General features: G+C 43.2%; 1 protein-coding gene and 4 non-coding genes across 5 annotated transcripts; all 5 read left to right on the forward strand.

Annotated features, from left to right (window-relative positions):
• Positions 1–39,162: 39,162 nt before the first annotated feature.
• irx6a (iroquois homeobox 6a) lies at positions 39,163–43,198 on the forward strand. Its single transcript, XM_076156319.1, has 6 exons — positions 39,163–39,228; positions 40,375–40,665; positions 41,409–41,518; positions 41,737–42,005; positions 42,200–42,871; positions 43,089–43,198. Exons 1-6 carry the CDS (start codon positions 39,163–39,165, stop codon positions 43,196–43,198), a joined length of 1,518 nt encoding a protein of 505 aa, XP_076012434.1.
• A 3,198-nt stretch (positions 43,199–46,396) lies between these two features.
• Positions 46,397–46,510, forward strand: trnar-ucu (transfer RNA arginine (anticodon UCU)). Its single transcript has 2 exons — positions 46,397–46,433; positions 46,475–46,510. It is a non-coding gene; the product is annotated as a tRNA-Arg (tRNA).
• Positions 46,511–46,738: 228 nt separating this feature from the next.
• Positions 46,739–46,852, forward strand: trnar-ucu (transfer RNA arginine (anticodon UCU)). The gene is made up of 2 exons: positions 46,739–46,775; positions 46,817–46,852. It is a non-coding gene; the product is annotated as a tRNA-Arg (tRNA).
• A 217-nt stretch (positions 46,853–47,069) lies between these two features.
• Positions 47,070–47,167, forward strand: trnar-ucu (transfer RNA arginine (anticodon UCU)). Its single transcript has 2 exons — positions 47,070–47,106; positions 47,133–47,167. It is a non-coding gene; the product is annotated as a tRNA-Arg (tRNA).
• A 228-nt stretch (positions 47,168–47,395) lies between these two features.
• On the forward strand, positions 47,396–47,509 carry trnar-ucu (transfer RNA arginine (anticodon UCU)). Its single transcript has 2 exons — positions 47,396–47,432; positions 47,474–47,509. It is a non-coding gene; the product is annotated as a tRNA-Arg (tRNA).
• Positions 47,510–72,089: the final 24,580 nt, after the last annotated feature.

Raw genomic sequence — 72,089 nt, forward strand, 5'->3', positions numbered from 1 at the left:
TCATCCTTTTCATAATAACAAAAGGGCAATTTTCCCAGATTGCTGCTTTGTGCCCGACGCTGTAAAAGCAGGATCACAGCGGCAGAAGCGAAACAAAAAAAAACAATCCCGTCTCTAAACAACTCTTTCCAGAGAGGCAAGCACAATCACCATGTTAATGGTTCTAATTGAGGCATCATCATACCCGTCACACTCCAGCTGAAGCTAGCACAATAAATATGTGTTCAATTAGGATCCATCAAATGCTCCCAGCCACTGCTGCTGGAAAAACAAAGAGGGCCCCCTGGCCCATGGGCCTCATTCAATTCACCTGGCAATCATATTATGATGCGCTCATTTTTGACCTGCTTCAAATTATGTCTGGGAAAACAAAACCCTTCTCCTGTCTACTCGTGCCAAGACTATTGTTTCTCTTCTCCCAAGTCAAAAACTTTGGCAGATTATTGCTTCTTTGTACTTGAACGGTACTAAAGTAGGTGTCAGGTATGATTACAGTCAAGGTCTACACAAACATACTCTCTCTCTGTCTCCCTTTCTCTCTGACACGCACACACACATACAGAGAGGTTACAGGCCCAGCAGGCGTTTGTGCGAGACGGCAAAATAAAGCCAAAGTTGCTTCAGTAATTACCAGCCAAGGAAACGTTAGCAGTGTTCACACAACAGAAGAATGCAAAAACAAAGGAGCCATTCAGCAGCAGTAACACCCAAGGTGTTTTCACAGTGACGGCCGTTTTGTCAGCTGACACAAGCTGCTGTGTGAAATTAAAGATAACCACCGCAGGCAACCAGGTGCTTCTTCCATTTCTCAGGAGTCTGTTGGCAGTACACTGAGTCCATGCATACATGTGCATGGACATGTTTACTTGATAGAACGATAAATTAACAAAGTGAGAAGACCATTTGTTGATGAAGTTCTATGATGATGCTTTGGTGTGCACACTTTACCATATTAGCAATATTAATTATCCCTCATAAGCCCTCAAGCTTCCATCTACTAATGAATGCTAAACAAGTAATATAATTGGTAAACTTCAACACAAAACTATTTTCACTGAGTGCCATTTTGCTTTGTTACCTGCGGAAGCAACAAAAGTAGACTTTTCTGCCCATTTTCATAAAAGCAATCAGGTAAAAGTGAAGTAGAAGCTTTTTTTGGGTGGCTCCGCTTGCATGTTTTACCATGACTATGTGCACAGGCTTGAGCATGTGTGCAGGCTCCAAATGAGTGAAGGAGGGTAGAGGGCCCGTCACAAGCCTGGCTATAGGAGATGATAAATAATCCAGCTGAAGTCAGCCATAAGGAGGGTCTGCCTGTCAGTCCTCTTACCCCAGAACAGCCTGGGGTTATCATGACGTGCCAGCACATTTGGTGTGAGCATTTGACTGCTTCACCTCCTAATCGTGCCTCCTCCGGGCAGCGCTCTCCTGGGAGACCTCCCATCCTCTCCTCTTCCTGCTTTCAGCAGACTCTGCTGCTACACTGAATACGCACACACTGTAACTCGTGAAGGCTTGTGTGAAAGTGTGAGGTTTTTGTCCACGGTGCATGTGTATATTCTTATTATTCCTATGTGTTTGAGCCAAGAAAGGATTACACTTGCTGCATGATTATTTACAGCCTGGGCCATATTTTTTTCAGTTTATGACATCATGACAAATGCTCTATCTAAAATTGTGTCTCTTGCCCAACAGCACATGTTCCAGTTCACGCATCTTCCTTTAAGTAAAATAACACACACACACAGAATTACATCTCTACAATGTTCCCTAAAATGTTCACAGAAGACATATTTGATTTCCCATTTTCCCAAATCCCTGTAGGCAGTAATTACATCTGTGTAATCAGCTGTGTCCAACTAAAAAAACAGCACTATCAGATATGTTCAAAATTTAACAACCATTGATGTTAATATGGGGGTAAAATGCCGACAGGAAACCGTGTTCTTCTGATTCTTCTACTGTGACATAATGACAACACCAGCAACCAGTGAAGACTGGACAATGGACAATTATTACTGCAAAAGCTGTGGTAATGATTCCTCACGGCTATTTAATGACAGTGTCAGTGTTATTGTCGACAGGGCATGCTGGTTGTGTGTTTGTAATTACTTTACCAGCGACAAATAATACAAATCTATTGATTGAAGAAAACTGACAAAATTATCATAAATCCCTATGACAAAAAGACTATAACTATAAAAGTAAACGATATCTCACATTTCAAGATGTCCTTCTGTGTAAGTCACCATAATTCCACAAACACATTTTCATTATATCAACTGTTATGCTTCTTCTTTTGATCAGTTCAGTCATAAATTGAGACAAATATAATCAATTCCCCACCCCTGCACTAAGATAAGATAAGATAAAACTGTGTAATCCCGAGGGAACAATACTGCAAAGGTAGACCAAACCTATTATAAGTCTACATTTTATTCTCCATCAGGTAGGTTAGTGCAGGGGGAGCCTAACCACACCCATCACCATTTCCTGCTCTATTTATTGTGACAGTGTCACAGCTATTTTCTTCCCCCGTGTAAGCAGCTATTTCAGTGGCACAGACAAGCTGTTTGCATGTGGCCTGTGCAGGCCGCATCTTCCTTTGCGGCTGGTTGCCCTGTGCATTTCTGAACCCACCCATTTATTTTGGTTTGTCTTAAACTATATTTATCTCCTGCTTTCTGACAAATAGGACTTGAAAAAGAACACAGTCTAAGGAGAAAGGCCAACATTCCTCCCTCTCTTGCTTTCCGAGTGTTGAAAGCAGTGTGTCTATAATACACTGTGCCTGCCATTTTCAGAGCCGACATTTTGATTATTCATGTAATGCTTTCATATGCATGTAATGGTAATGTACAAAAGGACTGGCTGGTCAACTTGTTGACAAAGAAATACACTAATTACAGAGTCTATAATAAAGTGCAGCTCTCCACAGGCACACACACAACAACAACATAGAGCAACCAAAACAACACAGTTCAAAGGCCCATTGTTTCTCACCAAAACCATTTGTGAAAATATCACTGAAACCATCATCTTGTTTTGATATGAACACCACATGTAAAGAGTGTGGAGACAGATGACATCAGTTTACATCCCATTAACTCTCCTATGCAGTTCTCTTCTCACACACTTTAATCCACGTCAAGAGTTGGCAAATGAAGCAGGCTGTTGTACGCTCGGCTGTGACCAAAGCATTGGTTATCTCCTCATACTCTATCTAGTGTCAGTCACAGTTTAAGTGCGACTCTGAACCTGATGTTAAATCCTTCAAATAAGAATGAATTGTGTTTCAATATGACATAAAACATTAATTCAACTTATTCAGTGTTTGGTTTAGATTTTGGGAAATTCATATTTTGAGTTTTGAAGACTACCACTCCAATTCATGACTATTCTGATCAGGCTTTTCCATCTCTGGATTCCTTAGTGGTTTTACAGGCAGTGTGTGAGAAGAATATAAAAAAGATTTAAAATAAATAAATAAATACAGACAAAAAGATTAATCAAAAATGTTAATCTTACAATTCACAAGTCAGTTGACAGACAATGGAACTGGCCAAACCATGTGAATGGACCATATACACAGATTCATGTTTAACATAAATTCCTTTGTGTATATTTGTAACGACATCCGTGATTCAAATCTGATGTATTTTGACACAATGGAAGGAAATTTATATTTTTTGGTAAACAGTGAGAGGTTAACAATACTGCATTTCCAAATGGCCTTTACTTCACTTAAGTGTAGTGAATAATTACAGACATTCCATATATATTTAGAGAATGAAAATGTGTCCCATTGCGGGAATAATGTCTTCAAATAAAATGTTAAAGGGAAACTGAGGAGGGCAAACTTTGTGTTGGAACTGCTCTCAGACTGGGTTTTGCTTGGACTCTTGTTGCTCTTTAAAGGAGCGTGTTGACTAAAAGAAGACAGACGCTCCTGTCCGCACACACAAACTTCCCTCTTGCGCAAAAAATTTTGACAGCTCTACTCCAAAGAGCATAGGGCAGACCGAGCAAGAGAGCCACAGCTAGAACTTAAATGATGCAAGAGGGTGGGCAGCTACTCAGGAGGATGAATCAGAATTTCTCAGTGCATGGGTATACACTCTAAATATGAATTATTAAGTGGCTATCATACCCCCATAGTATGAAAATAAATCCAGAGGTGGATGGGATGAGAAGGGGCTGAGGTAGTGGACCTGAATACTGATGTGGAGGGAGATCCCAGAGGAGGTACAGGTACTAAAAGGCCGCAGGAAGCTTGCCTGGATCGCCGGCTGCAAGGGCCTGATCGTGGCTTTTAACCTCTGACATGGTGGATCACAACACAGACTTCACCGGTGCACAGATATATGGCCGGACATTTTGTTTTTTTTTTGCCTTCCCTTGTCGATCTAGTAGCCTGACCTGCTTCAAAAATCAACTTGTTGACGTCTTGAATGAGAATGCCCACTGCTTTATAGAGATAACATTTGTTGTGATTTGGCGCTATATAAATTAAGTTGAATTGAATTGAACTTCATATTGACTGTTGATGGAGCTCACTAAATGACAGTTGGACTCAAACTGGTATGTATAAAAGCCCAATACATAATTTACATAATCTTGTAGATCCCTGTATGTGTCAAATGATTAAGCAAATTAAAAACCAACATATATCATTACTGACACTGTATGATGGCTGCAGTTACATCCAATAAGGAGGTAAGGATGACATTATTGCCAGTACAGCGCCTTCATCACTTTAACTGCACTTGATTTAAAAAATATACACATATACAAAAATGATGGACCAACGGACAGACTGAACAAATGATAAACATACCCTGCTGCTGGAGGGCCAAAAATAACTCCCCTCTGGAAGCCTTCTTGCAGAACGCAGGTACAAGCACGTTTGGAGATTTGTTTCAGTCAGTAAGATTACACTGAACATATGGGCCCAACATTGGACATAATACAAAGTGTGCTCCAACTACAAGGTGTGTATCTAGTGCGTGTGAAGGATGGCAGGTCCTACTATAAATCACCCTACAGCAGAGTCTTGGCAACAGGACAAATATCCCTTTTGGAAGTACTTTGAAACCAGACCCTGGTGAGAGTGCCCATACATCGAGCTCATCCATCTGCCTGCTGCAAAAAAAACACCTCTCTTATAAGTATTTTGAGCTTATCGTAACGTAAATTGTAGTTTTCTGGAAAAAGGTAGAAAAATATAGTTGTGAAAATGCCACTGAACAAATATTGACGCAAACAAATACTGACACAAATTGAATGAGATCAGAACCTGAGAACAGATAACACAGTCGGATCCCTCCTGGTGGGCATACACTCGCAATGCCTCAAGCTAGGTGCTCGGAGAAAAACTAAATTAACTGGCATTGTAGTGTGGCCAACTTTGATCTTCAGTCAGCTGGCACAAGCTGCTGCTGTAGAATGTGAGAGATGCAAGGTGAGGAAAAGTGAGAGATAAATGTAGTTGTGTCTTCCACCACAAGATGGGGTCTGTCTAAGAGTCTCCTAAATCTTCCTCACACACCCTCTTGCGTCTCTGACACAGTTGCCTGCGACTCTTACAAACACAGCAACACAATTTGTCTGTCTAATGTTGCCACATCATACTCCTTAAATAAGTACAGGATGAATATGGTTACACATCCACCACATTTTGGGAAGCCGCTCTGCAACTCCACAGGCTTACAACTGTTAAAAACAGCTGTGATGAAGGTTTTCCTTGCAACCTGGTCTCCAATTCAGCCTGCTCTATATTAGTCCCCTGATTATACGGTTGCTTATTACTAATTATTAGTGGAGGTTGTTGTTGTAGTTTCCCTTTTCAACAGGATACACATGATGACATTAAAAATAGTTCCAGAATGTGTGCATAATATAAATATAAGCTGCATGTTTGAATAACCTTTTCTGGGAAGGATATGGTGATCAAGATCCGATGGAGGGTTTTACCTGTACCCGGATGAGCAGGGAAAATGGATGAATAGACGGATCGGTGGATTTTTGGGTTCAACCTGTACCCGGATAAGCAGTGGAAAATGGATGAATGGACTGATGGGTGGATTTTCAGGACAATACTGCTTATTGTTGTACGACATTCCTGTGGCAGAAAGGTAGAATTACTAGGAAGGATATGGTGATCAAGAGCTACCCGGTGATACTATGATAAAACAGCTGCAACGAGAAAACATTAAAATATGTGCCCGCAAGATTTAGAAAACAGCAGTGCGCAGAAGAGAAAGAGGTCACAGCGAATTCTATATACATCAAAATCGGTTTACTATAGCGCAGAGATGAAAAGCTCCCAGCAGAAAGATATTTCATGGTCTCAGGTCACACCAGTTCTAAGCTGTAACATCTTGACACATGACATCTGATCATATCGCTGTAATGCTCCAAACCCCTGCATGGAGCCCCCAGCCCTCCCCTCCCCACACGGACAACGTTATACCGGAATGAACTTTTTGGGAATTAAGCCAACCGAAACATGTGTGTAACAGCGTCCAGCCAGCCGCTGCTCAATAAAAGCTCACGTGTTTAGCTGATGCACAAGTACAATCAATACTGCAATTGCTAAAAGGTCAAATAAAATAAACTGCTCAGCCGGCAACTTATTTTTGTCTTTTAAACATTTGACATGTGGTTAACTGTGTGCAGTGAGTCGTGCTGTACCCACCTGCGCATCCCCAGTGGGAGAACAGAGGAGGACAATAAGCTTAGTTTCTTAGTGACCTTAAGATTGCATCTTTGCTTTTTGAAGACAACAGTATTGTTCGGCTTCATCAAGCTTTGATCTCTTGGTTTGGTGTCGAGACTCAACCTTGAGGTGAAGGTGACAAACTCATTCATCAGGAGATTGCTCGAAGTTTCTCAAACAGCTGCTTGTTGTGACCAGCATCCAAAAGGAGGTTGTGTACCTGTACCCGGATAAGCAGTGGAAAATGGATGAATGGACGGTGGATTTTCAGGACAATACTGCCTATTGTTGTATGGCATTCCTGTGGCAGAGAGGTAGAATCACTTTTCTTTCTATTTTTGCCATAAAATATATAATATGTGTGGTTTTGTAGGTTTCAATTGCAATATCTGGTTTATATACAGACCACTGTAAGAAAATGTAATAAATAAGTGAAAGAGAGACACATAAAAGGAGCAAAAACAAAGAGCCGTTCTGTCTGCCCGTTTCTTGGCCCTATAATTCACTCTTAACGTTGTCAGGGATTTTACAGTCACCACTTTTATTTTCACGAAGAAAAACAGAGTCCCTGTATAAGCCTGTTAAAGAGGATCCAACGGTATCGCGCAAGCTTGGTCCCAAAGCGGCCCAAAACACACAACAAAGCGCAAAAGTCTGTATCAATGCCAGTGCCTGACCGTCTGCTTTCGCTATCAGAGGCGGCTGTTTGTTCTTCTGCTCTTCCTCCCCACCTTTTCCACACTGCACGAGCCAGGAGGAGCGAGAAGAAGGGAGCAGAGTGAGAGGGAGAGAGATTTCTTTTTTGTAGAATTCACCTTTTATCTCACATACCTATGTGGCGAGTGGGAGTGTGGGGAGAGGAGAGCAGCACTAAAGTAGCAGGGGGGGAAATTAGAGCTGAGGAGAGGAGAGTAAGAGAGAAAGAGATCAACTGAGGAGAGGGAAAGGAGTGAGGTCATTTTTTTTCTCCTTTGGCATACATTTCATGTTCTCTGATGTGAGAATGAAATGTTAAAAAGTCATTCCTGGGAGAGTCGGAGAGAGTAGAAACAGCTTCCCAACTTGAGTTTACTGACTTGGAGTCTCAAAATTACTGCCAACTCTCTGGACGATCCGACAGTACGTTTAATTAATGGAATACATTGACTATCTTCTCACACACACACACACACACACACACACACACACACACACACACACACACACACACACACACACACACACACACACACACACACACACACACACACACACACACACACACACACACACACACACACACACACACACACACACACACAGAATCCATTGTGCATGCATATCTTTGCACAATATCACTTAAACATGTACAAACTCGGGTGAAATAAATAAAACATAGCACTGTATATGTTACCCTTAGAAAATAAGCTCTTCTTAGCACTCAACAGACATGCCAAATGTATGAGACCTATAGTGTAACTTCCTTGTACTGAGCAAAGACCTCCACATGTACACCCTCCTCTGCCACGCACAAAGAGGTGTTGTGTACCTGAGGGCGAGTGGAGCACTGTTTGTTTGCTGTGAAATGTTTTTATCCGCTGTCAATCGGCAGCTACTTTCCTCCCGCTAGCAAATCACAGCTGTTGGACTAGAGGAGAAGCTGGTGTAGCAGCCGCCTGGCAGAGACGCCACAATAAACCACTCAGGAGAGACCCTCAATCACATCAGAGTGAATGATAACACAGTTTAGAGTGGAGCAGTTTTGAAGGCTGTCGATGTGAGTGCTGCTGGCTGGCCTGTGGAGTGCTATAAGATGAGACTGATTCCCTGCTGCCTCTATATCAGTTGACAGGTGAAGACAGGGGGGAGGCGGAAGGAAGAGAGGATGGCTTGGGTCTTTCCAAAGGAGCATCAGTCTAAGCAGCCAATGAGGGGTGATGGCAGCTTATTGACTTGTCGGTTTGACGGGCAGTCAGCGGTTGACCCCGCTGCGTGAAGCGCCCGTCGGTACTAAACCAAATGGCCTAGTGTGATTCAATCCTTTGCCAGCTAACCTCTTTACACCGACACTCCCGAGATTACCACCTAACCGTCCTTTCCCACCTGCTTCCCTGCGATGACAGGGAGCCATGCATAATGTAGATCAATGCCATTTATACCATTTTCGTCTCTATACCTGAAAAGTGTGTCACAGGAGGGATTTCAAACACGCAAATTCAAAACTAGTCTACTCGTCCAAGGGACTTTGACAAGGATCGCACTTTGTGAACCAGTATGTTTCCACTCTGATTAAAGCAATATGTAAAATTGTTGTTTTTTCTACACATTCCATGTAAACACTGTAATGAGATCAAAGTTAACATAAAACTGTATTGGTGTACTTCAAGTTATTTGCTCAAGCATGTAAACAAGCCTTTGATTTACAGACAGCACAAGCATGCATTGCCTCATCCTCTTAAGCAAATGACAAACGTGATAGTGAGCAGAGAAGAAAAGAAACAGTTTGATCTTTTTAATACTTCAGGTTCACTAAATAGCTGTTCAAACAAAAATAAACTATAAACTCGTGTTGTTGTTGTTTTATATAGTACGTTTGGCTAAAACTTGTCCCTATATTGTTGTGCTAAAGTCAGCAGCTGTAAATAAGCTGTGGAAAGTTGTTATGGCATGTTCATTATCTCATATCAGGTGTCTCTGCTACTCATGTTAAAGCCTGAGTTAAATAACGGCAAGGGCCTTTCTTCAGATGGACCACAAATTGAGACAGACTTACCTGAAATGAACTCCTAATCAACCGCCAGGCTCAGACAATGTCCCTGATGACTGGTGAGAGGTATTCATTGGAGAGAGATTTAACATCATCACGTCTGATTGACTGGGCTCTCAACTACTGTGGGTTAAGGGGGCTCCTGGGGTTAGCCTGGTCAGACAGAACAAGAGAGAGAGAGAGAGAGAGACAGAAATGGAGAGAAGGAAAGAGAAGGAGAGAGAGCGAGGCACAGCCAGAGAGAGAGAGAGGGAGAGAGAGAGACATAGTAAATAGGCAGTCCACGGAGAGTTGTGCAGCAGTCTAATGGAGCCTCATCGCGGCCAGTATGTCAGTCAGTCAGGTGAAACAAGGTCTAACGGGGTCCTAATGAAGACAGGTTCACACCAAGTTGTCTTGAAACTGCCCAGCTAAAAAGCAGACACTTATTATCCATCTTCCCATGCTGCGGAATTTTGCTCACTCAAAGTCACTAACAAGAGCAAAGGAAGAGCCAACTCTAAGACCGAGGTAGTCGACCATAAATTGGGTTCATTCTCTTGAAGAAAGAACGAAAATAGTTGAGAAAACAACACAGTTGTTACTCCATATCGACACAGCTGTAATTCAGTTGTAGACACAAAGCTGCAGGCCAGATGCTTGAATGACAAATCCTCCCCCCAATGTTCTATAAATGAAACAAAGAATACAGCTGTGATAATGTTTCATTTTTCTTTTGTTTTCCCCCTGATTAGCTCTACCACACTATGCGTAAACATTATATGCATAGATTACCACTATTTGCAAATGTTTCCCCAATCTTATTAATAATACACAACCATGACTTTGCTTAACTTGAGTCATTAAATATGCATATGCACACTGGGATACAGAGTTTCTGCAGTTTTTGAAAGCATTTGACACTAAATGCTTTTACAAGGCCAATGGGGGATTTGGAATGGATGACTGAACGATGCAATGATACTGAGGGTAGATATAATCCGAAATATACCTAATTTCTTTTTTACTTAAACTATAATAAAGAAGCTGAATATATAATAATCCTGTAAATACTGACAACATATGCAGGATTCAACTGTGGAACTCATTGCTACAAAGTTGCCTAACTGAACATCTGCACAATAGGAATCTACAGTATATGTAGCGCCACCTTGCTCTACTGGCATGTAATTGGGGGAGCTATCCTGAGACAATATAGTATCATTTCCTTCAATTAGTTTCTTCTTTTAATGTCAACAGACGTGCTTAGTTACCACGATGTAGCAACCTTAGAGAACACTCAAATTATTACATCCATTTAAAAAGACAATAAATAGGTGGGTAAACACGTATTTACACTATTAACTCCTAATAGCGCATAGTGGCTCATCCCTCTGCTTCTTCTCTTTTTCTTGCATTCCTTCCTATTAACCCATGACCTCCACATCACTTCTGATTGGTCCATTAAATACAAATAATGTGAAATCACACAGGTCAAATTTCCCTCGAGTATTAATCAAATTAATTTAGTATTATAACAACCAAAATATATTTCACCTCATGTATATACATATGATCCATGAAATTAACCATGAAATTACATCTTCTTTTTATGTAATACCCGGGAACTCTACGATATGAACACACTAAATGTTTCTAACCTTAGCAGGCTTTTTACATTATTCATGAACTTAATCTATATATGACTAAATCAACTTTACTTTTGATCTTTTTCCTATAGGGGTACAATAAATTTTACATTGTCCACCTTGAACTCACCATCTGTGTTACTATCAAGGTGGCCCTAGGGTCAAACTTCTGGACAGTGGGTGATGTGAAGGCCAAGAGCATTTCCCCTGATGTTTCCCTGACCTGACTCAAGACCGTGTGTATCCTCCGTTCTATAGACATTACAAAAAGTTAAAAAATTCTTCAAAGTTGGTGTATAGGAACAGCAGATAAAACTGTAGAGCCAATCATCCCTACTGTCCATCCCAGCCCAGCGGGGTTGCCTCAGGACACAGCCTCTGGGTGGCCCCTAACCAGGATTCGGCCTGATGTCTCTATGGTAAGTGCTCTGTCACAAGGCTGCCAGGGGCAACAGCATATGCCACCAAATCCCTGGCGTATCCTCCCCGAGTCCACGATAAACAGCACAGTCCTGGTAATGGAGGCATTTCTGTCTGACAGCACGATCTTCAACAGACTCCCTCTTCCTCGCCACCAAATTATTTCACTGCTGGATAACACTATACTCCACTACTAACTAACTAACAGCGAGCGAAAGAGGGAGAGAAAGAAAGTGCATAGGACAGACTCTAATGGTAAAGTATAGACAATCTGACAAACAAACACAAAACATCCTCCTATAATTTGAGCTGTTTGTCAGTGCATTTTCAAGTTTCTCTTCACTTTTCTGTCAGGGGTGGGTGTTGTAGCACAAGGAAAGAGAGACAAGAGGAGCACAGAGAGCAATATGCCTTCAGCAGAGTATCAAGAGCTCCTCACGTGGAAATATCACCGCACAACCTGCATGAACAGTGTGGAAGGCCAGAAAACAGCGCTGGAGGTCTCCTCACCTCCCGACAAGGCCGCTAGAAACGGCTACAACTCCACGATTCCAGTTTTCTGTTTTAAGTTTTGTTTTCACTCAAATTACTCAAATATTCATATATGCTGTGCTTGTGAGATATAACAGGGTCTGGGCAGTGGCAGGTGGTTGCACAAGTATGATTTGTCACTTGTTCATTCAAACACATAGCTAAACATAGGTTAACAGATTTAAGAGGCGAAGTGAAGAAAGTGTTAATCGACAAACATGTTTGTTAGGCTAGATATTTTTCAGCTTTTTTCATTTTGCTATAGATCAACATGATCTCAATCACAGACAGGTAGCCCTATCAGTAGACCTTCACATTATAGATGGTTCAGAACCAGTTCACACCATTGAAACCAAAGCTACTCCAGAGCTCTTTGAGACCAAACTAACACCAGTTCCTCAACTCTTGGTGCTACTGTGTTCACGCGAAAAAAAACTAGTATATATGAAAGTAGTGTTACACTAAGGAACATGTACACTAACGCTCCTAGTCCATGCCAACAGTAATATAGTGACCTCTATCCTCAGTGGCAATGTGGCATGATCCCCATCTGTGTCTTTTCATTGTCTAAAATATAAAAATCTTGACACATAATGACAGGCTTGTAAGCGATCCACATATGTGTAAACATTGTGCTGAGTATATAGTGCAGCATACAAGATCTAAACCAACAAGCTTTGCCAAATAAACCTTTCCATGCATCTGTTTGCTTTGCCTTTGTTTGTACTGCATACATGTATACTGCCAGTCAAGCGTGCAGCTGACCACATGGTAACCAATGTACTAAAACTTCATAAACAGAAAGAAATAGTTTCAATAGATGCTCGGCACTTTCTCCCAGAATAACCAGTGTTACAGCGTGTGGCTGCCATTCTTTGGGGCATCTAACATAATTACTTCTTAGGTTGGAGCTTTGTAGGTTTGCACAGGAGCATTGTGGCCTGACAGAAGCCATCATTACTGGACTCTTGATACACAAGCCCAGCAATGGGTACAATGCAATCACTACAACTGTATTATCTTTCCTGTACAAGTCTGTAATTAGTTTCCCCCCCTTGTTACAAAGTGGGCATATGTTTCATGGAAGAATGAAAAGAAACATATTACTTCAAACATTAACCCTGTCCTACTTCTCCAAGATAGTTTTATTGCAGGCGCAGATAAAAAGAGAGCTACAGGGATACGTTTGATAATGTGTCTGGGTATCTGGGAGTATGTGGGATGTTCAGAGGCATAGTGGAATGAGGAGCCCGGGGCTTATGTCTTCAAATCACAGCTTTCCCAAGCATTGTCTCCTCTTTTTAAAGTGAAGCTGTTAAAGGGGTGAGAATATAGTTTGACAGTGTACACTGAGTGGTGTTCTTATTTGTGTATGTGTGAGCGCACACAGCTATAATACAATCAATTAGACCAATTTCATTGGTATAATTGTCATTGTGGCTGCTATCCAATATGGTTACATTAGTTTACAATACTCTTCCCCTCTCATACAGTGTCAATGCTGTATTTTAGGAGTGATGGGGTTTATGCTGGCGTCCATAAAAAATAAAGGGGTCACATTTAATTGAAGGGGAGAGAGGAGATGAGACAAGACTAATTATCTTTATAGCCTGACTAATATTTTATTTAACTTTAGGTCTGGATCCCATCAGTAAGCTGGCCAGTGGACAGTGCACATGAAGAGATATATTCCTCCGGGAGCAGCTCGGCAGGATTTATGACAGCTATGATTTCCCATCAATGGCAAAAACACAAAGGTAATATACTGAGGGGATTTATTAATGTTGTTTTCGTGAGCCAAATACAGAAGGTAGATGCTGCTACAGTACTTCCACATCTTGCTCTCTCTTTCTCTCTCACTTTCTTTGGCGCTGAGTAAATGCCAAAAGCCTGGGAAAAGGAGGCAGTCAGGGGGAAGGAGAGCCAGTCAGAGAGAAAGAGAGAGGGAAAAAAGGACAGAAAAATAAATTGAGTGAAAAACCAAAGAACAGAGAGGAGGGTGGGAGAGTGGTGTCATGGGAGCTGAAAGAGGCTAGTGCCATGCTGTTGAGTGCCTGGAATAGTACAGTCTCTGATTTCTTCCCTTTCTGCTTTTTTCCTTTTCAAAGAGCACTTGAAAGCACTTCTGAGGTAGAAGCAGGTGGGGTGTGTGTGGAGTGGTGGACTGGGCCAGAGAATGGGCAGGGCTGGGAAAAGCAACTCCCTCTACCTCTACCCAAGGCGCAGAATTGGAGAACTCGGCAGTCCAAAGGCCCAGCGGCCCAGAGGCCCAGAGCTCCATCCCAGCCTCTCTAAGGAGCCTTCACCCAGACAGAGATGCAAAATGAAAGCGTACGGCTGGGCACCTGGGACTAAGGTTAACTGCAAAAGCACGTATCCACACTTGGAGAAAAAGGAGAGAGATGTTACAAGTGCTGTGCTCACATTTACGGATGAAGCATCTAATATAATACAGTATCGAAAGCATTGGCAGTGCGTGGTAGTTCAATGGAAGTCTTTAATTTGAGTCATTATTACAGTTATGTATTTATTGAGACGTGCATAATGCTGCTGAATTAGCCCAGAAGGTGCTATTGACGCCATCCTGAGTCTTTTAGGGTTTGCACTTTAATATAATTGATCAAAACAGCAGCCGGCGCTTGAACACGGGGCCCTCTGGGAGCGACTTCAAAACAGTATCAATTAGAGAAATCGACTCAGAGGAGCCGAGTCAATTCCTTATCAATAAAGTATTCAGCAGCAATTGCCAGGATATTAGGGGGTGAGATGAGCCAAACGCAAACATACAGGATTGCCTGCATCTACTGCTGCGTGTGGATGCTGCGGTAAACTAAGTAGATTCACACGATCAAACAGGAGGTATTCCAATCAAACCTTGCATTGAGCTACAGCACCAGAAGCTACTAATACAGTGTTATCCTCCAGAGAACGCTTTTCAAGCCTCGGCTGAATCATCCAAACTGAGACTAGCCGTTATAGATTTACAATTAGTCTGCTCAAACTCTGTGTATATTATCGCTATGCTGAAGATAAGAGCAGTTACTCCAAACATCTACACCCACAGAACCTGGAAAGATGATAGGATAAATTACAAAGGTGAAATGAGACTGTAAAATTCTCTGCCCATGTAATCATTATATAATTATCAGTATTAATTATAAGATCATTTTAGTCTGCACAATTACTTAAAGACATTATTCAGAAATCAGAAAAAGAACTTCTAGAAAGCTCAGGTCAAATGTTGAATTGTCTTCCTATCTATTTAGACGGTTGTTTAGATACCAGTCGTGGAATATTACAGAATATTTTTAAGCCATAAAACAATGGATTCTCAACCTTCCTGGGCCTTAACAACAGTGTAGGTTCAGTACTTTAGTTTCAACAAGTATGAGTGAAGAAAACTAAATCTAAAGCATTTCTAAGACAGCGCAGATGAAGTTGTTTGTTTTTACATTAGACACGGTGACTTGAAGTTATTTATTTTTAGGTGCTTCCATAAACAACAGCAGGGCAGCTCATCAACTTATCTGAATTGCCTATGGATTTCTTACACACATGAACACACACACACGCACATACACATGCATACATATGTGCATACACCCTCTGCTTCCCAGTATCAGCGTTACACTGTATAGATCTATTGACAGAGTCTTGCCATATCAATGACACCCTCAATCTTTACAGGCCCTTCTCCCTGAAAGTCTCTGTTGTGACACAATCATTACAAATTGATTGCAAAATAGCTAACAATCATGATTAAATCATTAAATCCGTGTCTACGCTTCAGAGAATGGGGAGAAAATTAACTTCCCACCAACCTCATTTTTTCCCGAACACGAAATAATGATTTTCTGCCAGTCTAATTACAAAGCCAACATCTGATCAAGCCCGCATCCAGAGGGGATTATCACATGCGCCAGTATTAGACCTCATTACCGGCCTGAGTGCAGAATTATTACATCTTGTAATTGGATGGTGAGATTTATATACAGATCAGGCTGGTTTCTGTAAGATTGTAATTACAGGCTTCGTTGGTTAGCTACTTATCACTCAGCAGTGGAGTGCAGGAAATCGGTGCGTGGAAGAGCATTTCATTAACCCCTCACCCTATCAGAGGGGGGGAACGCTGTACCTTCCATGTCTGTGTTAGGGACAACAGCGTCGTTCTCACATCAAACAATTTATCACACCTCCCTCGCCCGGTGCCCGGTCAGTGGGGCCCTCGCGTTCATGAACCTCTTAATGATCACTCGTGGTGAATTTGTCGGAGTAAACCACTCGTTTTTATTGTCGAGTGAGCTCCATTTTCTAATTACCCGTGATAAGTATGTGGATAATGCCCCCTCCCAACTATTTAGAGGTGCATGGTGAGTTAGCAGCAGAGGGAGGTAACCGGCTAAAACTGTGAGAGGGGGAGTGTGTATGCGGGTTTGTGTAGGCGTATGCATGTATGTATGTTCTGTATGCATATGTTGTACATTAAGCTTTCGCTCATTCAAACAACCTGGAGACCATGTCCTTTCTTTCTCTGGGAAAAGCTCTCCCAGTTGTCCTTAGCTCGTGTAAATTATTAAACATGATTTCTCCCCTTTTTTCCTGAAAAAGGTCCTTCATTAATGGGCCAAGACACTTGTTTAAACACCTCGCTCTCCATGGCACAAATCTGCCAATTATGATTATAAGACCAGCATGCTTCAGCTCACCAGAGGAGCCCAACGAATGAGACAGAGAGGCTTCTGCAAACATCATCATCCTTCCTCATCACACCTGGAGCAATGGTTGTTCTTTTTACACACGGGTCGCCGGCGGTAAACCGAACCAAATCTGCTTTGATAATGTCAAGCTCTGACACCTTTTACATATGGTAATAAATTGAAAACAGGACAGAGGTAGATCTTGAAGCAAATGGAATGAGAAATGACAGAGGGAGGAAAGGGAGAAATGTGTGTGTTGGTAACGTGAAGCTGATGGAACACAACCCCATTTGCTGTTCATCATCCTGCAACTCAGCAAGAAACGACGGCATCCACGTGTCAGGGCGACACGGGTGGGGGAGAAAAGAAAGCATCAGCACCTCCTCGCAGTTAACACCCGTACAACTTACTTTCTCTCTGCATACCACCGCGCCCTCTCCTGTAACAATCAATACAGGCCTACATTTTATGAGACAAGGAGTTAACTTGTTCAATTATGCCACAGACAGCTCTATTCTTTTGTAACAAGTAATCTGGGTAGTGAAATCAATACTGACAGGCTCACGGCATGCTGGCTAATTTCATATTACCTCCAGCCAATGGCAGAGCGGCTCGTAATGGAGCTGTAGTTCCACTTCATTATAAGGAAGGAGGCAGGGATCAATAATAGCAGAGACTCTCACACACACACAGATACACACACGATAGCACACATATACACACGGGCAAAGAGGCCAGATCTGTTTTTACACACACACACACACACACACACACACACACACACACACACACACACACACACACACACACACACACACACACACACACACACACACACACACACACACACACACACACACACACACACACACACACACACACACACACACACACACAAAGAGGGCAACACACACACACACACACACACACACACACAGGCAAAGAGGGCAACTCTGTTACTTCAGATACCCCCAAGGGGCTACAGGGAGCTGTCTGATGCAGGACAGATGGGGTGGGGGGCAGGGATGTGAGCAGAGGGTCCAAGGTCATCGCCCCCCCTTGAAATAAGTTACACACACCTCCAGTCATCTGTAAACACGCACAACTAGACATATAAATACATTTATTTTTCAAACTGCCAAGCAATCATGGGGGAAATATCTCCATATCATTCTCTCTCTCTCTCGCTGTCACACACACACACACGCACAGGGGCACACACACACATGCGCACGCACACGATTAACACTTTGACTTCTTCACAACAAGGTCACAATCAGATTCAGAGGTTGAGCAGAGAAAAAATTAAGGGGGAAAAAAAAAACGAACAAAAATTAAGGGAGGATAACCTTCAGATGGTGGATGGAGTCTTTGACCTCTGCAGCTAATTACAAATTAAACTCCACATCGTCTTTTGTTAGAAGAAGAAAAAAATCTCCATTCTTCTTCCCATTATTGTTATCATTCTGTAGGATTAGCTGGGGACTAAAGGGATGATGTTGTCTAAGATGATGTCAACTGTACAATTACTCCACTCATCCGTCCCTCTCCAAGAAAAATAAAACACTGCAGATTAAGATAAGCTGGCTGAAAAGAAACGGCAATGTAAAGCCTCTGACAATTACTGAACACGCATGGCACAGGGTGAAGATTGCTCTCGGTAAACAAGCTAAATACTCATTAGCCTTAATTCTGACATTACTTTTTTCATAACTTCCTATTATGGATTTTGGATTTATTGCACACATTAATAATCTTTACCAGGTTACGCCACAAACACCATGACAGCGACATCATTTAGCCTTAGCAGACGGCGCCGGGCGAATGGACACCTCCGTGAGAACACATCGACTGTGTTAAGCGAGAGCCCAATTAAATGCATTTTAATCTAAATATGCCTCAATATGCTTTATTGTTCTCACTTTAATTTCCTTGCCACTATTCCATATGGAGCTCCAGTTATCAACCAGACAGGCTTTATGAGCCTGACAGAGCTGTGCAATGCTGGGGCTCATCAGTCCTGAGCCATTAACAGGCTGGCTGTGGTGGGATGGCAATATCTCAGCAACAGGGGCACAGGCCTGGAACAAACGTCTGGCTTTGGAAGAAAATGCATTTAGGCATTAGCTATTCACTGGAGATGTTCACATTTATTAACAATTAAGTGCACACGGCATTCATCACGTGTTGACATCAAGGTTGCGTTATACAAAGTTTTAATATGTGTATCCTTGTGAGGTTTCCCTGATCAAGCACAGGCGGAGCTGCCAGTTGTTGCCATTCAAATCTGCAGCAGATCCCGCATCTTAAGACATGCTTCCTTTTCTGCCGTGGCATAATCGCCTTGTACAGAAAATTGCAGTTCTATCCCTTTTTGATCATTGTGTCATTGCGACGTGATTGTTCCTACTCAGCTCCTGTCTGCTGATTTCATGAAAGGAACTGCTGAAGTGGCTGTTTATAGTTGTAGGATAGGACAGATTAATTTTGGGACTGGAACCTCTGGGTGCTTTCACATCATGGGACATCACAGGGTCCAGGAACTTTTGAACAAGCTCAAAGTTCTTGAACAGGCTCAAGAACTTTAGGCCCCTTCGCGCCACACAAACCAGGACGTATAATTCTGGAGAACTTTTCTGTACTCTCCACTCCTCGGTACGTAGTCTCTAGTAGTTCCAGAAAGGCTGGATGGACTCACAAGACTAAACTGAGCTAATTGGTCAAATTCAAGCTTCCCAAGGCAGAAAATCTCCTTACTCTGCGAGTGTCCGTGATCCATCATGCATATCAAATTTTTATTACACACCTCCGACAGGAATAGTTTGAGAGAAATCCTAACCGTGTTTTTTTATTTTTTTATTTGGAATGACCTAGACAGGATCCCTCACTGCTTGTCCACTAGCAAAAAATGCCAGTTGGGTTCGATTTTGTGTCCAGTTTTGGTCAAGTTAAACAAACCCGTGTCAAGTTGCTTTCACATCTCTCCATTGTCCTTAGATTGAAGTGCTGGCTCAGAACAATGTTCGGCTACAGCTATTTGAGATGAGGTAGATATTGATCACAGCTCATCATTCAAATGCAGGTGCTAAGTTTACAAATTTAATAGGCACAGATATGATGGAAAACAGGACGAGTCACCCTGATCTCCATGTGCACACAGCAGGCCAGAAAACCCAGACAGGAAGAGCACAAGTTGAAAGATTGAAAATTCTGTCTCACTCTCGCTCCTTTTTCACCTCCCATTATCTGATTAGCCTCCCATTTCCTCCCCATCAGTGCGATGACCTGGATTTAGGTAGGATGGTGATGGCCAGTCAGGGCGGGGTCTGGTGAGAGGGGCCAAATCATTTGGGGGTGGCGGAACCATAAATCATCAACAGCAGGAGAGAGGAGTGAGGGGATTTATAAAGATGTTGTGCTCCGCCAGTCCACTTGTGGACACTGTGATGAATTCACATGCACATTGCCAAGGCAAACTACTTCATTATACCAAGGCCCAGTGGTCATTAATCTCCCTCGGAGGCCAGCATCCTGGGGGATCGCCAGACCAGAGAATTTATTCAGGCCTCAAGGTACCCATTTCATTAGCCATTCAATCTGTTCAGTCTCTCTCTCTCGCTCCCTCTCTTTACTTGCCCTCATGTTAGCTCATTTTATCTATCTAATAAACAATTGTGCCTTGATTTCTCACTCTATTTCTTGCATAATTATAAGACACTCATTATAATCTAATACTGCCCTTCTTCTTATTACAATTCTGTTGTAAATGTGCAAACATTGTACAGCCATATATAGCAATACCTCATTAAAACAATGCACCCTTGTTTTGTTTATTACTGTGGACTCAGTCAGCTTTCCTTATACTTTAATACCCTTTAATACACCCCTTCCATAGCACACATACAGTACACATGCAGTTTGCATACATACACATGCTGATCCAAGATTGCAACTTCAGCTGTAAAAACAGCAGTCAATCTCCCAGTGCTAATGAAGAGGAGCTGAGGCAGAGTGCAGACAGAAGGGATTCCCAGGGGTAAACTCTCTACTGCTGGCTACTTCAGTCTTGTAATGGTGTCATTACTGGGGGCAAGTGCTGCTGGCCCAACATGTTATGGGAGGTCCAACATCCAATGATTACTTATTAATGCCAGCTCAATATTCCACTCACACATAAAGAAAACAAATGTGTAATCTTGCAAGTTTGCGATCAAATGGATGCTGAATCAAACAAATACAAATTCACACACACTTCAAGGTGAATCTTCTTTTCATTCATCTTTGTTAAGTAGTCGAGGTTAGTTGTAGCAGTATTATGAGGAGGCGGCTACTGGCTTGCTATCTCTCTCACCGACAGCCCATTGAACATGCACATGCACATTACACACATCATACGGACTTCCTCCCGTGCTGTGAAGTCTGTTAAACCACCATGTCAGCCAAGTCCACTAACACCCCCCAGGATGTTAACATGTGAGCAGACCTTGCATCTTAAAATGCAGGTAAGGCTTCAGCCCTTCTATGTTCTCTTGCTTCTTTCCCTTTAGGATTTAACCATATATATGTGGAATAATTTCATCAACCATTCCGTTTCCCAGCGGACCCGTTCCCACTTTAAACACTTAACGGGCTAAATAAATAATGATGGCTTGCGCAATGTGTGTGTTAACGTTAGCGGCACCAGCCACTAGTCTAGGGTCCCACAGCAGCAGGAGTCCTTAAAGCGAATAATTCGCTTCCGATCAGGCCGCCACTGCTGCAGTCATTCGCCAGGAAGATTATGGGCCTTTAAGTCGCAGCCAGGCCTGAAATGTGACTCTAGGGCTCGGGGGCTGACGGGGAGGAAGCAAAGGTCCTTAGAGAGGAACAGGAACAGGGGGGGTAGCTACTAGCAAGAAGAATGACTACATCGATAACTAGAGGGCACTCTAGCAGCACATACCTCCACCAAGGCAGAAAAGTCGTCCAATTATGACGCCGTCTCTCAGTGATGAAAGAGGGTTATTGACTAGACCCCTCCACTGATAAAACAACAAACTTTCCCATTTGCTGTTCATCAGGTCAAACTTATTTTACAGTACCTATCCATTCATGAGATACATGCATGCATAGTTAGAGAATTATTCAATATGACAGTATACATTCATGAATAGTTCTGGTTAATATAAAACAGGGATCATCTCTGACTTAGGCTCTTCACCTCTGACCCCAAGTAACTCTCCACGCCCAACATGGTCTTCAGCATTTCTTTTTTAATCATCCTCTATACAAGTCAGAACCATTATACACACAGAGGGAAAACATCACCAATACAATAAAAAGATGCCAAAAAAGGGGTTTGATTGTAACTATGGGCATCATCATGTCTATTCAAATTGCTTGACAATGTCTCTAAGTAGCGTGGGTGTGTGTGTGTGTGTGTGTGTGTGTGTGTGTGTGTGTGTGTGTGTGTGTGTCTGCGACTTCTGTGTCTGTTCAGGACCCTCATCCTTGGGTTTGGAGCTTTCAGTGATAACCCCATTAAGATATCAGGGCTTTAATTCAAACAGCTTCCCCGACAAAAAATAATCAATAGCATCTTTCCCTAAACCTTTCCTTTTTTTCTTTGTAATCTCAGCACGTTCAAGACTCAACTTTACATCCTTGATTCCGGCGTCAGGCTCCAGTAAAACCCTGGAGAAAGCACGCCGACGCCATCAGTTGATCTATCGTGCCATCTCCTCACCGAAGAGAGGACAGAAACATCAAATCCCCCCAACGAAATGACATCTGAACATCAATACGTGGTCTCCGCCCCTCCGATGTGACAGTAAAAGCCGTATTGATTTCCACCCAGATTAAGGATACTGCTGGGAGCAATTTTGAACATTCAAGCTGAAGTGTCCCGGCCCGACTGTGAGTGATGTCTTTCAGTGCGTATAATCATGCCGTGCATTTTGGAGGAGCAGGAGTACGGATCAGAGAAATTTAAAGGCTTGACAAGGCCTTGGAGAGATGGAGAAGAGATAGGTAGACATGTTGTGAGCCGAGATAGACAGGAGGACAGGCGGCATTTCAGGAAATAATTTTTCGCTCCAGGAAATTTGATAGGCATTTGTCCTATTTTGCATTTAATAGACTTAAAAATTCATCCATTCTTCAAAACACAGATGGAAAAACAAAAACATACAATAATTTGTTGCTAACCTATCCCACTGTAGATTTTAAATGAAGACTAAGAATAATTTAAATGTTCTGCTCTGTAGGACCTATTCTTTTCCACCAGCATGTGTTCCACATCAAAGAGACACATTACTTATGTCTGTACTCCTGTGTAATTGTTATGAAGCAATAGTTGGCTTAACTGAAAGGCTGAGCAAACTAAACATTAATATAAATGAACTTCTGAACTTACAAACATTGTAGCATTCTGGACTAGGAGGACTAGACTAGGCCGCTTTGGATCCATGTGCTATTTTTCTACAGTGCAGACATACAACAAAAGCTAAACGGATCAAGTAGATTCTGGATAAAATGCCATTGGTAAACATTTCCTGAGGCAATGGTATCTAACTAAACTTCATGTAAAGCAGCTTTTACGGGCTTTTCTACATTGTTCTTTGATAGTATTGCCATGTCCAAGAAACTAACATGAAGGGTTTGGTTGGAACTAAACCTGTTAAGGCAGCACCGCCACCAGGTCAGTACAGGGGACAGTACTGGCTCAAACAAGACAGTCAGATCAATATTGCCAATGCTTTCAAAATAAGCATAACAGTGCAGAAGTTTGTTGCTGGTGTAAAGAACCTAGGGAGAACCACCTCTTTTTACAAACCCTATGACAACATACACACACCAACTTCCAAACAACAGCCAGTTTCTGAACATGATATTTCACAACAGCAACCTAGCCAAGCAAGCTAGTAGCTTTAGCCGCAAACAATCCAAAAGAAGCTGTGCAGGCACAACAACAACAGTAGAGCATTAAACTTGATATTCTCTCAGCCAAGATATTGAATAAATTCGCACACTCACCGTCAATTTGAAGCTTGTCATGTCCTGAAACTTTATCCAGAGGCATAGTATTCTCCACACTAAGGCCGCCGCATGGCCCCGCACTGAACTTTCAAACTGCTCACTGACAGAAAAACCCACCAATCACTTCGCTTGAATATTGTTCTGTCCCGCCTACATTGACTTGATCTACATCCAATAATAGGGCGTCTAAGCTTTTGATTGACATCTTGTCTGTCCAATCATGCCTTGTTTCCCAGAGCTATGACGTCAGCCATCTTAGGTGAGCAATGATGGTTCCATCTTGAAAAGGAAGTTCACCACAAACTCTCAAAAATGACCACACTGTAGTAAAACAAGATTCAACAATGCTTGCCATTGGCCTATATAGCTCAAATTTGGTACCCAATTAGACAGGCGCATTCTTTCTTGGGTGAAATATGGGTCCTGTAGAAATGTATCTATATAAAAGTACTAAATACAAAAATGTACCAAAATATAATCTTCATTTATTGAAAAACACATGTTTTGTTACGTGTATTTTCATTTATAAAGATTTGCACATTTGAAGAGATATTTGAACACATCTCATGGTGAAGGTGTGGTCAACTTTGATGTGTTTCTAAAAAGTTATGCAGAAAAAGCAAGCAGAAAATAAAGGTGAGCTCTATCATTACTCCTTTAAGGTGATAAACAGCTTAGAGAAAATAGCTTGCAGCCTCATCCTCTGCTGGTGGTGGTATTCAGCACAGGCTCCCCTACTCAGCTTCTGTCTTTAAAGTTATTAAATTAAGCAAGTCTTAACTATCGGTCAGTGACTCTCCTATTTACAGGTCCACACGGGCTCCCACAGATGTGCAAGCATACACACACGCACACAGAGCTCGTCCAGGTTTTCCTTCCCCCAGCTGAGCAGTAGTGCTGAGGCCATGTATCCTTCTGGCACTGATGATGCTTCATGCAGACCTCGGGTCTCTGAAGGTTAGATCCCTGCCCTCTGTGGTCTCTGGGCTGAGCGCTGTTCTGACAGATTGGCCTGCTAACAGATGTAGAGCTGCTTGCCATAGTGAGAGCTCAGTACGACTTCTACCGCAGTTAGATAGTTAGTCTGTATTTGATGGAGCTCAACATTACCTCCGTGTAAATGTGAGCAACTTTCCCCGTACAAGTTTAGGTCAAAGTAAAGTGTCTGGTCATATAAATGCTAGAGGTATCAGTGGCCATCGAACGTAGAGTATGCACAGTTTTATACATTTCATCCTCTGTGATTAAGGGTTGATTTATGAGTATTTTCTTTCAATCTAAATCTTTTCATTTATGAGTGTATCAGTGGCTGAGCATGTCTCTATAACCCCAGGCTGCTGTATCTTGGAAACTTAAACAAAAGTATCCAACACAGTGTATGCTTGTGTTATTCTATTGAGGACAGGACCAGACAGGAAGCCATCCTTTCCTTGAACATTGCACAGGCACACAGAGAGAAAGACGCTCTCAATGTAGAGTGATTTATCTGTCAGCTCTTTATATTGACCTCTGGGGAAACACATGCTCTACAGTGCAATTATTGCACATTAAGCAATGGAAGTCGAGCACAGACTCAATATGTTGTGTTCAGGGAGTAACATCTGTTCAAAAGAAGTCAATCATTAAAGTTTCACAATCTAGACTCCAAATGTGGAGTTGAAACAAGACCAGTTTGAGGCTATAAAGTATTACATTTTGTAACCTATTTTAATACTTCCATACTCATTGTTGACAGCTAATGGTAGTTTAGAAACTGCATGGACAACTGCGATTACTTTGTCATTACATGTCAAAACATAGTAGGCTTTGATGTGACAGGGACATTATATAATCAAAATTTAAGGGCATCATTTAGTAAATGCCCCAGTTATTTCATACTGTACATTGGGTGTGTTGTGCATGGCTGACAGTCTGATGACAGTCTGGTTTCTACTGCTGAGTGCTCATCCAGTCTACACACACACACAGGGTAAGAGGCAGATAAAAGTAATACAGTAAGAGCGTTTCTGGGCAAGGATAAATGGCATGTCGTCAGAGTTACAGAGGCAATCAAAGTAGAGACCTGAACGTGCATGCATGCACTTGAACTTGGCTAAATGCGGCTCGTGAACATGCGATCGGTGGAGGGGAAAACAAGCCATTAGAGCCAGATCAGGTAAACAAAATAGGACTCCGGCGGGAAAAAGCAACATTACAGGGTGGCGAGGGGAAGGGGGGCGTCTTTGAAGTGGCTCCGAGTATTCCCCCGACACTTCTGAGATATTTATTTGAATAATGTGCAGATTCACACCCCAGTGAACAGAGATCTGTGCAGTGGGTGGGAAGATGATACGGTTTAATTTCCACCACTGCTGGGGTTGGAGGGGGAGAGCGAAAAGAGAGACAAGGGAATTAAAGGGAGAGGGGGGGGGGGGGGGGAGAAATATAGAGGAAGATATGAGATGAGGAGAGCAGATGGAGGTGTATCGGATTCCCTAAAAACATTTTTTGACACTTTAAACCTAAGGCAGTTTGCAGGCAGTAAATAAAAGGAAGGGAATCGATAGCAGTCAGTGATGAGGGGATAAAACAGCTAAATATGAAATACAGCCTAACAAAATGGTATGGATTTCCAATGGGGCCACGTGACACAAGCTGCTTTGAAATGCAAATAGCAACTTATGCACATTGTCCTTCTCAGGCCTGGCCACCTATCGATCGGCTAAAACAAATTCTATTGATCATTGAATATTTAATGGCGATAATTAAATCTCTCATGGCGGTACTTACACCCCATTTCCAGTTTTCATCGCTTCACTCGGGAGACCTGCCTTTGACTGGCTGAAGATTCTGCACTGGGCGGTGAAGAATAGCACTAACAGCTAATTGCAATAAAACTAGATATTGAGTTCATGTTCAGAATATTGCACAGGCTGTTTCCTTTCCACCCGTGTGTTCCTCTGCGGGGAAGAGACATGCCTACTTAAAATCGCCTTGTAGCATTATCGCCAAATGTTTAAGACATTAACTGCCTTATGTTTATTACATCTTCCTTAAAAAATCACCTGGCCATTAGAGTGGAGCACAGATTGTTTTATATAGAACTTAGAAAAAACACGTTTTGAATAACCCAGAAATAAATGAGAAATAAACTTAAAAAATAAAGAAAGAGATGGGGAAATACACTTGTTTGCCATTTTAGTCTGAGCTCATAACCTTGCAGAGTTACTGGAGGTCGAGGATGCATTAAGCCTTTTGACCTATTGACCCCACTAAAGTGGCTCTGTACATATGTTGTATTTTGTGATCAGTATAAAATAAGATATAAAATTAAGCCTCTTGTTGTCAAAGCAAAAGTGCATTAGTGGCAGTGTTGTTCATCTCTCTAGTCTTTAGTTAAATACATCCAGGTAATATTGTTGGACTGGATGCATAAAGATGAAATTGATAAAGCTCTTGTAGTCTCGACTTTAGGATTAACAGTAAACAAGCGTATCAGCCGAGAATGTGTGGTTGTTAAGCTCCGTTGCAGAGCTTTTGAGCGTATTTTAGGAGCAATAACCTTAAAATGTTTGCATTAACTTAAGGAAGAAAAATCTCCCTAATCGACTAACATAATTTATGACATTAAGAGACTGGCAAACAGGAAAAGGTTGCTGTCGGGATAGTATCACAGGGCAGCTTTCACTGCATGGGCCAGTGTTAAACAAAGTGCCAATCAATAGCCCTTTTATTAGTGACTGCAATCAATGTACCAGTGACTGAGAGAGCCAATTAACGCTATCGATCGTCCCAGGGAGAAGAAAAAGAGAGAAGCGTGGGGGTTGGAGAGATAGCAGAGGATGGGCAACAGTTTCTTCCTCACGTGTTTTGCATTCTTCCTCATCTATCGTGAAGCGGTGGGATTCTGCCGAGAGAGAAGCCCCGATTCCCACCGAGCGAGAGGCCCCCAAGGATCTTGCAGCTGAGGACACCCTGACAGAAAGCAGAGGCCGCCTATCTCCCCGGAGGAAGTGCTGCTGCCCCCGCCCCACTCGTGCACATCATCTGAAAAGGCTGGTGTGTGTGTGTGTGTGTAGGGGGGGGGGGGGGGGGGACGCTGCACTGGGAACGCGGCATCATTCCTCTTCTCACTGCTCAGTTCTGAATAATAACAAGGTCACGGGGTTGAGGCCTCTGTGCACACTTGGCTTCACCTTAGTGCCCAAGAGGCTGCTCAGGGATTCTGTGTATGTGTGTGTGATATTATAGGATAGAGGACACATAAAATATTATATAATTTCCTATTACGCTCAACATGATTATGACAAACTGAATGAGACTAACTGCAATGCTTATGTCTTAAAAACATCCTGACAATGCTCAATGCAGGTTAGAGGGAGAATAATACAAAACAGACAACAGGAGAACAGTTATCAACCCACAATGATTAAACTTAAGCCGACATTTTCTCATTACATTTTCTGCAGCTCATAACATCACATCACACCTTCTCAGTAGCAGAGGGGCTCTGCTGACAGTCTTGAAAGTATTTGTGTTTCAGCGTCCTGTTCCCAAAGAGAAACAGGTCAGGAGGGCATCTGCTTACTTTCAGCTTACGGCATTACAACGTTGTTTGGGGGTTATCAGTCTCCCGCTATCTGACCATGCTCAGAACACAGACCTCTGCTTCCTGAAGGAAACGCTTGGAACCAGCGTGCCAACAGCTTGAGGAGGAGGTGCTGCAGAGCGAGAGGAAAAAGAAGGACCAGGGGGGGATGTGGAGGGGGAGAGGCTGGAAGGAAAAGGGCCGAGGATAAGTTGGTTAAGTTGGGGAGCGAGTGTAGGAAATGGCAGCGTGTGTGTGAAGCAAAAAGCCCCTGACAAGGACCCCCCCGCGGCCTGGGGGAGGACTGGGGGCTACATGACTTCAGCCTTAATGCTCAGTGCTCCTGCAGGTCCCTGATGACCCTAACCCAGCCATCTCATTGCCAAGGCTGAGGACAACATATTGGTGTACTTCTTAAATCGAGCACGCTGTAAACAGGCCGACTTCCATGTTCATTTGGTTGTGGAGCGTACAGGATGAACAAACATTCTAAAACCAAATGTTTTCTTCACTTCAGAAGTGAGCTGGCTGGTTGCTGGTGCAATATTTATTAACAAAATAGCGGAATCCATCCATCCTGAATCTATCTATCATCCACCCATCCATTCTCTGTAGCTGCTTATCCAGTGCAGGATCAAGAATTAACCAGAAAGTCCCACTGGTTAGTTAATTAATACAGTATCCATGCTTAGGTGGTTTTGGACAATAAACTGTAATTTGGTTAGTCGTCATTCCACACGCTTTTGAAGTACACAGTATCTCTGTCAGAGGATTTTGTCTGGTAAAATCTGTCAATGCAGGTGAAATATTTACTAGCCAGGAGGACCGGAACACATAATGTCAACGCATCAACATAAATATGGAAAAGGAGGAAAGGAAAAGGCAGGAAGAAAAAACATTTTATGCCTGTTGGAACTGTGCTGCTCTTGGTTTATTGATTGGGTGAATTGGGCTAAAGGGGAGAAGAGAGAGATGATATAAGTCCCTAAGCTTGCACAGAACAAGCATCCACTCCTGAATATCCCTGTGAAATAGAAAATAAAACATTTATCAGCATAAAAAAGGAGTTTTGTTTCTCACTGCTCATACATTTAGTTTTTTGTCATCTAATAATGAAACATTGTTGACATCACAACAGGTTATTGAGATAAATATCAGCCGTACCTCCCCTGAGATCACTGTGTGAGAAGAGTAATGGCCACAGGGGTCTGTGTGAGCCACCATTCAGTATCCTCCTCATCTGGATCACAGTCAGGCTAATGCACACCTATGGATGCACACACAGAGAGAAAGAGGGAGAGAGAGAGAGAGAGAGAGAGAGAGAGAGAGAGAGAGAGAGAGAGAGAGAGAGAGAGTAAATTCAGTCTGCTAGTCTGCTGTGAATCAGGAAAGGTTCTTATCAGAGGATATACATTTCATCTGGACTGCACACAAAGGTCAGGGCAGGCTGAGAGAAAGAGAGAGAGAGAGAGAATAATCAGACATATGCACATGATAGACTATAACGGTGATTGCGACTGTGTACAAAGAGTAAAATTGCGCAAAATAGGTCAAGAGAAGGACAGAGCCAAAAACTTGTAAAGAAAAAAGAGACAGAGACAAAAATAAAGACAAAAAAGACAGAGAGATGTTAAAGGAGAGAAACGGAGAAAGAAGGGAAAGATGTGTGTGTGTGTGTGTGTGTGTGTGTGTGTGTTGTGTTTATTGAATTGTCTAAATTGAAATGATAATACATGTAAAATTTAAATGCAGTGTCAAGCAGATTCATCCACACAGTCTGATGCTTCAAACACACACACACACACACACACACACACACACACACACACACACACAGATACAAACAGCTAACAGGAGCAAAAACCTGAGCCTGCTTAAAGGCTTGAAGGTTTGATAGCAAACACAGGCTAACGTGCAGACATGGGGAAGCACTCAATTTTTTTTTCAATGAATTAATCATTTTCAAGAAGTTTTTATCAGCTTTTTTTCTGTAGAAACTATTTTATTTGGATAAGACAACACAGAATAACACAAATCAATGTTCAAAAATAAAGAAACAGTTTTCACAGATCCCTTTGGAAAGTGATATTTAGTGCATTGTGTTTACTGCTGTATGTATTTCCGTCTCATTAACATATCTACAGACCGTATGTGTTTACACTGAAGGACTCGCTTTACATTACGATGAAAATAACTCTAACTAATAGATATCATAAATGTTATTATTTGTTCCTATTTATGCTGCTTCTCTGTAACACACTCATTCGACTCTGTCACTGATGTGCACTTCAGCCTCTGTGTGTTTTTTCCTCTATTTAGCCTAAAGGTAACACCGTATATTTACTCTCAACACCTTGGGGTGACACTGCCGTGCTTGCCGCGTGGAATTTAAGCCACGCTCTCTACCAAAGAGCTGTTTTACAGCCACCTCAGACGCCGCCTGTGTCGATTTGTTTTCCCACAAGCAATGTAAACACAACACTTGTTGAAGGACCCTCATTCACCATATATTCAAAAGGAATGCTGTAACCCCCTCCACCCTCCTCATTCACCACTTTTCTCTCCATATTTTACCTCTTATCGTTCTCTAAATGAACATCCTTGAAATAAATAGAAGGCTTGTCTATATTTTCGATATCTTAACCGCAAAATGGAAAACATCTTGAGCTGAGCAAGGAAAGAGAATCCCCAACAAAGGATACCAAGCTGCATTTCAAGGATACTGTCCCTTTATTTAGAGGCACCCATGTTACTCCAGAGCAGGGGGCCTTGTAGAGATCTGATCTTGCCCTTTGGATTTCTCCAAAGTAAGCTTGACAATCTGCAAATCAGAAATTAGGCTTAACAAGCCAAAGATGAAACAAAAGTGTTCCTTTTTTTGACTGTAAACTGATGATGTATTGGCCATGAGGCCAAGGTCAGGGTTCACTCAGCAACCATGTTCTAAACTCGTTTACATTAACCAGTGAAAAGGCTAATCAAAGGTATATGATTTCACCTTTTCTGCAGTTAACCAGACCTTTTGATGTTGGCAGCCATGTAACATCTGCTTCTAAGTTGGATGGATGGAGGGAGCCCCATAGTTTTTTTTTCCTGAGGCAGAGATGCACATTGGGTGACAGAAAGGAAAAATAACTTTGGGTCAGGCAGTGTTGGCAGTGAATCGAAGAAAGGAAAAATGAAAGGGAAATAAAATAACCATGTCCGAGTGGAAATCCAACTGATGGAGCAGAAAGTTTGGAATGCATTACATCTTGCTGCTTTTCACTGCCAACCTGAAGATCAAAATATTTGTGAAATGGTGAAAGAGGTCCTTGTTGAGTTTTTTCATGGATTTTAGATGCAATACAGTCACATAGCCACAGCACAAAAGTAAAATAAGACAATGTAGCATATTTGTAGTAGTAGGAGAGCACATGCTGTCATATTGCCTCATTCTGCAGTGGTGTGCTTGTCAAGCCCCCGAGTGGGTAAAGTCCAGGCCCATTCATGTGCAAAGTTAGAGCAGAGATGTCAGTTTATTGTCCACAGACTAAAAAAAATTCCATCATTAGTTTCCTGTAGCCTGACACAATGTGGCTGCAGAAACACTGAAGACAAAGACAAATGCTGCAGCAAAAAAATATTTTTAGCTGCATCTGGATCTAGTTGAAAGCCGACCATGGAGGGACCTCCACTGGCTAAGCAGCAAATGAGGAACAGAGGGTCCAAACGATTGAACTGTCATTGGTGGAATTGTGATTTCCATCCAATTGGGGGCTTTGGCTTGAGGCTCCAGGGCCCTGAGTATCTGTACAGCTTACACAAATCTGTCTGGTACCAGTTAGCGCTGAGCCGGCACACTTACCTGGACATGAAAGCGATCAGGTCAATTTTCTCATACCTGCAGCTTAACCAGAGCTAAGTGATGATGACGACCAATTGGTCACTATGTCTTTTTCCAGAATGGCGGCGTACAATCAAAACAAAAATGTGCATGCAATAATGGAAGATACATTTTCACTTACATTTTCCATCTGTGTAATACAAGCCTAATTTACTTCACTACATAGCTCTCCCTCTTCCTTCCTTTGGTGTTGCCTTGACCTATGAGACCAAAATCAAAGTGGATAGGCGCGGGTTTTAGGAAGAGAGACATTTTCCCTCCATCGGCTCAGAGCTCTGAACTTTCTACTGAACTTTTAGAATATGCTAAAGAGGAGACTGATGTTATCGAAATCGACACTGCTATACTAGACGAGAAGAGAGAGCTGCTCAGCATTCTCCACTGTCACACACACACACACACACACACACAGATTTTACACAAGCACGCACACATTCACTCAAAACCCACTGAAAGTTCACAGTCCAAACTCTGTGCCAGAAACCGACAAGAAAAGTCCAAAACAATCTTTTTTTTTTTTTTTACAGAAGAGCAAATCTAACTGTCAGTTCAGCGAGGATTATTCCACCACGGTTGGCTCCCCAACTTCCCCACCGTAATCCACCCAAAAAACTCTCGGTGAAGCCTTTCAAAACAATTTATGCAAACAAACATCAAGCACAGCTATTTGTATTGGCACCACTTTTTAGTAAACCAGACTGAACTAAGACCAGATGGGGCTGGGCCTCTCTGTGTCTGTGTGGTGCAACACTAGATGCATCTCTGCAGACACGCTCAGCCCAGAGATCTGTCTTCTGTAATCGAGAGAACTCCAATATTTAGACAACTTCTCATCGCGTTCTCCACTTCTGGGTGAATATGTGTATATGTGTGGTTGATTTCCACAAGGACTGTTAAAACCACAAGGAAAAGCTTGTAACCAGTTGCCCATCGTGCTGCATCATAAAGTTTGCTTTCACAAATTGTTGGTGGTATCGGGCATCCAACATCTGTCTATGCATCAGGCTAGTGTCCATGAGGTTGTAGATGTCCTTCAAGGTCACATACCACCATTTGACATTTCACATTATAGACATTTGGAATCAGACATTTAGCCGACTGGATATCGTTTCAGCGTCTGGGATGCATTGGTGCATCTCTCTGATTCTGTCTTCGAACAGTTCACACATAGTGATTGCAGTTCACAGGAACGATTGACGATTTGCATCTAATCTGGGGATTTCATCTGCGATATCCAGAAAATGCCTACGAGTGGAAAATCAGGCTAAAATAGCGTAGTCTGAAATAGGCTTAAGAGATCTGAGGATATACTGTCTGTGTGTAAAATGCAAAGCTCTCGGACTTAACCAATTACGTGACACCATAAGCTCCTCGATGGTCTCAAAAGCCGTCCTTTGGCATAATCTATGAGGTACTTGACCCCAATGGTTGGTTTAGATGACATTTGCTGTTGATGACTGACTTCGTAGAGTTCAAAGCTTCACCACATAACACACAAGTTCTCCTGCATTGAAAATTATGGCTATACATGAGCGCAGAGATGCCAATACATACCATGACCTCCTCGGTGTTGACAGCAGTGGCTGTGCTGTGGCCGGTAATTGGACTGACAGTAATAGGAACCGTCTTTTTGCCTCTGCGGGCCCCAGAGATGGGCTGGGATGCTGCTGTGGTTTGAGCTGCTGCTGCCGGATAGAAACCATGTAACTGCAGTTTTCCTCATCTTTTGTTGGGTTTTATTTTGCTCGATTTGAATGCTGACATGATCTTTTATGGGTTCAGTGAATTTTATGACCTTGAACTCTTATCAACCGCAATTATTTGATCTCGTAAAAACACGGCTGTCAATGAGAAAATGAGCTTTCCATTCGGCACGTACGAGGAACTGAGGTTTCTGCAGATACATGTTTTTACACGACAGCCGTGTTGTGCTGCTGCTGGCCCTCTGCCTTGAGGGAAAGTAAAGCTCGAAAGTCGACGTCCATCTTAGCGAAGACCACACATACACAAACACAGGCATCATAGCAGGGAGGCAGGCTACACATGGCAAATACACTCCCCATTGCGGCGACTGAAAATACACATTTGATCGTACTCGAGTCCAAATGTGAATGTTAATGCACAAGGAGACATTCAGTAGGTCCACACAATGCCACCACAGCAGCTTTGACACACCCGGAATAGACATGTACACACCACTCGCTAGCAAGAACACACATAGACAAGGAGCCTAAGGCCCTGGGATAAAAGCACATGGCTCCTTCACTGTACCACAACTCATATGATCAGCCCACAACCTATCCATACACATCTCCAGACACCCCAGGGAGAAAATAGACGCACATTCCACCCACTCGTCCTCCACCTCTCTATCACTCTTACACACACCTACACTTGCACAAGCAGAGCGAGCCAGGCTCCGTCTCTATAAGCACTTATTTCCCAGAGTCACTGCCAGCTCTCTCTTTCTCTCTCTGTCTGTGACAAGCTACAAATCCCTGACACCACCACTGATGATAGCTTTACAGTAGAGCCTCAAGGGGACTCTGCAAGCCAGCCAGCACACACAAACAACATATACATGCCTCTCTCTCATCCATTCTCTCTCTCTCTCCCTTTCCCAGGGGCCTAAAGGGCCTCTGGGAAATGTAGCCTCACAAAATAAAATGCCTATAGGGTTTGTTTGAGTTCAACATCTGACTACGAGCAATCAAAGTAAAGTGAGTGCAAACGAAACACTAATTACGCCTGTACGTTCAATGATTCATGTTTAAATCGTAAAGTACAATATGGAAACATATACATTAAGTTCACTCAAGCCACCACATTGTTGTTTTCAAGTGGAGATACTAATCATAGTGTGCTGTAAAAGTGCACAGAGGCGCTTCCGACATCAAAACAATAATGTCAGCGTGTCTAGTTATTGTTCCTCTCTTCTCTACAGCAGATTGATATATTCAAACAGTCATAATGTTGTCATATTCGCCCTATCCTTATTCGTCTGTTTGATGAAGCTTTAATGACTCTCACGTCGTAATTATTCACCACCCAGGAGATGTTTGTTTTAGCTTTAACTGGCCACTGGTGCGACCACGTCTGCCATTTCTCAATCCTTCCTCATTACAATATTTATTACTTTTCTTCCCATTTTGGATAATTTAGCAATATTAATCACACTCCTCATAAGTGAAGTTTGTGTGTACACTGCGTGTGTACATATGTATGTGTGTCTGTGTGTGTGTAATAATTCCAGATCACAAGCGCCTTGGATTTATTGGCATATACCAATTTGGCTTTAATGAGATCACACACCTTCAGGTAGGTGCTGCTTCATCCCCTGCTCGGCTCGGGGTTCTCCCTCCGTTTCTCCGTCTGCCTGCGCCTTATTACCATATCATACACCCCAACACCCACCAGCACCCGTCTTATGAAAAACCAGCAAGGCTTTGTGTGGTTCATTAAGTCAGCATAGGAAATGTATTAAGTGGAAGAATAGTGCTGGGAGCCATTGAGTGTTGACTTAACCTTTACAGTTTTTTTTTGTCTGAAACCAGGTGATTCCTCTGAAGAGGGGTGTGTGCATTCCTCAGTCTCATCAGCAGCCACAAGGGCTATTAAGGTATATAATGAAGGTTTTAACTTAATTGTTGTTAACTTGAATGAAAGCACCATATGTCTTGTTCTTATAGAAGTGAGATGTTTTATAATGTGACAAGTCCTGGGTTATGTTGTAGTTTTACATATCTGCAAATGGCAAATTTGCTTTGGCCAGTTGGAGGCACGATGTGTTTACTTGCATCAGGACAATGCAGATCCTTTTTGACATCACTCTGAATTTAACGTTGTAAAATTTTCTTGCGACCATCAGAACTTTCTGACTTTTCTTATCGCATGTGAAGGCTAGTTACTATATAGAGCACAAAATAATTTACAAAATGTATTGAATTGATATTAATTGCATTAAATCCCAGGGTTATGCACGCTGACAGGGAGACACAGCAGGGCCCTACAGCAGAAATATAATTATTCATAAATATCATCAGCTTTCAATGAGATTGAAATGTTCCTAATGCATGAAGCGGGTACAGTAATTTAGAAGTTAACATCTGCAATTTAGACAAAAAATATTTGTGATGTGACATGTTAACTTAAAAAAGAAGCATACTTTCTTAAAGTAACATCATTCTACATAATGTTTAACTCTCCAGGATAGGAGACAAACAGCCAGTACACCTGACAAAGAGGAATGCCTCATTTGCATACTGTCAGCTATTAAGCTGCTGAAAAACAAAACCTCAGGAGTTACTAAGTAATCCAGACCAAACGGAGTAAAGATTGACTCATTGTGGGGATATCACACATTTTAGAGGGAAGGGCATTGTGGTCAGTCTGCCATTACAATTAGTGTTCATTTCAGCCTGATTCAGTGAGATCTACAGTGACTGCTGGACATGCATTATGCATGAGTCTGTCCATATGCACTTGAGCCATCATGCATGCCCTTGTGAAATGCATCGACCACCGGCATGCAATTACATTTAGCTTGTTTCAACCTTCTCAGTGTGCTCACCCACCTATAGCTGTTTAGGCATAAAACTACACAGCCTTTATATTTTGGTGATTGTTATCATGTGTATTATTCACATTCACGCCCGTAGAGTAAATGCCTGATCAGATATTGGATTTCTGATATAGTACAACATAACACACAGTATCCAACACAATACAAACATTTATATGGTTTTTCATTTCATAGGAGTGTTATGATGGATTGAATTTAGCCTCAAACATGGCAAACAAGACCTGGTTCATTCTTTGGTGAATTGCATCGTGGGTATACTTGAGTAAATGTATGCTTTTATGACAATAGTTCATATTTTTGATATAAGGATTATAAGAAAAGTGAAATTACTGAACAATGACAGGAAGAAGTTCAAAGTTCAAACGGATGGTATGTTTTATTAAAGGAATAATTTCCCCAGATGATTGTTTTGATGCAGTTTGCCAGAATGGGAAACACTGCAAACTGTTGAGGACCAGGATGTGTTACCCAACATGATCCCTGCTGTAGCCCATAGTAGATGCCTGTCAAAAGCAATAAGCACTTGTCAGAACCAAAGATGCTGCGAGTGCGTGCGTGCGTGCGTGTGCGTGCGTGCGCGCGTGTGCGTGAGTGCGCCTGTGTGTGTGTGTGTGTGTGTGTGTGTGTGTGTGTGCGCGCGCGCGCGCGCGTGTGTGTGTGTGTGTGTGTGTGTGTGTGTGTGCTGCTATAGCCTGTGGATGTTTAAAAATGGCACTTCGCAGGGTCTGGACCATGACCACTCCGGCCACTTTTATCTCCCTGGAAAATCTCTGACGGAGATGTTCATCTCTCTCTACACGCGGCTCTTTAGCGCCCCTTGGAGAGAAAGTGCGTAATCGCAGATGAGTCTCCAGAGGAGGAAACGCCACTTCCATCATTCCTGGCAAGGCAGCGATATTTGTTTGCCACACGGTAACTGGAGTGACAATGGATTTTGCACATTCCTGGATATACTCAGAAAACAGGCAGATCAAATAACTCACTACGACTCATCCACGCAAACACACCATACGTAACAGAAATAATAGACACACACCTCCACGATCACACACACACACACACTTACACACACAGGTCCAAACTCAGCGCTCACAGGAGGAGGGCGCAATGCTTGTTTATGCTTATGAAAGGGAGCAAGAGCACAACTGATGGCTGAGTTGTTGATCTAATAAAGCTTAAAATAATGTCTCGTTTCATTCACTCTGAAACAGCCTCATTGCTTCCTCATCTTTCAAGTGAGCATCATTCAATTAAAATGCAATTCTCGTCGCCCCCATCCACGGATATTTAATTAGACCGGGGAGCAAAGCTGCTACTGTCTCCTTTTTTTCCAACACAGCTCTTCGGAATTCACCTCTAAGGCATATTTTCACTCTGTTACTCGTTGGTTAAACAAGGGCATGTATCCATTTGTTAATTGATACAATTACGCATTACGCGTAATGGTCACGTAGGTCTCCAGGCGCGCATCAATCACTGGTCTATTGACCTGCCAAAAACCCCTCTATCCGCTCCTGCTGGGACTGCCCCTCTGTCTAATAGAGAAAGATAGAAACATCATCGTCATTAACTCCGGAATGGACCTCTGGTCAGAGAGCCAGAGGCGAAGAGGGGTCGGCATAAAAAAAAATCACAGATATTCATATTGAACTTGATTTAATTATCAGAGGAGGCAACAGAAAACAGAGTTAGTTCAAACAGAGGGTATGAGATTTCAGGAAAATAAATTCTGATTGTGAACATGCTGGTTATTGTATTTGAGTTTTGTATGAATGTTTTTTGATTGAATTTCTATTTCTGTATCTTCCTTTTTATATATGTATTATTTTTTTTTTTACAAGACTTTCCAAATTGTTATTCAATAATGATGAATAATATATTTCGAGAACTTTCCATTGGCAATGTTCTCCCCAAAGCGGGGCCAGCCTGTGTACAGTGCACCTTAAGAAAAGCTGCTGTTGGACGTGATTGGCAAAGATTCTATCCCTGGTACACTGCCGTTCCGGGATTACAGTGACGTCACGCTGATACCCTTGCATGGATGAATGCTAAAGAACTATAGAGCCACAAATAATAGCACAAGCAGAGTCCATATCTTGCAAGTCTTACGTTATCCTTTAAACCTCCTTGAGCTAACAAAACAAACCTTTTTTTGCACTTAATGAAGCTTAATTTCATTTCTCACCGGCTCCTTGGGGGGATTATTCATTCATATAAAACAATCTGCAGCCGGTACCGTCTTAAAAAGTCTCCCTCCTATGAGTGAAGTCATCTATTATTGAGCGAAAGGCCGTGCGTGGAAATGTGTGTAAGACGGTGGATTTGAAGTAGATTTGGGTTGCAATCGATCAAGGGTGAAGAATATTGCTGATGGTAACAAAAGAAGCAGCTATGTCTTTCTCTCAGTTTGGATACCCCTACAATGCAACTTCACAGGTAAGACACTGTTTTTTTATTACGCATATACATATGTTTTGGGTCATACACTCATATTTATTTATTTGATATTGTCTTTATTTCATTCCTGGCGTCATTCTTTAACAAACTTGACTGACTGAATAAGTGTTTTGACTGTATCTGACGGATCGTTTTCATGTAGGTTGCTTTAGTTGTTGGATTAAATATCGATATACTCGCACCCGTGTCCAATTACACTGAATTATGAATGAACTGACGTGTTTTTCTGATGACAATAGAGATGTATGTCACCTATTCCAAGCGAGGCGAGACTGTTACGCATTCTGCACACATCGCCAAAGTTTGTGTTGAAATTCGTCAAATGTTAAGAATGAAGTGAAATGGGATGATTTTCAAAGGTTTTAAATCATAATTGAAGCGATTGATTTACATTTTGAATTAGCGTTTTGCTCTTAATGAGAAGTTTGAAAAAGTTCCAAGTCGGTTAAGGGGCGAAAGTTACTCTGCAGGCAAAGTTATTACCCAACTTTTATTTGCCTTTATCGCTCAGTGGATTATAATTAAACTTCAACTGTTTGAATTTTGAAGAAGAGCGTTTGTGGATCAGTAGTTTGTGACGTGCTTTAGACTTTCTTCCCCTGTGTACAAATGGTCATTTTCAAGCCGGAGATCAACTGGAGTAACTCGGTTTTTACGCACGGATTGCGCATAAATGTGGTTCAATTTAAATAGATATCTGCTTTAATATAAATCCAACGACTTTGAATTAGATGTTCAATCTTTGGTCGTATTTTTAAGATGAAAAACGGAAACTGGAGTGAGATTAGTGTGCTTGTTTTCTAACGCACACGCGACTTTCTGCTATTCCAGGAATCCAGCTCTTACCTCGATCGTAAACAATAATGACAGCTGACTTTTATGCGCAAACGACGCGCAACTTAACGCGAGAAATAAACAAAATCACGTCACTTTACCGTCAATTTTTAAGATTTCAAGCCTGAACCCCAGACGGAGCAACTTACTGGAGATGGATATCGCCTCTATAATTATTTCAGAGTTATCACACACACACAACACACACACACACACACACGCTAGAACATCCAGATAGGAAGCTGGGAACAGACAGTGACCGTTTCTGTCTACCGATTCTTCTTCATGCAGTTTTTCGTGTCGGCAAACCCCAGTACGACTTGCTGCGATTCGATTTCCAGGTCGGTCTCTGACGGGACAGGCGGCTCCCAGACCGCCACCGCCGCTGCCGCCGCTGCTGCCGCCGCCGCCGCCGCAGCCTCCTTCTGCTGCCCCTCCTACGAGAACCGGCTCCTGGCGAGCAGCCGGACGGAGCTGAACGCGGCGCTGGGGATGTACGGCTCTCCTTACGCCGCAACCGGACAGAACTACGCCAACTACTTCCCATACGGCACCGACCCACCCGCTCTCTACTCCACTCTGGTGGGCTCACTTTCAGCCTCATTTCACGCACACACACACACAAAAATGATGGGGGAGTGGAGGATGGGGTGTGTATATTCTCCAGCAGATCGATCAACCGCGGTTTTGTTCATCAATTAATCTCACACACACTGTTAAAATATCCATGTTGACAAGCTGTTTAATCAGTATTCAGTCAACATTAATTCTCTAGTAAAACAAGCGGGAAACGCTGAGGGGAGGTGAGAGTTTGAGGCAAAGCAGAGGGATTTTGTCTCTGTGATTGGCTTGAATTACATTATATTCATATTAAAGTAGATTAATTTCACTCGCTCTTGTTTCAAAGTGTTGGCAACTCCTGAATTTGCATGTTGAAAAAGTGGAATATTCCCTCCATACAGAGTTTGGTGAGGATACAGGAGAGGATGACTTGTTAAATGTAAATGTTGCAGCACAGGAAGTTTCTTAAATGTCACCACGATTAATATTGGTACTTAATCAACACAGCAAAAAATCTAATAAATCTAATAATACTTGCAAATATTAATCAAGTTCAAAGAAAATATTTATGGAACATGCAGAAATTAATTCCTAGTGAAAATCAGTCTAGGTTGGTGTTATTAACTCTTGATTAAAGGGCACGCAAATATGAAATTGCAGTTCACGTGGGCTGATACTTCAAAATCCTTGAGGAAAAGTTGACAAATAACTTTAACGTCAATTCTCAGACTGTGTTACTTTAACAAGGTTATTTTTGTTTACAGAACCCACAGTATGACATCAAGGACAGCACAGGCACTTTACACTCTGGCATCACTCAAACCGCTGCTTACTATCCGTATGACCATTCACTGGGCCAGTATCAATATGACAGGTAAGCTCTGTTTATTTGCTTACATTTTTTTGTGATCTACATGTCCCTTTAGCTAAGTAATAGTAATGATAATTTTTTTGCGGATACGACACATTCAGTTCAAAGGTCACCTGAGGAAGAGAGAGATGTATAACAAACAGCGGAGAACGAGAAGGAGTCAGGGTGCGTGTTTAAGGACTAATGGCCAATATCCCTCCGTATCTGTATCCCCCCTCTAGATACGGAAGTGTAGACTTCAACGGTACGGCCAGAAGAAAGAATGCTACTCGTGAAACCACCAGCACCCTAAAAACATGGTTGTATGAGCATCGCAAGAACCCCTATCCCACTAAGGGTGAGAAGATCATGCTGGCCATCATCACCAAGATGACCCTCACCCAAGTCTCTACCTGGTTCGCCAACGCCAGGAGGAGGCTAAAGAAGGAGAACAAGATGACCTGGTCACCAAAGAATAAGGCCGGTGATGACAAGAAGGATGACCAAGATTGTCTCACCAAAGGTAATCATGAATGATTTGTTGAAGTGTTGTTGATCTAAATAATAAAAAAAAAGGGTATTTGTCACAAATGTGAGGCAATGTTGTCCACTATTCAGACTAGCAACAAACAAAGTAATTGCATAAAAATGTAAACATCTCACTACAGTCACAATATCAATTCCTGTGCTCTCATGCTCATTCAGACTCCAGCGATTGCAAGGAGGAGAAGGACTTGCGTTTGAGTGATCTGGAGGATATCGAGGATGACGACTGTGAAAAGCTGGACAGTGACTGTGAAAAGCTGGCTCCAGATGAGCATGACCTCCAGAGGGCCATGTCGTTATCTGGGGTCCCTCAAAAGAGAGACTGCAGCTCCGAGCTGCACCTGAGCTTGGCCAACAGCTACCACGCATTCCCCTGCGCTCTCAAGAACGTGGCTGCCCTCCCTCCTCTTCCGTCTGACTTCCTGGATCCCGTAGTGTCCAAGGCGCCGTGCTCAACGGGGCCCGCAGGAACCATGTCCCTGTCCCACTTTGAGGTGACAGACAAGCCCAGGATCTGGTCATTGGCTCGTACGGCAGCTTCGGGGGTTATACTGAGCCCTCAGCACAGCTCTGAGCTGAGGACAGGCAGCTTAGGCGGGGACTGTCAGCTTCAGAGCACCAAGCTTCTGGGGGCTCCTACCGGACAGAGCAGGGACATACGAGGCCTCCACGAATCAAGCACTGTCATCAATACTGAGAGCTCCTTCCACGAAGGCTCAACCTTGCACTCCAAAGTCTACGGCACCGGCAGCTACAGTCATAAAGGCCTCCACTTGCACTGCTCTCCCTATGCCACACTCCCAGACACCTGTCAGTACTCCAGTGTTGAGGGTAGGTCACCTTACATCTGCAATGTTCTACGTATTGTAAGAGATAAAAATGTGTGTTACAGGCAGGAATACAGTTATTTACCTTTAATGCTCTCACACACATAGTGCCTGCTCGCTCAAATGTGTTGTTGGATATCTGAAAAGGACATTTTTAGTTTGTGTTCGAGCCGGTCAGCATGCACTCAGGCTTAAAGGCGCTTTGATCTGACCATGTACAGGATTCTCTGGAGGCAAAGCAGAGACGGAGTCGTCCGACCTCAGTGACGCCTGCGGGACTGTGCAGGACAGCGACAAGATCACTGCATTCAGAGCGGTGATGAAGAGGTGAAGCAGGTGAGACTCTGCACTCACACAGAAGAATTGAGTGAAGTGGTGACACGCACACACACCACACAAGCAGCTTGTCTCAGGCTGCAGTTATCAATGGATTTAAGAGTTATTTGATTTATGGAATATAACTGTATCTGGTCATTTATCACCATATTTGCTTTGAAAATACAATTCAATTGACCTTTGACCTTAATCTATGGATATAACCTCATTCATCTTTAACTTAACTGTTCTTTTTTTCTTGTAGGTAAATAGCTGGAATCTGCACCACATTAATATTGGGACATTTCTGATGCACTAAAACACCTGTTGAGACGCAGCCGGACGCTCCCATGAACTGGAGCTGCTGCAGTGCAGAGCTGGCGGATCAAACTGTGGACGTGCGGCTCATCATTTTGCACAACATTGTTTTTATGGCGTTTATGACTTTATGCAAAAAATCCTACATGCAAAGGAGGTATGATAATGGCCAAAAAGCCAAATTTGTGTACGGCAATCGTTTAGCATAGCAAACGTATTTATTTACTTATTTATTTCTTCTTTTGCTATCTCGTCTCTTTGGTTATTTAATGACGTGTTTGAGTAACTGAATCCGTGTCTCTTTTGAATATTCTGTCGCGTTTTATTGTGGCTATACGTGTCATTTTGCCCCAATGTAAAAGAGAAAATGCTTGTGGGACATAAAAGCACTGATTCCTCTGCTTTGTTATTGTGTTACTATGTGAGCAGACAGTTTATCCTGTGTTTGTCATTCCTCGGATACATTTTCTAAGAATGCATTTTTTTTTCAAGAGTTTCTCGTTTTATGTGTCGTGTTTATTTATGGAGTTGGACGATCAGTGGGCCAATTAAAACATCTGAGGACGTACGAATGATCCAAGTTGATCATCTGGACTCGACTCGTAAAAACAGAGCGGAGCAGAACGATGGAAGGTCAGAACTCAGCAAGTGGACGTGATTGAAATCCTCAATTGGAGGAAGAAAGCGGACATCGTGTCTCTATTGTCAGCATCTAATCAGCAGTGGCATCAAACACTTTGTTACTGGGAACAGGGGGATGAATGCTGCTTTGTCCCTGTGTAGCGAGTAGCTCCAGTAACTTAACATTGTGTTAATTAAAAGGTCATTTGTAGGATCAAATCCAAGAGAGAAATTCACATGGGCCATCAAAGTCCCTTTGATTTGGCTCTTCTGCCTCCTCCATGTGGTTGTGGTTTATAACTCCTCATGACTCTCACACAAACAGCTGTAATAAGATGATCACTGGTGCGTGTTGGTGTCTAAAAACCTTTGATTATCACATTACAAACATTTTTCAAAAAATGTAATGATTCCCTGTTAAGTGACAAAAGCTGCTTGTAAACTAAAAAGGGTTTGATTCATGTATCAGAATATTAATTCTGGACACGTTTCCACTGCACAATACACCAATATTCAACTTGACAAGTCTGAAAGTTGTGTTTCTTTAATCAGATGAGAGATCTTCTAAGAAGTTTTTCTCTCTAAAAACAAAAGAGTAAAGCTGACCTTGTTATACAATTTCACTTTTGGTGATAAATTTTAAGATGCTGTAATAATTTGATTAGATCAGAAACTCTTTGGTGTGAGGGGAAATGGATTCATCTGCTTTGCTTGACTGCTGTGACCTTGGCTGATAATTCAAATGAATTATGTCAACAAAATTGGAATTCATTTTCATTTTTTCACTATATTTGTATCCAGACCACAAAACTAGTCCAGGCATTTGAGGTCATATGTGGGATTATTTGCTAGTAATAAAAATTATTAGATACCATATACGATTCAGAGGCAGTGTGTCCTTGCTTGGGCTGTTGGTAATGCGGGAACAAATCCTGGAATATCTAGATGATGAGGATGAGGAAGGTCAGGTGTAATAACTTAGGCCTTATAGGATTGTGTGTGTTTTTCCAGATCAATTTACCTGCTGAGGTTTGATGACATAATGAAGGAGGATAAACATGATGAAAGTTGTGTTTGTTTGTTTGTTTGTTTGTTTGATGTTGAGCTATAAAAGACAACTTAAATGTGTCACAATGTCTGACAACGTGTGTGTGATATATTTTACACACATACATGTTATGTTATGTGATATACTTTTGCAGATCAATAGGGATTTTAGTTTAGGTATATAATGCATTTACATTTATGATGTAGGCTTTGAATCAGATGGAGATGAAGCAGTATATATTTTGCAAAATGTGTGACATACTATGTCTCTCTCTCTCTCTCTCTCTCTCTCTCTCTCTCTCTCTCTCTCTCTCTCTCTCTCTCTCTCTCTCTCTCTCTCTCTCTCTCTCTCTCTCTCTCTCTCTCTCCCACCCATGCTCCTTAACTCTAATCACTCATGACGGCTGGTACCTGGCTCTTTTCATCTAAATGTAGGGTACGAATCAAATATTTAGAGCCCAAATTTAATTAAACCACAGGCTGTAAAGAAAAGCCGCCTTATGCTATATGGTAGGTAATGATGCATGTGCGATGGGATTAGCAGTACGGCGATATACCTGAGGGAGAGAGAGATAATGGCGCAATGGGCTCATCCAGCAGAGAGCCTGCAGCCGCTAACAGGTCAATTAGTCTGTTATACACTGTGTTTTACATACAGTTAAAGCTGCTGCACAATCAAGAGACACACTGGGTAAATGGATGGATAGATAGATAGATAGATAGATAGATAGATAGATGGATAGATAGATAGATAGATAGATAGATAGATAGATAGATAGATAGATAGATAGATAGATAGATAGATAGATAGATAGATAGATAGATAGATAGATAGATAGATAGATAGATAGATAGATAGATAGATAGATTGATAGATTGATTGATTTATTGACACCGATATCTGGCTCTGTGGCGCAATGGATAGCGCATTGGACTTCTAGGTGGTGTAATTCAAAGGTGAAGAAATTCAAAGGTTGTGGGTTCCAGTCCCACCAGTGTCGAGGTTTTTGGGCAGCACAGTACAGCAAGACGCTTCATAAACAGCCCTTCTCATCAATTTCAATTCCCCACCATTAAAATGTTATAGTTTCTTCAACAGGGAACGGGACTTCCCTCTATCAAGATGCGTTGAATGGAAATAAAGGAATTTATGTGCAAAGATAATAATTTAGAAATAGAGAGATAGATAAATAGATTGGGAAATGGAGGGATTAGGCAACAGATATGTGGCTCTGTGGCACAATGGATAGCGCATTGGACTTCTAGGTGACGTAATTCAAAGGAGAAGTAAATCAAAGGGGAAGTAATTCAAAGGTTGTGGGTTCGAGTCCCACCAGAGTCGAGGTTTTTGGGCGGCAAACCACAGCAAGTAGCTCCTTAAACACCCCTGCTCATCCATTTCGACTCCCCTCCTATTGAAATGTCATGTTTTCCTTAACCGGCAATTGGACATCCCACTATTAAGATGAGTTGAATGGAAATAAAGGAATTTATTTGCAAAGATAATAATTTAGAAAAAGAGAGATAGATAAATAGATTGAGAAATGGAGGGATTAAGCAACAGATATGTGGCTCTGTGGCACAATGGATAGCGCATTGGACTTCTAGGTGACGTAATTCAAAGGTGAAGTAATTTGAAGGGCAAGTAATTCAAAGGTTGTGGGTTCGAGTCCCACCAGAGTCGAGGTTTTGGGCGGCAAACTACAGCAAGTAGCTCCTTCAACAGCACTACTCATCCATTTCGACTCCCCCCCATTAAAATCTTAGCTTCTTCAATAGGGAACTGGACTTCTCTCGTGCGTTGAATGGAAATAAAGGAATTTATGTGCTAAAATAACAATTAAGAAATAGAGAGATGGATAAATAGATTGAGAAATGGAGGGATTAAGCAACAGATATGTGGCTCTGTGGCACAATGGATAGCGCATTTGACTTCTGGGCGATGTAATTCAAAGGGGAAGTAATTCAAAGGTTGTGGGTTCGAGTCCCACCAGAGTCAAGGTTTTTGGGCAGCAGACTACAGCAGGTAGCTCCTTAAACACTCCTTCGCATCCATTTCAACTCACCTCCTATTGAAATGTCATGGTTTCTTTAACTGGCAATTGGACGTCCCACTATTAAGATGAGTTGAATGGAAATAAAGGAATTTATGTGCAAAGATAATAATTTAGAAATAGAGAGATAGATAAATAGATTGAGAAATGGAAGGATTAAGCAAAAGACATGTGGCTCTGTGGCACAATGGATAGCGCATTGGACTTCTAGGTGAGGTAACTCAAAGGTGAAGTAATTGGAAGGGGAAGTAATTCAAAGGTTGTGGGTTCGAGTCCCACCAGAGTCACGGTTTTTGGGCGGCAACCACAGCAAGTAGCTCCTTCAACAGCGCTTCTCATCCATTTAGACTCCCCCCCTATTGAAACGTCATGGTTTCCTTAACCGGCAATTGGACGTCCCACTGTTAACATGAGTTAAATGGAAATTGAGGATTTTTTGTGCAAAGACAATAAGTTAAAATAGATGGATAGAGAGAGAGAGAGAGAGAGAGATGCCATCCTCTTTGTAAACTATTATTTCTTCCATCAGGGAGGAAGGAATGAGCAATGTGAGCCTGTTTGCTTAATCCAAGAGATTTAGGATAATCTGTGAGTGAGTCACAAAAATGTGAAAAGAAAAACAAGCAAACATGACTAAAAATAAAATAAAAAAATCACAAGAATAAAGGTCCAGCTCACATGCAGGCTACATGTGTAACTCTCCTCTGATATGGGTTGAGGCTCTTTTCAAGTCAGCACGTGGCTATAGCCTCAGAAATCACATGTATACTTTTGGATGATTTGACACTATAAACAACACAACAACTGAATAACTGTTTAAATGTGAACATGTTTATTTAAGGTATGAGGTTGGCATCTATCACCGTCAGCATCCTCGCCTCAAAACAAAAGGGAAACAATACACAACTCTAACAACAGACGCTTGCACGGGGAGGTGATCGGATCAAAAGTGACATCACGCATCTTTGGCAGCCGCTTTGGCTTTTCAGCATTTCCTTCATTATGCCTTTACCTGTTCCTTTACTATCTAAGCAGTAGCAGTAGCAGTATTAAAAGGTCAGCGTGGAGATTTAACACAAGCCTCCATTAATGTTAATATAATCCCTGTTTCCACACTATTCCGTGCGTTCCATGGATGCCTTTTGAAGATGTGCAAAGGATTCAAAGACACTTTCAAATGCAAATCAAAAAACACATCTTCTTGGTAGACTTCACATTTTCAACAGCACAAAACTCTGTGTATAAGGATGAGGGAATACATTTTTGACAATTGGAATGCCAAAGAGGAAGTGAGAACAGTTATTTAGATAGCCACATGTAAAATAGTAGATATCGTGTATGGTGAATGGTTAGATCATCCCTCTAATGTGAAAGTAAGTCTATATGCCTTGATTGGCATTGTTTCTCTTAACCTGTGGTCACAAAGGGGCTGAGACCTGTTCCACAATGACTGTTATTGTGCTATGTTGCGGGTTACAATGCTACAGGTCAATGTGAGGTCAACTTCTAACAAAGCACTATCAACATCCATCACGTGAGCCTTTAACATGTAATCCCACAGTTAATGAGCATGTGCCTGCGATGTTAAAGAATATGAATTATTGTGGCACGAAAGCCACGGCCTCATCATACTAATAGGAGCCATAATGACGACAACATCTCGGACAACAATTCGGCCCCCAAGTCGGACAAAGGAGCCAGAATGAAGGTGCCATTTGATGCCTCCCACGCCGGGGAACGGGGGCTCATAAAACAAAGTCTTTGTACCGACGGCTCAGAGTTCAGATGAGGGGGACAATATACACACTTCATTACATTTTGTCAAAAGGCGCAACGAAATCTGTGTGGGACATTGTTTCTGTGCATGTCTCCCTCCATGGAATTTCTGATTGCCGATGTTGCTACAAGGTCTCTACTAATGAGTTTTGTCAGAGATAATTATGGACTTGGTGGAACGGCCGGAGAGCGGATGAAAAGCTGGCTTTGTGTGCTTTAGGTGGATGTTGCATTGTGACCCTTGCTTCTTTCCGTACCCTCTGTTTGACCTGCGCCGGGCATTTCCCCCCCCAAAAAAATCCAGGCCTCCATTCCGCCAGTAGTTCCGCTCTTGGGACACACTGATCTACCGCAGCCACCTTTGACCTGTTCATGATAGTTCCCAACCTGATCCTAATATGCCCAGGGTGGAGCTTGGCAAAAAAAAAAAAGGTGATATCGGTGCTTGCATTTCCCAGGGCCTCGTTTCCTTTGTGCACCTTAAGGAGAAAGTGGGATCTGGAAGTCTCCTCTGACCCAGTGAGTATGGGAATGGAGTCTTTGCGGTTCGGATTGCTCCAAATTCCCTCGTCTCTCATCTCAGCTCAGTGACAAACTGCTGCTGCGTGGGATACCAAGCTCCTGGCTCAAGTGATACCATGAAGGTGACACTGTAACAAAGCTTAAATCTTTGCTTTCATGGCTTCCACTGCTTGCCCGGGGCTTTCTTTTCTTGTGTCAATCCCCACTGTTAACTATGAGGACGAGGTCAGTCTCACTCTTTGGACCTCGTATAACCGCTGCAAAGAGGCGAAGCTGCATTCGCAAGAAGTCTGACGAAATCATGTCTCGCTGAATACCAGACAGAAGAGTTTTGATCCTGAATGCCCACTTTCTACCCATACAGAGCAAACTCTTGTTCCGCTCGTCTTGTTTTTTCTATTATGTTTATCTGCTAGACTGGCAGTTTTCAGTCCGTCAACATCAACATAATCTCCTGTGCCATTTTAATGCCTTTAATAATCCTCTTTATTTCATTTTTTTTAATCCTCCTTCTGTCTTTTTGTGTCTTCATGTAGGCCGTCTGCTGGACTGTGGTTGACTCTCCATTTGACCTTTGACCTAAGTGTGTCCTACCTTAGTCATAAGCCTTATGCTACCTACTGTTCATGAACTATATTTGAGCAGAATATTTTAGATGAATGATAATAATAAACACAATTTCCGTTACGTAATACATCAGACCAGTGCGACATAAATACGTAAAAACAATCTAATGAAACTTGATAAACTGAACGCGACCTGACGTAACTTTCACCTGAGAATGAACCTGAGTTGTCACGCCGACTCCTTATCCACGGATACAAAGTGAATCGTTGGTGAAAAACGTTCAAAGAAGAGATGGATTTTGCAAAATATCACATGATCGTTGGAGAAGAAGCTCTCATTGAGAAGATGATGGTGCTGTACCATGTTGGCTGATAATAACAGGACGAAATGATATCTCTGTTTTTTAAAGGAAAATAAGGACTGACAAACATTCAACTGTGAAGCTGTAAAGGGTTGCATTGTGAAGTATTAGTTCTGTCCATTAAGTTTGAGTTAAAAAGTTTAAAATTCTCACTTCACAATACATGCACACATTACATCACATTCAAGGCGAAACATGAGCTTAAGAATGTTTGGGTGAAAATCATGTTACCAAAGGTTTATTTTTGTAAACTTCTATGCGTGACAGTTTCTTGATTAATTTATTTGGACTGCAGACAGCAACAACGCTCCGCAACAGTATTCTGCAAAGCAGCAGCAGCTATCAATTCTCTTCAATTTACGTCTCCAATTTCTGTAGCTCAGCCGGTGCCAGCAGCAATGCAGAATTGACAGATGAAGTCCAGCATGTGAAGCCAGCAGCTTGTCTCACTTGCAGACTCTCTGCCTGTTTTTCTCTTCTAGTGATATGCAGCACAGTCTGAAGCAGTTCCAGTGGCACTTATAATGAACAGCCTCCTCCACCTGAACACAGAGCATTTCCACTACATTAGCTTCATTGGCATCATGCGGGCAGGAGGAACACTCACAGCAGGGCAGTGTAACAGTATGGTGTCGACAGCGCTCTCCTCCACTGGGCTCTGCTTGGGGGCCTGCCTCTCTGTGTGAAGCTCCTGTGTAGGATTAGACACTGGTGTGCAAGTCAAATGGTTGCAAGCACTAATGGAGTCTCTACACCTGACTGATGTCTACATCAGCTTTGCTTACCGTTGCTTGTGGCTCTCATAGATCAAGGAGACGCACACAAAGGATTGTAGAGGGATTTCAGTACAAAGTGACTACAAATTAAAACAGTGCACTGTTTAGGCAATTGTGTGACACTGAATGCCTACATAATGTGCTTGATCAAAAAAACAAAAGTAATTTACGACACTGGAAAAAACGACATTGGGCCTTTAAATCACATGACATCATTCAAAATATGTTGTGAGGAAGCCATGAAATGTGAAAAATGGCTTTGTTTATCTCAAACAGACCAAACAAGCTCTCATCACGCGACATCAATGCATGGCCGTAAAACACCCCACAACAAGCAGCCACACAGGGTGGTTCCAAAACAAGGCCACATTGTTGTGGTGGCGTGCCAGATCGTGACGCAGCTTTGATGCAACACAGCAATAAGACGCATCAAAGAGGCGCAGTCACAACACGCACTGCATTCTGAGGCAACAAAGGTAAACAACTGAGGGGAGAGGAGGAGGAGGAAGAGGAGTGGGGAGGAGGAGGAGGAGGAGGGAGGAGGGGGGAGGTGACACACAGACCACACATTTTCAAAGTTCACTCTTAAACACAGTGTGCTCATAAAAGAACAGGTCCCATTATTCATGGGTGGGATTTCTTTCTCTCTCTCTCTCTCTCTCTCTCTCTCTCTCTCACGGCGTACGCAGGCAAACAGCCCAAAGCCCCCCGAGCTGTGTCAAATGATGGAGCATCATAATTACGCTCTTTTTATTGGCCATCTTATTCCAGCTATGACTGATGCAGCTCCCAACCCTAAGTGTTTCCATTTGCACTTTCATGTGGCAAACGAGCAGAGAAGCCACGGCTTGCCTGCCTCTCATAGGTGGGCTGACAAATATTTATGGCCTGGCGTGAAGTCACTTTTAATCAAGGCCGGTGACCTGCTCCTAGAGGAATCTGACCGCTGGAACGCGCTTATCTCCACGGTAATGAATGAGCCTTCAAAGTGACGACAGTGCCTGCGTGCTGTCTAAAAATAATAACTGACACGTCTCTTCAGAATCAGTCATTATCAGGGAACCCCAGCGAGGTAAATGCAGATGTCTGCTGTAAAAATGTGAGAAATAAATCAATGACCTCCCTCTACTGGTCAGAGGCCAAACTACAGTAGATCGAATCAAAAACAGCCCTGTGACGACCGATGGGCTCTAAAGATCAGGAAAGAAAATGAGATTTGTCACGAAATGATTGCATCAATATACTATTTAATACATGCTTTGTACTTCATGTTTTTTTTTTTTTTTTCCTTTTGTAATTGACTCACAATTTGAGTGGCAATCATTAAATTCCCCAAATATACTGCAATGCCACATTTACATATTTGAGGAACATGGAAAGAAACTTTACAGGGGTTGGATGAGGCTCAACCCACCAATGAAAATTCCTTTACACTCACAACAGTCCAAAATAAAGATCTAATATGATGTCAATACGTCTTACATATTAGTGTGGGTGTGAAGGTGATGAGTGGCATAGGGAGGAAAGATCTGCTGATGAAACACTAATAAAGAAATGTATCTCAATATCAATATCACATCATCAGATCCTTGGTTAAACTTGACTCACTGTGTTCTTGCTCTACGTTGCTGTCTAGTTTGAAATCTAGATTTATGACACCAATATGTTCTTTTCCATGCTTTAACAGCCTATAAGGCATTACAGGAGGGCTCCCTTTCTGAAAACACATATTTTCCTCCGAATTAGAAGTTATGGGGGAGAGTGATCCTTAAAAATGAAAGCCATAAATCATAAGCCCCTCTGCGATTATGTCATTAACAGGAGCATGGTTTTGTCGTTTTAGGTCATGCTAATAGTTTGGTGTTGAGGTTACGGCCGTGTGGAGGGATCTTGGAGCAATGCGTGCCCCCCCCCCTCACCCCCGGTTGCCAGCGGAGGCGAGGCGTCGGCGTGTGAGTGTTGTGTTGGTGGTCGTGTGTTAGCAGTTCAGCTTTCTTGTCCTGATCACTGCAGACGTTATCCGCATCTGCTCTAGATTTCGCCTTTCTTTTCTTTTCTTTTTTTCCTTTCCACGTCTTTCAATTGGAGTTTCTATATTGGGCCTGGTTGTGGTCTTCCAGAGAGACCCCATGACAAACTATCGGAGCGTTTTGCACTCGGCAAAAAGGCCCTTGGATGCCAGCGGAGTACATATTAAATTTGTATCTAATTTTAAACTTGGCACGGCCGACCACGTATCTGCCACTGGCTCACTGGAAGCAGCCGGGCTCAACCCCACGCCGACCACAACCACAATACAAACAAAGTGTATGGAACAGCAGCTCCCAGTGTTTTACTGACAGCAAATGTTTGGAAAAGGAACTTTTTAAAAATAACCCAGTGTAATAGAATTAGTGCGAGAGAGGCGCCTGGCAGCTCCTTTTTAACTCCTGTGCTAGATTAAAATCATAGTTTGAGACGCTGAACCAAAACTGAGGAATGGATGAGGCTGCTTTTGTGTTTTAGTGTTTAGGGTTGTGATGCCTTAAAGGGCCACGCGAGTTGTGGTTAACAGCAATATTTAAGATGAAGACTTTTGTTTCTTTGAATACACCTGAAATATGGGAACTTCTGTGTTTGAGTTTACATTTCCTGTCTTGTCTCGAAGCGGAGATGTGAGCCGCAGCCGTGAAGCATTGGGTGTCAGTGTGAAATCAGTGCTATTAGCGCCTAACACAGCTGTATTTGGATTCGGATCTGCAGTTATTGGTGAAAAGATTGCAAGGTTGTGTGGAGATATTGTGTTTCCCCTCCTCTCTTATCCAGTTCATGCTTGTTGTCTGAGTGGCTGCGTTAGAGGAGGACGTGGTTGCCGTCCACTGCTGCATCTGTCACCCATGGAACTGCAGTGACCTCTAGAGACAGCTCTCTACACATACAATATGCAGGCAGCAGGAGGTGTTTTCGGGGGAACAATCCAGGTGAGTCGACTGTGTGTGAACGCCGACATGTTGAGGCCGCGGTCGGCTCGGGGTGCGGGGAGGACGGATCGAGCCCCGGGCTGCGTCGTTTAAAGTATTTCTGCAGATGAGTGCAAGCACATACACGGACAGATGCACAAGTGTGTGTGTGTGTGTGTGCGTGCGTGTGTGTGCGTGTGTGTGCGTGAGCGTGCGTGAGAAACAAGCACGCGCATCATTAAAACTCCACACAGACACACACAGTCTCAAACAAACACAAACAGACGAGACCCCGGGCCACCCTGCAGATCACCCATGATCACTGTGAGATCTGTGTCTACTCTGATCTAATATGTTTAGCAAACATTCATTTATTCTACTCAATCAATAACACAGAGCAGCCTGTGTTTACGGCGCTGGATTCACTCACTAGTTCATCTGCAGTTCACGCTGAAACACTCGTTAACCCTCCAGCCTACCTCTCTCTCTCTCTCTCTCTCTCTCTCCCCCCCTCCTCTTTTCTCTCACTTCTTTAATGAACGCCACTCACTCCGTTTCTCACACAAACACGTGCCTCTTTTGTGAATTCCATTTTGCATGTTTTGCATCACTTGGAGTCACAGCGACAGAGATTTTCAACAAAGCAAAAGGAGTAATGATGACTTGCAGCTGCAGCTACATTGCAAACATTCAAACCAAAACTAAGGAATGCCTAAAGACATATGCATACAAAAATAGTAATAATAGTATTTTACAGTTCCTTTTTGGCATATGGGAAATGTTTTGATAAGGAAACAGATAGAGACACACACATTTCCAGGCTCTTTTCAACGTGTAAAACCACCACACAGAGAGAGAGAGACCTCCTGTAGCACTTTGCAAGTAAAAAGATTATCTTAAAAAACAATTATATGGCATCTTCAAACATTCTGAGTGATTCGTCATGGGGCCTTTACACCCGCCCAAAAAATCCCAAGGCAGAAAACGATCCTGAATAAATGTCTTCCGTGACCCAGTATCAGAAGCAGTCTGAGCTTTATTCCAGGGAAAACTGCCGACTATAACTGCTGCTTAGAATCTAACAAATTTATAACTGGCGGAGAACAGAGCTCATTTATTCTCCCACGTGCTGTAAAGGTATTTTATATGGGTAGTTATTATTGTTATCATCATTATCATTCTGCGTGGACCATAAAAGCGGATGATGGAGGATGTATGGGCGGCTGAGGCTGTAAATAACCGTTATAGTGGAGGGGGTTGTAAAACTGTCCCCCCCCCCCCCTTTTTCTGTGGCAGACTAAATAAAATTTGTGAACGCGCTCGGTGCACGTCCACGCCCATCTCGCCAGGTCAGTGGGTGTTGTGATTACATCGACGCCACTGCTGAGAAAGTCGTTGAAGATTTGGTTTTATGTAAGTCGAGTGAAAATCTCAAGATAGTGTAGCGTGTAGAGTGTGTTTATATCTCAGGTGTACTTTTATGCATGTGTTTTTGTACTTACAGTGTGTGCTTTGTGGTTCTTATTAGCTATGTACAGTACAGAGGGCCGACGCACAGATGCCCTGAGCGGTGCCATACGGCCGATGGCTCATTAGAGCTCAGATGGAAGACATGAATCAAAGGAGGAGAGGAGAGGAAACAATCAATCTGCCTAATGGGAATCCCCTGTGAGGAGTGCAGGCCAGCCGTCCCAATGCAGCTGTAGCCATTTTTACATGTGACCTCCCAGCTCAAACCACTCTCCAAAATGTCCCTGATGCCGCCGTCGCCTCCGCCGCCGCCACCAAAGAGCATAAGACACACACGCACACATGCACCAAACCCCCCCCAAAACAAGCTGTTAGTGCCAAGGCCTCCCACCGTGTGCGTGGGCTCTGCTTGTCGGTGATGTGGTTACCAAGGCAAAGCGCCAGGGAAACCTGACGTTTCCCAGCCGTCGCCCGCAGTCACACGCCCCCCCAACACATGTGTCATCCATATCCTGCAGGGAATGACACCCAGCTTCACGCGGGGGTCTAACAAAGAAGTGACGGGGACTTTATTTATCGTGCAGCTTCACGTGCATTGTTGTCGGTAGAAAGGAAACTATTGTGTGTTTACTGCGAGTGTGTGAGCCGTAATAATTGTGGTGCAGGGTAACCTTTACTTCATGGGGTCAAGGTTAAGTTTGGTTCCGTAGTTTACCTCAACCTTGCTCTCCCTCCCACTTCAAGCTTTGATGTGGTGCGTTGCATCGCTCTCGGCCTGCACAAAGCCTACTTATCTATTCAGTGTGGGGTTGCCAGCAGCGCTTTAAGAATCGAGTTATGCTAAACAGAGGTTGATTTAAACCAGAGGTTGACCTTTGACTTGGGCTTAGAGGATAATGTCCCAGGCAAGGAAAGCAAAGTCCTGTTACCGTCCATGAATCAGGCCCCCACCGACATTATTTCAAAATTGCTTAGTTGCATGGAACTCCCTTTAGTGCTGAACGGACTTTCATAAAATTGATTTTCTGAGTACACCCTTTTAGCAGCTATAAGCTTGAAATATGAACCCTTCATTGCTGAAAGCATTTCATTTTTTTGCCCCTGTGACTAATGATCCAGGGAAGAAGTGTGTTTGAAATTCTCCTCGGCAGCCATTTCCATAATTAAACACTGCTAATTATAGCGCTTTGGCTGACTTTAAACAAACAGGCCCGGGTGCCGAGCACGCTTTCACGCCTTCCATTTGGAAATCTATGCAAATTGTACCCGTATCATGTGGTTTCATAGATGAAACTGACAACATTAAGACACAACGCACACGCTTACAGTGATCAAACAGTAACGCACAGAGGTGTGATGAGAAGGAAACGATAAACCATCAGTGGTTTGGGGGAAATACCCTGCAAAGCTATGAAATATTCCACAATGGGGATCAAAGCTTGCATTGCCTGTATCAGATGATTGAATGTGTTCACGTACATGTGTGTATGTGAGTTGGTGCATATATGAATATGCATCCATTCATTACCATGAGTGCCCTTAGTGTGGTGAAAAAAAGCCTCTCTCTTGGCCAACCACCCGGCAAACATTTCCTCATTGTTGATTTTAGTGCTATATGATTCTGCTTGTCAATTTATCAACCTTTGACAGCAAGCCACTAGAAGCCATTATATCATAGAAATGAAAATTATATATGAAGATTAACATCAAGTCATTTGTTAGGGGGAAAATAATACTGCTAGGAAATAAACAGAGCTCAGGACTGAGAGCCATGCTGCCAGTAATTCACACATCAACAGCATTTAAATTATTAAAAAGATTGGAAATCATAATTGGCCATATATTTTTCCCATTCTTCCCCACACAAATGGCTCGCCTGGGGTACTTGACATTCAGCAGTGGTTTGTAATGTAAATGACAGAACGTATTTCCTCCGTATCTTAACACTGGATGGAATGATTGACTAGTGAATATAAGCAAGCTACAGGTGGGGGTCAATTATCATTTAAATAATCGAGCATCAGTGGCTGCCTGGCTTGGCTGTGAAGTGTGACACATTTTTATCTCTATGCATTTCAATGAAGTCAGACTGGTACATAAAAGGTTATCACCTAGGAAACATATTTACCTAGGCGCAAGTTAAACAGGCAAGTGAGATCAGCATAGATATTCAATTTAACCAGTCAACCCTGACCTATAAATATTTCAACAAAACCCAATGAGGACCCCTCCTTCCCTCCCTCCCCTCCCCTCCCCTCCCCCCCTCCCTCCGCCGCAGCCCTCTTCTTTTCTCCTTTGATCCAATTCCATTTCGGCGGCGGGGAGATACGAGGGGAAGAGAGGAGAGGAAGGATGTGGGGGATGAAGGCTGAGAAGGGATGAGAGAAGAGAAAGTCAAGCATATTGTCGCTTATCTATTAAATGAATTGTTTAATTTATCAGCCATCTTTGCAACCCAAGGGACGGGCGAGAAAAGGGAGAGAGAGGGGGGGGGGGGTACAGATTTACCGGTTTTACACTATAGGGCATTGGTGGCTCCAAAGTTGAGTGGGAGACATAGACTAATCTATAGTTGCGAGCTGACAAATCTGGCCTGACACGGCACTCTGTATCGGGTGGACTCCAGAGATGGGCATTAATCACAGTGTGTGCTCTGCTGAGAGCGCGGGCACACTGGGGACGCCTCAAAGTGAGCTGGAGGTTATACAAGCGAGGGGATTAATCAATACAGACCCATAATAACAGCCCAGCGCCAGCACTTAAAGCCCCACTGGTACCAAGGCACAACACACTCACCCTGCCCAATTCACACAGCCACTTGCTCACAGATACAGGAGGGCACACGTGGACACACACACACCCTCACACACACACATACACACACACAAACAACAGCTTTCCCATTCAAATCCACGAGAAAGGTATGCAGTCGCTTGTGCACTCTTGTAAAGGACAATGCACACTGAAGCACCTGGGGCAACATGTAGGCACAAATTCAATACAAATACAGTCATTTCCTATCTTTTGAGTGCAGAGGATCAGTACTTATTGTGTAAATCTATCTGACTGAGGATAATTACAGGTATTGCGTTTTAATACCTTTTCTTTGCAGCTGTCATAACCAGCAGTTACTGTCGTTTTGACACAATGAAAAAATAAGTCTGTGCTCTGTGCTGCACTCCTTTCTCAGAGATTTTAAGTAAACATAACTGAAGTTTATGAATACAATGCACCAATTAGAATGCATTCTGCCAATTTAGGACAAGCACAGACATTCACACGTACAAAAAACAGCTCTTTCTCATGTCCAAAACTTGTCCAAGAGCAAACAGAACTCTCTTACAATGCCACACTGTGCTGTGATTATACTGCTGCCTGAAACGTCTCCTCAGTCACAAGGATGGGGATAGGTGTGTGTGTGTGTGTGTGTGTGTGTGTGTGTGTGTGTGTGTGTGTGTGTGTGTGTGTGTGTGTGTGTGTGTGTGTGTGTGTGTGTGTGTGTGTGTGTGTGTGTGCGCAGGAGCGGCATCACCACGGGGTGTAAGATACTGCAGTTGCCAGCATGCAAAGGGCGCAGAAACTGGCTGGAGTGTTCCGTCCACAGCCAGCGCCACCCCACCCTTCCCGTTATGTCGGAGTCTGCCACCCACAGAGACCTCGATCAGCAGCACCCGTCCCCCCCCCCCGCCCCCCACGGCCTGACAGCAGATCTGTCAGGCCCCCCTCCCTCCACACACGCACCTCCCGTCCCCGCACTTCATACAGTCAGTGAGGGCTGATTTAGCAGGAAGCAGACAGTGTAGCAGGAGGTGAAAACTCCAGCTATTTGTCAACGTGGCGCTGGTGTCAAAATGTCAGGCCCGGGGACATTCCCTGTGCAGCTGGGCTGTTAGCTGAGGAGACAGGCCGTATGGTCGGAGCAGGAGCATGCTGTCACCGACCAGTCAAACTGCCTGAGATTCGCCAGTCAACGGGCTCTTTCCCTCTCTTTATCCATCCATCTATCTATCTATCATGCTCTTAGTCTGACTGTTATCTCCATGTGGCTTTCCCCGTTTCTCTCTATCTCTCTGCTCCTATTCACGCTCACTTTGTTGCCCCCGTCTCACTATTTCTCAGCTGATCGATCGTCCTTATCGTCTTCTAGAAATAATTTCTTCTCGCACACGATCAAATTCCTCCCTGTCTTCCATTCTGTCTTGTATCTATCTAATATTCTTCTTCCTGAAATGCAAAAGGGGGAAGAAATTCAAGATCAGGAAAACAAATGTGAGGAGGAGATGCCAGAATCTGCAGTATAGATCATCCAGATGCTTAAATTAAGATTCAGCGACGTATTTTCTGAATAATTTACTTACTTTTTGAATTCTGTACTTTACAGCAGCTTGGTTTGAAACCAAAATATAAAAAATACATCTTAGCATTTGCTTTAAAAACTGCGTCTGTGGTAATTTCATCATCTGAGAGCCTGGCAGGGATACTTTCATGGAGGAGATTTCCAATCCCAAAAGATTAAGATTTGAAATAACAATAACAGCCAGACAAATTAAGCAACATATGAAATCTGGAAAAAACAAAAAAACAACATTAACTTTATTTAGGAGCTGCCAATTCATTGCTCTATTTTCACTTTAAGCTTCTTTGACTGTGCGTTTACCAGGAGAGGGTGGAGGATTTACTGTGGCAGAATGCAAACAGCGTATTTGTGGGTCAAATACAGTCAAGCTGGCTTTGTGGCAGATTATGCCTTTTTACAGTGGGAAAACACAAAATCTGTTCAATAGCAGTTTTACAGCGTAATTCAAAATCTTATGAGGTCAAATAGTCAGAATGCTACAGGATTTCTGCAAAGAAGGGAGGGGGTGGAGGTGGGTCATGTTGATCTTTCATGACAATTTTGATGTTGTATTTGTACTGTAAGTGTGTGTGTGTGTGTGTGTGTGTGTGTGTGTCTTCTGGCCTGTCTGATTTCCCTGTCCATTTTGTTTTTCTTATCTTAACACCCCTCCCAGTGTCCATCTGGTACCTTTGCACCCCCTCAGAATGTGGGCCGGTGGAATTCCCTGGCCTAATTAATGAGCAGACACTCACAGACGGCCAAAGGCTCACATGTCTGTCTCTCTGCACCACCTTGCCTCAGGAGGCCCTTTATTGAAAAGGGAAATAAATTAGATCAACTGGCTACAATGTACCAGTCATCAGCATGAAGTGTCACGCAGCGTTTTAGGACTAATTTGGGGGTTTTGAAGAGTGGTCAGTTGTTGTTGACATTTTCGAGTTGGGAAGATTTAATTGAACCATTTTGTGTTGCAAACGATTCATAATATAATTATCTTAAAACCCTGAACTCTTACAAAATGTACTGTAAGCATGTCTAGGATCATTACCATAGCTGCAGCCGCCCCAGTGGCTCTGTGGTTTGCACTGCTGGCTGATCACGAGACGTTCCAGAGTTCAAACTGAGGTCCTGGGACAGACTTGGACCTTGCAGTGTGGACAGTGCATATTCTCCCTGTGTTCTCCCTGTGTTTGTGTGGCCTTCCTTTGGTTGCTCCGGTTTCCTTTCATCGTCCAAAGATGTGCAAGTTACGTGAATTGGAAACTAGATTCCCTGCAGATTCGTCTGTGTTTTATGTCAGACTGATGTCCTCTCTGAGGTGTTTCCCTGCATCTCTCCCAATGATCCACTCTTTTCCTAAACCTCAACAGACAGACATACAGGGAATGATAGATGGATGATACGGAAAGAAATCCACTTCAAATGTACATCTGTAGAGAAACCCCCTGAGAGAGGCGGCAAAGCAAGATGTGGTCTCCCCTCGTAAGTGCCAAACAAATTCTGGAGAGTCACAACGTAAGAGCTGAAAAATGGTAGAAGAGACAAACAGTCAGACAGACGAACAATCAGACCGCTCACTCGCTCAGATGATGCGTTTGAAAATATTTGCCATTTTCCACTGTCTTTTTGAGTCATGACATTATTAGTCATGTGCCACATCAATCATGCAGGGAGTTAATGACACATCCAGCCCATGAATCTTTCAGCCTCTTTCCTCAACGCCAACAAGCCATGCTGGGGCAGTTCCTGCTCAGCAGCTGCTGGAGCGAGGCTGTGCCGGAGAACGGGGTGGACTTGCCAGCACCGGCACTTTGATCTCAGCTTGTGGAACAGATAGCTGCGAGGCTGGGCTCGGATCTGGCTGGGTCGGAGTCTGGACGCTGCACTACACGGCACACACATAGACGCACTCCAACAGGACATCCCTGCTTTAGCCTGAGGCTTCACAGTTTTACAATAAACCCTAAAAAATCTAATGTGTACAGCAATCTATTGTGATGAAGCATTTTGAGGTTAATTTTTCATGTCTGATTTGTAATCTCTCCCTCATACTACTTGATTTTGTTTTGTGCCCACCATGGAAATACTGTGTTGACAAATACTTTGAAAATTGCAGCAGTCCGTATTGCGACTCTGATGTTCCTTCCTCCATTCCTGAGGAGCCGGACCAGAGGAGCAGCCTGCTCCATTCACACTCCATCAGCAGCTCCACTGACATACTTTCCCTGCTAATGGGGCCACCTGCAGGTCTGTGCGGGGCTCCGTCCGGACAGTGTCAGAGGGGAATGAAGACAGACCAGGCGGTGACGTGGTTGGTGGTGCCTGGGCATCTGTGACTGGCACCAGCATAAGAGCTCTTTCATTTCCCCCTGTTCTGCTGAGTGCCAGGGGCACACACACAGACTCGGGCACGGGTACAGGCCAGGGCACCAACACATGTCAGAAATACTTGCTCTGTGATCTGAGTGAGCAGGTCCTGAGTTACTGCTCCCCTGGTGTTTGGACAGCAGTGTGGATGCTGGAGAGGGGGCACAAGAGAAAAAGGGATCATAAAGAAATTCCAGAAGGACTGCATTAATATTGCTCCAAAAACCTGACATAAATTATTCATATTATGTAAATTATACACGATTATATGTACTAAAACGATTTGTTGCTACAGCCATTTGTTGACTTTTTCTACACTCAAAATAAGGATAAATAAAATGAACACAGCAGATCCTTTGACTCACGTTCGGGCAGTTTGTCTTGATTACCGATTGCTCATGTAATAATTGTGTTTTAATTTGTGTATTTAACGGTGTAATTACAAACAAAACCCCAAAACAATACTCACAGTAGGAATTTATTGGACGACAGTGATAAAGAGGGAATTCAATTAACCGAGCCTGGGAGTGTCTGGTACCTGGGGTGTAATTTCCTTTAACACTACCCTCAGCAGATAAAGAGGGTTGTAGAACACCGTGCCGTCCTCACACACTGCGCCCTGCCTGGAGGCTTCTGTGCAAATTTATGGGCGTACTTTGCTCATTACACCAAAGGATAATCAGCTTTTTACAACAAACCTATAATTTCCCAGGCCTGTGAGGTCCACAGGTCTGCTCATATCACCTCGCTCTCTCTAACACTACTGTAAAACAAACCAATGTCTCTCATTCCCTGTGTGTTTTATTGCCTCTACTTGTTTGTAATACAAATTGCGTGAATGAATTCTTGCAGACAATCCACACACACACACACACACACACACACACACACACACACACACACACACACACACACACACACACACACACACACACACACACACACACACACACACACAGCTACACACAGTTCACCAAACACGCCGTCACTGAGAGTGGAAACCTGAGTCTCCATTCAGAACAAAGTGGAAAAACGCAAACCCAGTTAAGAGGGAATCAAAAGGAGAGCGATTTAGAAATTCAAGGGGATCAAATGGTGGCTTTATTAGGAGCTGAAGCCGCAGGGCTGGGTGAAATGAAAGCCCGGTCTGTGCTGGGCCCAACTGGCCAGGTCAGGCGAGACACCCAGGGAGAGAGAGAGCACTCAGGCCTGGAGAAGCCTTCACACCGTCAACCGAACCCTCAGGGGTCATCCCACCCCACTGCCTTAGCATACTGCCACACTAATGCCTTTCTCAACAGGTACAGTGAGCAGGGGGCAGCAAGGTAACCCAACGCTGATGGGATCACTCAGCCTCTCTGCAGACAGGGGGGGCGGTCATTTTTTGTGATCATCACGTTAGCACGGTCACTTATGAGATGGCAAGCTTTTAAGTGAATGGGCTAAATGAATGAGAGAGGCATTTTGTCTGAGCGGTGAATGCAGGTGACAACAATTCGGGGTCAAAGATTATCTCGCGTCTTGCCGTGGTGTGTGGAGCAAATCCAATTGTGTGCAGCAGGGGCAGAAAGTAAGGCGGGCCAAAGAGGATATCATTCATAATTACAAGGCTTAGTCCAAGCAAATGCTCCCCTAAAGAGAACTGCAACAATGGCCTTAATTACATTTTTTCCTCCAAACCCCACCTCAAAGTAAAAACACCGATGACAAATTTGGCATTGGGATTCAGGCTCATGGCTTCTCTCGGTGCCAATATTACTTTTTTGCCTCTTGCCAAGACAAATCATATTAACGTGTTACTAAAGAATACTAAAACCTTTGGCTACAGCTCAGCCTACCAGTGCCAGTAAACTTCATTAAAGCAAAAAAAAATGCTTTTAGGAAATCTTTCCTTAGTTGCAATTATAAATAAGTTCCTTCATGGAGCTCCCGTCATGGGTGGGCTAGGGACCCAGGGGCCACTGGCATGGAGACAACTGATCACTTGCCTGAATGGAAAGCAAGCCGAGGGAGCCAGCTCAAGTAACTGCTTTGTTACTGAATAAATGTGGCCAGCACCAAAGTTTACAATGGACCATTTGTCAACATGTTTATGCAATAAAAGGTCTACATCTATGGTGACGAAAGGACCAAAGGAGAGTAAAAGAAAATGCTTCTGAACCCATCGAGGGAGAAGAAGAAAGCCTGTTCTGACATAACACACGACTACCTCAGTGGAGATGGGCCAGTAGTGCTCAGGCCCAAGAGCACAAAGGACTTAGTGCTCGATGCAGTGTGAATGTGTAAATGGAGATGGCCTGAGCTGCTGTGGAGCGCAGTACAGGACTCTCGTATGGTCCCGCCAACGTCTCCCATCCCTGCCCTGCTACCGACGGAAACAAAACTCCCTGCGAGTTGCTTCACCTCATAAAACGCAGCTGAAACGGATGGAAAATATAGTCGTTCTACACGTCTGGCAAGCCGCAACCTTCCTTATACACCCCTGAGGCACAGCTTGGCACAGAACATATTAATTTAGTCTTACATTACTTCATTTAATTGCTTAAGAGGGTTACTCACAAACCTGGGCAACCTCCACGTTTTGCTAACCCGCAAATGAGCAATCTATTGAGACTCGTAAGGAGAGAAATGAGAACGCAAAGGAATGCACGAGTACAGAGAAATTTGTAAATATCGCTGATTATGAGAATTAAATTGAACGCTTCTCTTGAGATGGAACAACAGCTAACATGTCTAGACAGAAATTTGGCATCAGTCACTCTTGGCCCTGGTCTGCCCTGACATGGTATGATCAGTTACAGGATAATTATAGATAATTATTAGATCTGATCTCTTGCGGACTATGAAATCAAGTCTTGGATTAAAGCACACAATGAGTCTTTGTTAGCGTCTAGAAGTTTTCAACTCTGTCCTACCCCGCGTGTCGGTGTGTTTCTGTTTTGCACAAGTTCTCCCCATCTTTAGCTCTGTATCATAAAAAAGGGGGATGTTACACACAGCCTCATCATCGGTGGACGACTTGATGAATAAACTGTAGTGGCAGAACAGGAAACAGTCGCGTTCGCTTCCATTCAAACCACATGCGAGTCTTCTTCTCGTATCCTCGTTAGATAAGGGGGAGCTGTTGAGTTTTAAGAATTACTAACACCCTGGGCCCTTTCATGTGCGGATGGGCCCCTGGGACCGGCTAGAGACAGAGAGGACTATGAATGGGCGAGCTGTTTGGAGAGGCCGACCAAAGGCAGGCCGCTGTCTCCTCGCCGCTCCATCACTCAGTGACCCCTCCACAGGACACGCCAAACCAATCAGCAGAGAGGCCTTAAGAAATCACCCGACCTGTCCCATGCGATCCCCGGTCAGTTAGCAGACGCCTCCCTGATAGGCGACTGGGAGTGGGTCTTCATTTCACCCGGGCCATTAATCTTTCTTCCCTTTTCCTTCTGACACCTGAAGCAGACACAGCCAGTGGCGTCTTGCTTTTTTCCTCGCCTGGTGTGATAAGATCTGATCTCACAGCCATGCCGCTGGTTGACCGCAGAGAAACCCACAGTGCTACACTACATCCAAAGACAAACACATACACATACATGCAGAGGAAATACTTTAAAATACTGTACGCCCCCCATCCACACACACGTTCTTCTCAGCTCACAAATAGGAAACATCTGACACTGACACTGACAGCAAACTTACAGAGCATGCATACGTTTTCCACCCCCATCTCTCTCACAGACACACAAACGTACACACACACCTAGCTGTCAGTATTTGTCATTGTAGTCAGATGCCAAATGGAAAGGAAGAACGATGGCTTATGACACTCACTGCAAACCTAACGAGGCACCTTAAACACGCTCTTGAGGAAGGGGGTTTGCCTAAATGCAACTTTGTTTGAACACACACAGCTGCACCCACACACACACACACAGACTCACACACACACACAGATCTCACTCCTGTTCTGATCTCAGTCTAGATACTAAAATGATGCTTTGCACTGAAACCCCTGACACTGATGCCTCCCAGTGAACTATGAGGAAGCTGTGATGACAGTAAATTCAGAAGCTGGCGATGACGTGCGGCGATACGACAGCTTAAAGCTGTGATACCTGTTTAGACAAACCCTCTGACAACGAGCCGCGTCGCTAAGCAAGGCTTTACCACAGACGACTCCCCCATAACAAGATGTGGATTTTCTCGCCTTACAAGTATGAAGACTATCCTTGAAGTCTCTCTTGTGACTGCTGGCACTAAGCCACAGTGTTTACACAGCCCCTCGGGGCTATTTCACTCTTCAGTACCAAAATAGCAACCATCTTCCGAATCGTCGCGCGGAGAGAGAACGTCTCACTGATGTGGATGAGACGGGAAAGGGACAAGACAAGCTTTGGGATTAGTGGCCGTAAACTCCGACACAGCGCACTGCAGTGTGTAGCGCTGCGCACTGAGCCGTCATGACAGGAGGGGCCCGTATGGCATTTGAGGAGGTCAGGTGGGGTCATGAGGCGTTGTTCAGCGGGGATTAGGAGTCGTGTGCCCCCCTTCGCTTTTAATCAAACCCTTCCAATCAGGTCAGATTACAATGGGATAAGCAGATTCAGCCCATTGTATGGTTAATACTCCGCTCCGGATTCGTCTTCCAGGGTTTCCTCTCCTGGCAACCAGACACATGGTCTAAGGCCTGTCTTCATTCAAGACACTACACATTCATTTCCATAAAAGCTTAAAGTTAAGGAAGAAAAATCTTGGAAAAAAAGTTTGGACCTTTATTGTGTTAAGATTTATTGTTATATTTGTATTGTTTTGTTCAAATGTTCACCTTAAAAAAGAAACAAACAAGAGCAACAACATGGTTTTGTTTTGTGTGCGTGTCTATGTCTGTGTGTGTGTGTGTGTGTGTGTGTGTGTGTGTGTGTGTGTGTGTGTGTGTGTGTGTGTGTGTGTGTGTGTGTGTGTGTGTGTGTGTGTGTGTGTGTGTGTGTGTGTGTGTGTGTGTGTGTGTGTGTATTGTCGGGGTGGTCACAGAGGAGCCTCTTATAAGCTCTTGCTCTTTTTTTTACTCGTCATCCTTGGGGCATTTTCTCTGATCATCAATGCTGACGTCTTCACAGAATACTGCTGCTCTCATTTTGCAGACTTCCCTGATACCAGGTTACAACAATAACAAATCAGTGTTGAAGAGATGAAGTAAATATAAATATATAAGCGTAGGCCGAAGAACAACTTTAAACCCGACAGGCCTGTGAAGAACTAATTCTCGATCTCTAAAATCTCAATGGCTTCATTTGGGTCAGGATTAAAAAAGTGTTTTTAAGTTTCTGCAGTTTGCCGTGTTTATTCACATGCATGCCTTTAGATCCTCGGGGGTTTGTTACAGCTGACTGTTTCACTCGTTGTTGCAGAGCTTTTCTGAAGAGTTAAGTAAACAGTGTTAACAAGGTGGAGGTTTTCATGGTCAAAGTGAACAAAAGCTAGAGGAGAGACCTGCACCGCCGCCGCCGCCGCCGCAATCGCTGCCCTCAATCTAGAAGTCAGGCCGCATACCTGATTTTTCTGTTAGAACATGGAGGAAAGGGCAGGCCGTAGAACTTCAAAGGCGCCGGGAGACGCACATGGCTGCTAATTTTTCAGACCGGGCATATGTGGCTTGGAGAGCTCGGATTTGAGGCTCTCCCCTCACTTCAAAGCCAGGCTCCATAAAAGGTCTGGCTGTGTTTTGACGTGGATTGCAGAGGTGAATGAGAATCAAGCACCCGCTGCAGACCCTTCAGAAGTCAGGCTCACTCTCTTTAACCCCCCCTCCCCATACACACACACACACACACCTCCCACCACCCCTCCACCCCGGCTCTCCCTGTGCACACACGCTCTCCGCCTTGCCTTGACAAAGAAGAAGAAAAACAAGAAAATTCAATAATGCCTTTGAGAGGCAGGATTACCTGAGGAGACGCCTGCGCTGCTGCGCCGCGAGTGAAATCTCATGTGCCCTCCTCTCCTTTTGCTCTCACCACATCCCTCCCTCTCTCGCTATTCTATCCCTTCCACAGCCTGGCTTGGCTAAAGACAGGCCTCAAAAAAAGAGCACATCAAAACTCCTCAAAAAGCTTTGATGCCATGGCAGACAATTAACCCCTCGAGTCCAGAATTACAGATTGCTCGGGATGTGACACATTTTGCATGGGTGCAGTGGCGACTCGGAGGGGGGGGGACCTGCCTGTGCGGGAGTGTGTTGCGTGTGAAAGCGGATGGGGTGGGGAGGTATTGTTTGTTTGTGATAAAGCAGGCTACCTCTTTAATGACGTGACGCTGTGGCAGATTTGAGACAACCCATTTCTGTCAGTCTGAAAAGTAAAGTAGGGTAAACCTCTAGAGGAAGGGCTAGTTTCACTGGAGGAAGTGTTCCACTCCATCACTCGCACTGCTGCTCACTTCCGATGAACAAGAGAGAACAAAGCAGCCGGGGCTCCTCGCACAGTTTTAATTAAGTTTTGGGCGAAGCCAAACAATGATCAGATCTCTCCCGATTCCAAATATGTTTGTGTGTCACTCGCACCTGTTGTGTTACTTTGCATGAAAACAATAATTAGGAAGAGTTGGAGCAGCATCGAATGGAGATGCCAGATATGAAGCCCGACGTTTGTTCTCTCCACAATCAACATCTTATTTGTGTCCCCTGGTCTCCTCGTCTCCTCGTCCCCTCGTCTGTGTAACAAGCAGGTGTGTAACAAGCCTCGCCAAGTCACATTGACACTGCTGCGGTGCTGGTGCTGGTGTGACGCGCTGCTACATGATGTGACAATACCGGCGTAGTGTGCGCTCAGTCATCCAATATGCCGTGACGAGTGACCCCCTGCCAATATGTCTGTCCGTCTGATGAAGTGCTCTGGCTGCTGCTGCTGCTGTCCACATAAATGATGTAAAACACAACCGAACCCTCAGGAAAATGTGTTCAGAAGCTGCAGGCTGATGAAACGTGTTACAGGACAAATGACTACAAGTTAAAGCCCAAAGTGTACGTTGTTGTGTTTTCACTCCAGAGAACTTGAGGCAGATTGTGAGTTTGATGGTGATCAGACTGGTGGTCAGACAAACTGTACATGAGGCAGGATAGCGTCTCTCTCTCTCTCGCTCGCTCCCTCTCTCTCTCTCTCTCCATTGCCATTTAATTACTTGCATTAGCAAACCAAACAAACATGCATCACTAGACATTCATACATGATGTGCAGTTATTCTCTCTCTGTCACTGACCAATGAGCAATGTTTTTCCCTCCTTCTCTCTTTCTCCCCTCAGATCCAGGCGAGGCTCTTGATCTCCTGGAGTCGTTGCCTTCTGGAGGGCTTTCACGCCGCCCTCCCCTGGCAGACACTGAGATTACACAGTGATTATGAGCAACTCAATATTGTATGACAGCTCTTCCATGTGAGGGACTTACAATCGTGTTTCATTAATTCAGCTTGAATGAAGCCCCATTCCAAGCAATGAGGAGCTTAAAATTTATGTGAAATTAATGACAAAACAGATGTCTTTGGAATTTTTGTATCTCTGGGAAGAAGGGAAATTTAACATGATTACAAATATTTTCACGAAGACGGACGCATCCAGGCCGACGTGGGTGGTACCCACTGTTTGAGTTCAAGAGCTCTGTAGTGATAGTGTGCATTTTAAGGTACCAGAGGGTGCGTCAAGTGACAGATTTGTATCAAACTTCCCTATTTAACACTGCCATTCACACAATAGCAAGCAATGTGTTGGATATTTCAATCAGATGTAATCACCCAGGGACCCAGCTGAGGCGCAGCACATATCAGTGTTATTTTCACGAGGTGTCATTACTTCTCATCTATTCTCCTCCTCTGTAACAAAATGCATCTGTGTTTCGAAAATGTCTCACACACTCTCACACAGCTCGGGGAGCCCTACACAAGATAGCCTCGGGCCAAAACCACTGTACTGCTTTTCCCTTTTGTATGCATTGTCTTTCTGCATAGACTTAATATGGGGACAGGAGTTTTACAGCTTACTGGCTTGCGTGCTTGGTGCTCCCCTCCCCAGGTACACGCTGCTCAAACAGAAGCAGAGAGGAGACAGCGTTCCTCTGCTCTTCAAAGGGAGGAAAAGATAAATCATTCAGGTTGGGGTTTTGTTCCAATATGCCACGGAGCTGCGATCACAATCCCCTTTTTCCACATTCTTTGTTTTCAAAACTAAAGTGTCTGGATGTGACAGTGAATCATTGAATCTGACTTCCTCCGCAGCTCTATCACCGCAATTCTTTAAATTTGAAATGAAGTGTGTGTGTGTGTGTGTGTGTGTGTGTATGTGTGTGTGTGAGAGAGAGAAAGAAAGAGAGAGAGACATAGAGAAAGAGACAGAGATTGCCATATAAAATCAGATTTGCATGTAAAAACTGAAACGGGCAATTCAGTGTCAGAAAACAATAACAGGCTCTGAGATTAAATATAATTAAAAGTAATTAAACTGACAATGATTATGATTATATTTAAAGCTACTTGAGCAAAGAACGGTACCGGTTCACTCTGTAATTAATTTAATCACATTCTTTCTGCTCCACCGAGTTAGTTGATCTATAAATTCATTTTTTTCTTTTGCTATCCACGCCTGTATTTATTCATGCTCAGTCATTGATATGAGCCGGCTGCTGAACTCCTTGTCTATGCCTGCCTGCCTGCACTCCAGCCTGGTTAAGTCATTTGATGGAATACAATACAAACAGGAAGAAGAAAAAAAACAATAAAGGAAAATCTGAGTTATTAAATTGGATATTGCACTAATGCATAATCTAACTTCATCGCAATGGATCTGATGGAAATTCTTTGTTTAGCCAGAGAGAGCTGAGACACTGTAATAATTGAAAAACCAATTCAAATTGATATGAGAGCCGAGTCTATGCAAAAGTAGGCGGCTGGAAGAATGAGGTGTTGGGACGCATTAATCTTTATAACATTATTATTTTTTTCTTCATTTCTGGAATAACAATTGTGTGCTATATAATAGGATCAAAGTGAGTTTGCTAATAATGTCTGAAGAAGAGGAGGCTTACAATGTGTCAGTCAAACACTGTCTAATGGTTTCTAATTCAGTCTGAACTCGGCAACCCTTTCCGCTCGTCGCGCTGCTTTACACATCAATGGGCACAGTGGGCCTCCAGCTCCTGTAGAGAAGACAGTGCTGCAGAATAAAACACAGCATTGTGCTAAACACTCTATTATCCATTCACCGTTACAGTCGGGCCCAATGTTCAATATGTCTGTTTGATAATTACATCCACGAAACAACTAGTACAACTCTTAACATTCACGTTACATCTCTGAGAGCGCCGGAGGCTGTAAAGAGAAGTTGCTTCACAGATTTGAAGCACGTCCTTCACATCACAGCAGTAAGTTTGGAGCAGTAAAGGCTTGGATTAAGGGTGAAAGTGTGTAGTTGTGACCTGGTGTTAATTTACTAATAAATCGGGAGGAGGTCCGGAGGAGGGAAGTGCTCTCGTCTCAGCAAGGGAGCGTCCACAAACGGGGAGTCCAGAGGCCTTGGCCACTTGCCAGTGCTAACTAACTCCTCCCCGCTGAGAGAACATCCATCTCCCTGCTTAGCCTGACAAACCGTTCATTCCCACATTCATTTGTCATGTCCCCAATCAGCTGGATGAATAGAAATGCTGTGACCATGATGGATGGTGCCTCTAATTAAGACCAAAGAAAAGATCTGCGCTCAACCTGAGAAGCTGTTTT

Source organism: Genypterus blacodes, unplaced genomic scaffold (genome assembly GCF_046128005.1).
Source record: "Genypterus blacodes isolate CSIRO-AG114 ecotype Tasmania unplaced genomic scaffold, CSIRO-AGI_Gbla_v1 ptg000067l_1, whole genome shotgun sequence".
Classification (NCBI taxonomy): Eukaryota; Metazoa; Chordata; class Actinopteri; order Ophidiiformes; family Ophidiidae; genus Genypterus; species Genypterus blacodes.

Bases quoted from the DNA above. Each gene is read 5' to 3' on its own strand.
- irx6a (XM_076156319.1), top strand. From the start codon at position 39,163: ATGGTAACAAAAGAAGCAGCTATGTCTTTCTCTCAGTTTGGATACCCC. The intron at 42,006-42,199 runs GTCTCACCAAAG...ATGCTCATTCAG, and splicing joins CAAGAAGGATGACCAAGATT to ACTCCAGCGATTGCAAGGAG. The intron at 42,872-43,088 runs GTAGGTCACCTT...GACCATGTACAG, and splicing joins TCAGTACTCCAGTGTTGAGG to GATTCTCTGGAGGCAAAGCA.